The sequence below is a fragment of the Nicotiana tabacum genome, chromosome 22, assembly GCF_000715075.1.
Source record: "Nicotiana tabacum cultivar K326 chromosome 22, ASM71507v2, whole genome shotgun sequence".
Lineage (NCBI taxonomy): Eukaryota > Viridiplantae > Streptophyta > Magnoliopsida > Solanales > Solanaceae > Nicotiana > Nicotiana tabacum.
In genome coordinates, this window is record NC_134101.1 from 95,063,618 (window position 1) to 95,135,706 (window position 72,089).

A 72,089-nucleotide genomic window follows, 5' to 3' on the forward strand; every position below is an offset into this window, starting at 1 on the left:
GAAAAAACTGTAAGACCTCAATGGCATGAAAAACCTGTAAGACCTCAACGGCATGAAAAACCTATAAGACCTCAACGGCATGAAGAAACTGTAATACCTCAGCGGCATGAAAAACCTGTAAGACCTCAATGGCATGAAAATTTTGTAAGACCTTACTACAGGCATAAACTCGATCCCAAAGTTTAGGCTATAAATCGAATTTGTAAGACCCCTAAAAAGGCATACCCTCGATATAGACACCAAACCTACTACACTCGGGACCAAAAATGGCTTCGGCTATACACAAATGACTATAGTCATACGGCTGTACCAGCCGAATTAATACGACTCTGGGATGCTCGACTGTCGTTATAAAATCATAGGCCATTACTTCGAATCTACTTCGAAAAGAACCGGTTAAACAGGCTACTCTCGACAGGCAAAAGGGACTTTGACCATGTTAGCTCCAAATTACAAGGCTTCAAGCTACTCAGCCTACGAGCCAAAGCTTCTGAGGTGCTCGAACATCGCCGCAAACGACTTGACATTGAGGTTCTTCCTGAACCGACGATGGGTCAGGCAAAATCATTTCAAAAAAGACCTTAACAAGGGGAAAACAAAGCCTACATATGCCTAAGGGCAAAGCTTAAGAGCCATTGTCGCCAGCCTAACGAGCCTCGGGGCCACACACTAAAAGGTCGCACCGACCAAAAGCGTAAGAGCCATTGTCGCCACCTTAAAATTTGTAAGCTCGAGGGTCAAAATGAGCTTGACTCATAACCCGATTCAGAGACCAGATCCAAAATAGTTAACTATACATGCCTAAGGGTAAAGCATAACAGCCATTGTCGCCAGCTAAATGAGCCTCAGGGTCGTGCATATAAAAGGTCGCTTCGACCCTAGGCATAAGAGCCATCGTCACCCGCCCATACAAACACAAAACCTTGAGGGTCAAATGAGCTTGAGTCGAAGCCCGATTTGGAGACTAAACCAAAAACAGTTGAGCAAAAGCATAAGAGCTCTAACGCCAGCTTACACTAAAGGTCGCATCGACCGAACGCATAAGAACCCCAGGCCTGCCTAATGAGCCTCAAGGCCATATCACGAATCTAAGGATTCTCACCAACCTTGAAACCAATCCACCTGGTCAGAAGCAAAGCAGAAAGGGATACAGGAGAAATAAAGCGTCAAACTTTCTTTTATTTACATACGTGAAAAAGTGCATTCTCCATCGACAAACACGCTCTAAAGATATCGCATACAAAATGGCAAAGTATACGCCCTGCCCCTAAGGGCTATGGACTATCAGCCTCATCTTCACTCTCCTCAGCGTCGGACAGGAGTGACCGAACACCACACTCGTCTGCCCGTGCTAGCGCCAGCTCCTCCGGGAGGGCAAAACCCCTATCAAGGGTCTCCTAGAGGGTCTTTCTTCAAGACATGCAAAGAGAATATTCTTCAATCCTCCCTTCACGATCGAGGATCCTTCTCAGCTTGGCTTGATCATCGGCAGCATCCTTTGAATAGATCGCCATCTCCTGGTCAGCCTCAGTCTAGCTCATTGCAGCTTCTGCCCGGGCATTAACGACCTCAGGCCCGACTTTTGAAAGCTCGGACTCGAGCTCTACAATCATTTATGTCTGAGACAAAGCACTGTCACGAGCTAGACAAAATTGAGCTTCAAAAGTAGGAACTTTGGCTAGAGCATTCATCCCCCCTAAAAGCCTAAGCCTCCGCCCTAGCCTTCAACTCATCTTGCTCACACCTGGCCCCCCAACTTCACCTCGAAGGCATTCCAGGGCCTCAGTCTTTTTCTAAAACGAAAATAAATTTAGTATTAGCCCCAGCAGCCAGAAGGCGGAATGCACACTCATCCAGGATAGAAAACTACCTGCTCCTTCAAGTGGTTTTCGCAGTTTAAGTTTCGGCTCGCCTCACACTACAAAATGCACCAACTCGACCTCTTTTTCATCACAAAGGAGCCTCAGGGATCTCTCTTTATCCACAGCTTTCCATAGTGTGTCTTCACAACGAAGCAGCCCAGACTCGAACCTGTCGGATGCCTGCAAAAGAAAACTCAATAAGGAAAGGAAGGCGCAAAGCTCGAAAAACCTATGCCGAAACTCACCACAAAGTGAAGCCGCTGGGCTTCCCCGAATTCCGAATGCACGCCTGCCAATCCAGTCCCTTCGGCCCTAAAAGAGACTACACTTGTCAAAGCACGATCAGTCTGTGTATGCAACCTCGGGTTTCTAGTATCTTCCGAAATGCCGTCAACAGAAAATGAAGGTGATAGCAGGGAAGGAATAGCACAATGCTCACCATGGTATTTTGCATCCCACCTGCCCCGGGACGAGGCTCGCCGCTAGCATCCTCACAGGTCAAGTGGGTTGCCGATTCTCGAACCCAGTCTGGCAGGTCATGAACGTTTCCCGGCGCCCATAAAACTGCTGCAGAGGAAGGAGGAAGGAATGATTACGAAACTAGATTTCGCCATAGACAGAACTAATAAAGCACGAGATGCACCACTTACGAGTATAGATCCATTCTTCAAGTGAATGGCATGAGCTCCTCGGGTATAATGGCAGCGGTCCACACCCGGATAAAGCGACTCATCCATACCTGATCTCCATTCTCCTTGACAACAACAATGAAGGGCATAGTCAATTGACACCGCAAAGTCAGCAGACCTCGATGGTCCTAAAGACCGGAGGCGGAGCTCTCCCCTCCCTATTAGACAGACCCCGACGTAGACGCCGTGGCGGTCACAAATTAGAGAACTAAAAAGCAGGAATATGTGCAGACATGTTAGTGCTGGAGTGCCGAAAGGCTGGCGTAGAAAGAGAAGAACAACTGCTTAAAATGGGGTAACCCCTGAAAAGGCAGCAACAACCCTATTTATATATGGAAAAAATGGCGACGATTCGCCTACCTCAAAGTCGGTTAAGAACACTAACCGATAACACCCTCTCCAATCCCGAGGTTGTATCTGACCTTGAGGACCTCCATCAGAACAAGGTTTGGCTCCGAGAAGCCAATAGCACCATCACCAGTCCCAAGGTGGTACCCGACCTTGAGGACCTCCATCAAGATAAGGCCAGGCTCTAGGGAGACGATGAGGCCTTCGCCAATATCGAGGTGGTACCCGACCTCAAGGATATCCATAAAAGGGAAGTGTAGGCTCTAGAAAGCCAATAGCATCATGACAAGACCCGAGGTGATACTCAACCTCGGGGGATTTTTGTCAAAAGGGGGTCAGGATCCAAGGAAATAAACATTTGAACTCCACTCTGTATGGGCTTGGCCCTGGGTACCGTCCAAGATAAGACAAACCTTCTTTCAAAATCTATCTACAGCATTATAAGGCTATTCACACTAAGCCCAGAGCGCGTTTCCAGGTGGTCCGAATTTGAATAAATCTCCGCTCGGGGATTGCCCTCAAGAGATCAAAGGCACTTGGTCCACGGGCCCCCGAGCAAATTTCTTCTCAAAGGTTACCACGGAGTTTAACTAGTAAGTCATGATTCCAAGGCTCGAAACATTATTCTCATTTTACTCAAAGTCAAGGTCCCGGTGACCCAGTCTATCGACCCTATTCAGGTTCGATCCAAGGGATTGCAAAGGACTCCGTGTGAAGCCATTTTTATCAACCAAAGGCCAAAAGGTATACTTGTATCGGGGTTCGGTATTACCAAAAACAGACAGAGTCATGCATTCGGATTCTCCACAAACATAAAAGAATGTAGCAAGCATCAAAGACAAATCGGGAGAAAATCTTTGTATTCATGAAATATTCCATTACAAAATCACACAAAGGGTCCCAACATATGATTACAAAAGCCCATGAGGGGTCCTTACATGGGAACAAAGAAGCAGAAGGGTGTACATACGATAAAAGCCTAAGAACCTAGCCTATTCTCAAATGTGTGTCCTCAATAGCAACATTTTCGATATCATCTCCTCAAGCATGCGTCCTCAAAGAAAATATTTTCCAAGCACAATCCCCTCGGGAGTCTTATCTCGATTCCCCAGAATGGCATCTCCAAAAAGAGAGATGACGAAGGGGAAAACGATGGAGAAGAGCAAAGTGATGCAGAAAAAGCAGGAAGGAATGAAGAAGTGGCTGCGTGAAAAAACCTGGCTAGTATGGATTTCGTTAGGCTATTACTGTAAAGCCACTTCTTGAGATGTTGCCCCGGCATGGGAGACAATAGTTAGTAGATAGTACCGCCACATCCCAAGGAATTCAAAAAGGGTGTAATGTGCCAAGCTGGGGGAGGAGGATGAGCAACGGTGTATAATCCAAGCCCCCTCTTGAGCAGCGGTGTATAATCCAAATATTTCCTCGGGTCGAAGGAAATCGATCCTCTTCTTCGTCATCCCGAGCCGATGGAGATGACAACAACAACAAAAATATAAAAATAGCATAATCTCGCTCGACTAGAGATGGTCCGGGAGATAGGCCGTTGCATACCCGATATCGCCATAAAATCTTGAGGCGGTGGGCCCCAAACATGGTGAACAACATAGAATAAAGATAGCAAGAAAGGAGGAATGGCTAGGTATAGAAAAATGCTTGGGTAAAAAGCTGATCCCAGGAGACTCCCATTTATAGAAAGAGGGGTAACGTAACTAACGACGCTATTATCGCCTTCGAAAAACGTAACGACAGGTGCAGTCAATGCATCCATGGGAGTTGAATCGACGGCGACATTATGGCTCTGAAGAATGAGAAACCACAACACATCGAATGGTCCTGGAAAAGCAAAATGACGAAACGTTTCGGTAATCATGGAGGCTTGCGTCATCAGCACGACGTCATCATGGGAAGCCCGAAAAGTGGGATGTCAAAATCGTTTCTTGTCGCTTCTCTCTAAGAAACGCGGGGACTATCTATATATGGTGAAATCGGGGGAGCCAATTTCTCATTAATAAGGCATTTCGGGAGGTCACCTTGGAGGCTCGAGACCTCGAATCGGGTACCCCCTTCCCCTCGAGACCTATCGACACCTGGCCTGGGGATAATGTTGGCCGAGACCCCAATCGGTATGGGCAGTTTCCGAAGAGTGCATTCGGGGCCGGTCAAGTCTATTAGGTTAGTCTAAAAGCTGGTCTTTGCCTGCATCATGAAGCTATTCAGCTGTATCATCCCGCTTTCTTTATCATTAATGTATCTTGTACTATGTTGGAATTTTCCCTACTATATAAGGGGAATCTTTGTCACTTTGTAAAGCCTGTTGCTCCAACTATTTTACACAAAATATACGAGAACTCTTCTTTTCTCTCTAACATATTCTCTCGAGATTACTACTCTTACTTATCATTTTCATACTTGTTCTTCATTTATTGCTTGTCATTGGTCATAATGAGCCTCCTTTAATTATGTCCTAACGGTTAGCCCCTTCCCGATTATCCCCGATAGCTCGAGCCCGAGCTCAGGAATCAACCTCGAGGCCTTTCATTGGTCGGTCCGAGGCCCGAATAGCTAATCCCTCAGTTCGATTATAGGTCCATTTTAGCTCGCATTTTATCTTTTATCTTCACATATCTAGCATCAACTGCTTAACAACTAGCATAAAATAGATCACATATTTTTAGAGTCCCATCAACAAATTTAATTATTATTACCATTTTCACGGTAAACATAGGTCGAGACAGGGCCCCGCCATACCAATCAATATATGTCCAAATCAAACTGACCAGATAGGTAACTCCGGAGCAAGTGGAGTGCAACAACACCTTCGCTACCCTGATAGCCTACTAGGAGGAATGTCAACATGTCTATCGGGACCTGCGGGCAGGACATGCAGCATCCCCAGGCAAAAGGGACGTCAGTACAAATAAAGTACCGAGTATGTAAGGCTTGAAAAGTAGTATATATAATACATGAAAGAAACAAGGAGCAAAGGACTCAACCTGTAAGTATGAATAGCTCTGTGAATTATGAAACATTTATAATGTCATGCGTATGCACATAAATGTCATATCATGCATAGGTATATACGTACATAACATCATCAAGCATTTGAGGGCATCCCATCATATCATCTCGGCCTCTATGGGCGAAATCATCAACGTATACCAGTTGATCAAGTGGTGGTGCGTATATAACGCCATAACCTTTTCTCATATCTCATATACATATAATATGCATATATAATGCCATCTGGTCAAGGGTCATTGTACATGTATAAATGAATGCAACCCATAATAAGTAAGTCAATAAGATCTCTCGGGTTGTCATAAGATAAATATTCCTTTGGTTAATATCATGAAATAATACTTTATCAACTTACGTATTTTCTGAGACCCATGAACAGACGATATAATAATAGGACATATGGAGAATCAAGAACATAGGCACCCCTAGTACTTCTAAGAATAGAGTCATTTGTGAAAATTCCACGTTTGCTCGTTTCATATGTATCATATGGATCATGCCAAAAGGAAAGAAGGGATAGCCTTAACATATCTCAAGTCATCAATTCAACTCAACAACAAGCTCATGACAACTAGCACGCCAACCCGATAACAGAGAAATACATGTACAACTTAGATGGTGCTAGTATATCACGTATCTCATACGATAACTCGATTCTAAAATAAAACAGGTAGCATTTCCCCTGATTTTAATACTCCCTAAAATCTACTATAGGTGTTATACAAACACAATACAATCAGCAACTCAAAAATAACCCAACTATAATTCGGGACCTTCAAATTAACAAAAACCCCAAATATACCATAACACATCCAATCAACAACTTATCAATTAGCCTGAAATTGCAACGACGAGCGACTAGCCTACTACCCTACTATATATGGCCCTTCATCCTTACAAAATCCACAAATCAGCAGCACAATAGGCCAACACGAGTGGACTATAAAACAATCCACTAAAAGTGGAATGGATTGAACTCACGGCTTCCGATAACCGTCCCGTGAGTTCTAACTATTAGGAAATGAATGTATCAACCTTCCTTGATATTTAAAGATTAAATAAAGAAATTAGATGTTTTCTTAACTATGTAGTACCTTCCAAAACTCAAACTACAAAGAAAAAGAGAAGCGATATAGAGATACTTACGTCTTAGGGAGCATTCTAATGTTATCGCTTCTTGATTTCGTACCCGGGATGTTAATCTTCTTTCAAACCCTTGTAGAGAGCTTAAGGGTAAGTTTATGGGTGTTCTCTGGTCGTGCTATACTGAAAAATGAAGAGAAAGCCGACCTAATACCTATATATATCAATTTTTTAAAGTCAATGAGGTGCTAGCTTGGCACCCTATCATTGGCCCTTCTTCTGATGCTTATATTGTTTTATCCAGACGTCATATGAATGAACGGTTAAGAGTATTGAAAACTAAATTCCAAGAACTTAAATTTGGTATATAATATGTCCCAAAAAGACCTCATATGGCATACAAAATGTATTGCTCAAAAAGCTTTAGTGACACACCTACTTGTCACTTATGCAGTCTGTGTAGTCGTGCAAAACTGCAAATATCTCTCTACCTCGATGTTGTATCGACAAATGGTTTAATGTTTTAGAACCTATACTCATAGATATTCAATTTGATATATGGATCAACCCGTAATTCCAAGTATATTGGAGAAAATCACCTCTATATTTTACCTAATTTTCAGCACATTTATGAATGTAATTTGCGATGACCTTTGCCAATTTTTCTTCCACAACTCGCTTGACTTCAAAACGTAACATACGAATATTATAGGCCTAAAATAACTCATAACATAATCTCTTTATTACGTTAAGAACCCTTGTCTCACCCAAAAGTGCTTGTTATAACATTCCAAACTTATAGACTTTTGACAAAATTTATTTTCTTCAATTCGTTTAGCTTCTAAGCCTTCCAACCCTCTTGGTACTTGTTATTCATGCTATGAAATATTTGTAACCTCCATGGTAATATGATTAACTTACTTTATAAACTTTTCAAAGATAATTTCATTTATGAGCTTATATCAATTGACTCACGACGTACTCTTACGTATGAAAATATGGGGTATAACATCATTCCCCCTTTTGGAACATTCATCCTCAAATGTTGACTGATGCGCTTATCAGTATCATAACCCATAGCTCTTACGAATATTTTAATACCTTCCTTTCCATTTAGTAAATTGTTTTGTGAATAAATCTAAAGGCTAGGGCATTCCCCCTTTTAGGCCTTTTTCTCTCACCATGACCTATGGTCAAAATTCTTCCAATCTCATAACTGTTGTTACCTCCTGTCATGCAGCCTGTACGATTTATGTTTGCGTGCCGATTCGACTCTTCTCTCTCTTTTCCTCCAACTTTTAGCCAATATCTAGGCCTCACCTTGTGAATATATGTAGAACTATGACAAGTTGTCCCTCAGGGCATCTATAGGTGTCCTGAAGTTTTCTCTCGGTACTTTGGTATATCTTGTTTCATAGTCTCGGTTATCTATGCTTATGGCTTTACTACATCTAGGTAGGTTATATTATACCATAACACTTACTTCTGTTTATTATTACCGAGATCTGCTACCCAACTCCAGGTTACTCTCTCGCTGCTTATCCTCTATGTATAAATCTAAGTCCTTTAGTGCTTCCTTATTACTGTTCATCTTAATAATGGCGGCCTAATCTCATCTCATACTTTGTAAACTTTATCCATCCATTATTGATTCACCTTAATGTTGATCTATAATCTACCACTGATAACTTGAAACTTTTTACATAAAACATTGTCACTAGGGCTCATGTTGCATCGGGGAACATTTGAAGTGAATTACTTAATCCACCCAGGAACGATACTATACTTCAATAACCGTATTTCATAGCATCCCGACGTGATTTATCTTATGGGGTATTCTAATTCCGTGCAATTCATAAAATTCGTTTTCTTAAACTCATTACTCAATCAAAGGCCTAAATGTTATCCTCTTATTTATCACCATTACACCCTTATTCTACTACCAGGGCAGTATTTCATCTCTTCTAATTTCTCCTAGCCTTAGACACCTTCGAGTTCATTCAGGCTATACTAAGCTTTTTATAACATACGAAAAACATCAACTCTCTTGTTTGATGGGCTTAATCCCAAGGTCTTACCTATTCTTGTCACCTTCTCACTCATCTTTTCTTATCCTTAATCCTATTACCTAAAACCTTTTTACTCTACCATACTTTATCTTGCGACCTACACATATCTATTCATACTACTAGCGACCTTCCTTTAACTTGCTAGCACCATAGATTTCCTTTCATGCCTTCTCAGTTGCCTTTAAATATAAGAAATCACTTTTTCTGGTCATTCTACCACTTGTTGCATGAATACATGGTTTATCCCATTGCCCACAAATACTAGAATTTCCTGTAACTCATACAATCTCAAATATCACTTTTTATTTTTTTCTTCTTCCCGTTCATTAGCTATGATATGTGCCACTTTCTTATGGAGTGCATACAATGTTGTAGTGAAACTATTGTTACAAGACCATTTCTTCTTTATGTCACTATGCTTAAGTTAAATCCTTTTTCCTTATTTCCTCAGCTAGTCTTTCTTTGTAGTACTTAGGGGAGACCCTTTGACTCATGTAAAGCTACGAGCTTATTACATTGTATACCCGAAAGAATTTTTGATGTTCTTACTCGCCTATAATTATCCTTAGTTATTTACTTCCGCATACTTGTGCTCATAGGGTTGCTTATGAACTGAAATTTTTGACTGTCTCCCTAGTGGCACTCTCTTTTATTTCCATAACAATTATACAGTACCTTTAATAACCCCAGCTCCTATCTGAATATTTCTCAAGGATCACGATGTCATATCTGTGAGACTGAATTCACTATGTTGGGGTTCACTACGTTTATCTTGCATGATCTATTGATTTATCTCTGACCTCTTGTCTATCCATAATTAGGCTCTTCCTGGATCAATTATAAACTACTCTTTGGTCCATTCTCATATCTATATTCTGCATAATCTCTTTTGGGTTATGTCCTTTGTCTTAACTTACCCCTCGCACCCTTATGTATCAAGTGTTCATTTGCACTTATTTATCAATAATATATGGTGGGGAACTCTTACTCCCTCTCCCCGGCTTCATGCTTGCATAATGTTCTGGAGTCGCGACATATTTGTAGGATCTGAATAAATACAACCTTATCCCTTTCGCCTTTTTACCTTATTCTTCATTTACCATTTCATAGTTACCTGAACCACTTAAATCTAACTTAATACTATATCACACCATTTTCCCCTTTTAGAAGAGTACTGACATTTAATGCTATGAAGATTTACCTAAAAATATTTTACCTCTTCATCTTTGGCATCTTTTCACAACTTCACTGACCCTTATTCGCCTTGTGGTAACCCTTCAGTACCAAGGATAGCTGAATTTCTTATGCACAAGGGTGACACCTACTGTAACTGGCACACTTAGTCCATTATGCTAAACTCTGCTCACAGTGCTTTTTTTAGGGAAGTGTCTTCCTGAATGAACTTTAAAGGTTATTCTTTTGTTGTCCATTATATTATTTCCGAAATGCTATCTCTGAAATTGTCACGATGTCGACTATTATCAAATCCTCCGGTCCCTAATTCATTTTCAATTCATCTTGTTCAATAGCTCATACTGATTTCTATTACTCTAGGGGTCTAACTTCCCTTTTAGTAATCACGTACGAGTCACCAACTCATTTTACAAAATGAGGGTATGACTTTATGGCTTATACAGTTTTATTTTCTCAAGGCATGTCACCTTTTCTCTTTTCTTTCACTTGACTATAGACTCTATCAGTCTGTCATATTTTGATTTACCGTTATCGCCCATAGATCACATCTTTTTCATAATATTTTATTTACTCTCTTCTTATTCTCCGGCTAATATTTATGTCTATCACTTTATCATGAAAACTTCAACAAAACGTTCTTGCACTTTTAGCTCCTCTTTCTTCAAGTCCCTGGCTCTTGGGGACGCCTAACTTTCTCTTTCTTTTTTGTTCTAGGGGTGGGAGTCATACTAAGGTATATATTTATCCCTTCTAGGATTCCACTGCCTATTTTTTGAAATTTCTAAACATTCTAGTATTCATATTTGACTATACTATTCTAGAGTTGACCATATGGGTGTCTCACAAGGAGACCTATTACCACATTTGCACTATCTTTCAGAAATATTAGTGAATGATAACAATCAATCCACGATTCTGTTAGCTCCCATAGGGCATAATTGCGATGGGTTGTCACACCTCCTTTTTTCCCGAGGGGAGGATATGGGAGTTTCTCCAATTTAAGTGACATAATTGAAATGGAATTATTTATTCAATTCAGAGTCGCCACTTGGAATAATTTTATGGTGTCCCAAGTTACCGATTTATTTTATATCCCAAATCGATGTAGTTTTGATTCTGTGTTAAAATCTGCGAAATCAGAAGACCGGGTAAGGAATTCTGTTAACCCGGGAGAAGGTGTTAGGCACTCCCGAGTTCCGTGGCTCTAGCACGATCGCTTTAATCATACATGGCTTAATTAAATTGCTTAACTACGTATTTTAGAATCTATGTGCATTTTATCTTACCGCTCAATTAAGAAATTTTCCTGAGACGAGTCACGCGTATGTGTACTCATCTTATTTAATGCGCTAAAAACCATGTCACGCGTATGTGTAGAAAATTAAAAGCCCTTAATATTATTAATATTGTTCGGCCAAAGTCGCACGAACGCATACCTTGATTTTTAATTTGGAAAATCATAACTATGTCATGCGGACGTGTACATAATCAAGATAATTGATTGGTTAACACGAACCTAAAGCATACTAGTTGATTGGCACCCATAATCATAATTATTGAAAAATGAAAGAAATGTATTTCTTTTTATATCACACCAACTTTATTTTAGGTTTCAGTTAATGTTTGAATCAACGGTGAAGAACAAGAGACGTGTGGCATAAGACAATTACTAAATACCAACTGTGATAAAGAAATAAAGATTCAAATTAAGTCATTACACTCCGTCAACTATATTTATTAGAATACTCGATTTCTTTTAATGGTTCTTCTTTCAAACCTTTACTTATAATGAACGATATTAAGAACGCTGAAACTAAATGTTAACACGGTTAGAACTTCTCAAATTCTTATACCATAAAAATATTTCAAAGTATAGCAGTAACATATTTAGCAATATATAAGACAAATATTAAAGAAATGGAGATGAATCTTTTACGAAGATCAACAAGATAACAGCTACAATCAACTGATTTCAGAGTTAAAAGATGCTAACTCTTTAGCAACCTCGAATGAAAACTTCGACGTCAAAACTTCTTCAATGCAGCAATACTTTTTCTCCCCTGCTGAAGTGGGGAATTGGGTGAGGGAAGTTAATGTGTTGGTGTGCTAAATGGGGGGAAGTGGGTAAAGGGACGTGAGGGAGTTGGATGGTGGGGGTGAGGGACGTGAGGGAGTGGGAAGTTTGGGAGGTTAGATACTAGTTTTATTATATAGGATTTAGCTTTTATTTGTTTGTCCTTTTTCTGTTTTCTTTTCGTTTTTTTAAACCTTTATCTAATCCATTTTATTAAATAAAAAAGAAAGTCAAATAAATAGCTATATATATATATTAACCAACTTACTTTTAGACTTAAAAAAAACTATATAAATAAGAAAACTCAATATTTACACTAAAGTTTAAATTATACTAAGAAAAATACTACTATAACTTACATTTAAAATAAGAAGAAACTAAATTTATATATATTCTTCTATTTAAACATATATAAATTTTCTTCTATTTAAACATAGGAACAAATATTATACTCTAAAAATGTGAATATTTTTTGTAGCTTTTTTTTTAAAAATAAAACCTATTAAGAGTAAGATAAAAATTTAAAATATTAAGATTAGACCTAAAAGAAATATTTACACCAAATAGTATAGAATTTGGGTGTGGTCAAAAATTAGTTGTTCACAACATGCCCCTCTTTGCATGGAAACATGAAGAGTTTTCACGTAAAGAAAATGAACAGGGTAAATAATTTTTGACCTCACTATTATTTGAAAAGGAAAAGAAGATAAAAGAAAAAGATGCGACCGAGTCTTGGTTTTAGGCAGCCTACATATCTTGGGTTATAATGAATCAGGTCACGTGTAGTTCAAGTGGAAGAAGAGTAATGGAGTATGCTTAGATGGAGAGTCGAGCGAAGTTCCGTCGAGGTTCCGATCCGCGGTTCCTACTATTACATCAAAATGAAAAGAAAATTACATACTCTTGAAATCTAAGAGTTACAAAATTCCTATCTAAGTGCCATCTAGAGTCTTGTCTTGATTCTTGATTTGCTTCTCCCATTTGACTTTAGACTGAAACATGATGCCCTTGATGCAACAGACTATGAAATATTCTCGCAAGCTTGTTTCTTGATCAGATGATGGGAAGATGGATCTTAACCATATGTCTCTGCATGCATTACGTCAAAGCTAGTTGCGGCTGGTATTGAGATCAAGTATTCCACTTTCTCTGGAAAGAACTGAAATCTTATTTTCTCACATCAAATCCGTGTTTTGCAGAAAAACCTACAAGCCATCACAAACAAACATAACGAACAAAAAATTTCTATCCCAGTTTGCACTAGGAAATTTTTGTGAGTTATTGAAAACACATAAACAATCTTTGCTATTGCAGAATAAGAAATTGAAAAAACAACATCATTTTAATAGGGGATGTCGTACCCCGTGTTAACAAGAAAGAAGGCAACCAGGGATATAGTACCCTGTGTTGATAATAAGATGAGGCTCGTGGCATTCTAGGATGCTGCTAGGGAATGTTGTACCCTATGTTGCATAAAATGAGGCTTGTGGCGCTCTGAGATGCTACTAGGGAATATTGTACCCTATGTTTGTATCCAAGGGATGCAATACCCTGTGTTGGCAATAAGGTGAGGCTTGTGGCACTCGGGATGCTACTAGGGAATGTCGTACCCTATGTTTGCAATAAAATGAGGCTCACGGCGCTTCTAAAATGCTACTAGGGGATCTCGTACCCTATGTTAGCAATAAAATGAGGCTCGTGGCACTCTGAGATGCTACTAGGGAATATCTTACCCTATGTTGGCAATATATAAAGCAGCCAGGGGATGTAGTACCCGGTGTTGGCAATAAGGTAAGGCTCGTGGCACTCGAGATGCTACTAGGGAAAGGCGTACCCTATGTTTGCAATAAGTAATGCAACCAGGGGATGTAGTACCCTGTGTTGGAAATATGATGAGTCTCAAGGCACTCTAATATACTACTAGGGAATGTCGTACCCTATGTTAGCAATAAAATGAGGCTTGTGGCACTCTGAAATGCTACTAGGGAATGTCGCACCCTATGTTTGCAATAAAATGAGGATATTTGCTCTCTAAGATTCTACTAGGGAATTTTGTACCCTATGTTGGCAATAAAATGAGGCTCGTGGCGCTTTGAGATGCTACTAAGGATTGTCGTACCCTATGTTGGTAATAAAATGAGGCTCGTGGCACTCTAGGATGCTACTAGGGAATGTCGTACCCTATGTTTGCAATAAAATGAGGCTCGTGGCACTCTAAAATGCTACTGGGGAATGTCGTACCCTATGTTGGCAGAAAGTAATGCAGCCAGGGGATGTTGTACCCTGTGTTGGCAATAAGGTGAGGCTAGTGGCACTCTAGGATGCTACTAAGGAATGTTGTACCCTATGTTTGTAACAAGAAATGCAACAAGGGCATGTAGTACCTAGTATTGAAGATAGGGTATTTATTCCATATAATGAAACTAAAAATAGCATGTTTACATGTATATTGAAAAAATTCAAGGATTGGAGAACTTCACTTGGTGGTGTTCGTGTTTTCACAAACTGTTTCTTAAAATTGTTATGTTCCTGTTCTGAAAAAAGAAAGATTTGTTAGTTTTATAATGGAGGTCGGTTTGTGGCCTTAATTATTTGAATCTCTTGATCTCGGCTCATCTTCTTTAATGATTTCAACTGCAACTGATTATTTCCTGAATACCAACTGCATTTCTGACTCTGGAGAACCTTTAGCTTTTCCAAACTTTGCCATGAAAGTACTTAACCTTTTTCAACTTATGTTTCCTTTGTGAGCATTTAGCTTTTGACTTCTTTCAAAGTTTTCCATTTCAAAGCATTGGCCAATCATGTCTAGTCGGAGTTGACTTGATGCCCTTGTCAAGGTTGGGCGCCTTTTGAATATATCAGCTTGTTTTACACGAGAACCCTGTAAATCGGTCTTGCCATCTTTTCTTTGACTTATTTTTGGAACAAAGTTACACCGAAAGGGATTCAAATAAAAGAAAAACAATGGAATATAGAATGAGTTTAAAAAAAAAGAGGTGTCCCTTTCGGGGAACAGAAATACGGACTTATCTAGGAGTACATGCAGACTTCAATGAACATGACATGCCTCTTGGACTGAATGCCTGATCTGTGCAAATCATCCAAATCTTAGAAATTCATCACAACCCATGCTTTCAAACCAAGAAACCTTGCCAGGGTTCTGTAGATGCCGAACGGTCACGAGGATCCTATTTTCGATTAGTGGCGCCTTTTGCGGTTTTCACCAGCTAACCTCTCTTGTTTCTCTTCTCACTGTCACCTTGTAGTGCTCTTTGTGAGTTTTCACTAACAAGACTCTCTCATTTCAATTTCTTTGCTTACCATCGCCTTACGGTGCCCGCGAGGGTTTTCACCAATAAGACTCTCTCATTATAGTTCTCTCATTTTGATTGTATCAGCTCCAAACGATTGTATCCTCTAATTCTTTAAACATTCTCGCCGATTGATCGGAAGGACTTGAAAAGGATTTGGGTAAAAAGAATTTGAACTGAATTACAACTTTGGAACCTTTCAAGAAAAACCATTGCCGAAACATTATAATATCTGTCGTAGTTTCATTTTTTGGAGGATTCAGATTTTTATTTTGGTATGACTGAACCTCAGAGAGAGGTTGCCTACGTATTCTTTCGGAATCAAGTTGAATGTAGTTCAGGGAACTCTATTTTTTATTTGTTTTTTTTCATTTTTGTTTTATTTTGCTTTCTTTTTTCTCTTTTTTTATGTTTTTTTCTTTTTTCTTTCTTTTCTTTGTCATTCTTAACAATAACTTCCAGATTCCAAAGAGGGTAATAAAAAAAAGGAACCGACTCAAAGGATTTGCAAAAGGGTTCATAGTGTTTGGGTAGCGAGAAATAAAGCCTTCGTCACGCCAATCAGAAAATGTTAACAACAAGTAATGAGTTAATTATTGCAACTTTTGACTACATCTTTGTTGACCGTTGTCTCAGGGACATTTCCTTTGATGTCTCCCAAATACAACACTCTATTTGGCAATACTCTTGTTACACTGTATGGACCTTTGTAATTTCGAGCAAATTTTTCCTTAGCTTCTTCATGGTGCGGAAGAATATGTCTCAGGACGAGTTGCCCCACTTCAAATTTCTTGGGACATACTTTCTTGTTGTAAGCATGGGCCATTCTTTGTTGTACAACTGCCTATGGTAGCCTCCGCCCAATCACTTTCCATAAATCAAAGACAATATTTCAACCGGGTCTTGACTCAATCTTCATCATCGATCTCGACTTCAACAGTGATCCGAAGAGAGGGAATCTCATTTTTGTTTCAATTCTTTGTTTATTTTCTTACAAGCCTTATCTTCAACACATTATGCTTCTTGGTTCATTATTTCAAAATATGACAGCATTTTAGAATCTGGGCATGAAGTCCACAAGCATGTCTTGTTATTAAAATCCACATTTACAGAACTGAAAAGAGAATAAGAAAGGTGACAAGATTAAGAAAAGAGACATTCATGGATGATGAAATATTGATTTCATTTATTTGAATATTTTTAAAAAAAGATAGAAGGGTTTACATTAGAATGTAAGACAGTAAAGTAAAAACATTCGGATGACACACTGAAATAACTCGAAAGGTAGAAAAGATAGCAAGACCGGCTATCGAGACTCCTGTCTGATACGGAAAGTTACTGGGTTGGCGCCCGTTTTTTTTGTTTCTCTTCTGCCACGGCAATGTCTACTATGGCTTTCAATGCTGGATCAAATTTTCCATCATCAAATCATCCCGAGCAGGCCATGTCCTATTACTCAAATCTGGTAAAGTCAACCCCACATTTGCCTTCATTTTTTATTTATTACCGCTAACTTTTCTACTTGCTTTTCCGTGACCTTGGATCAACAACGGTGGTGCTTGTTCCATTTGTTGAGAAGATGCTTTTACTTCCGTGGATCTTGGATTGTTTGTGTGACTCGCCAATGCAAACCAACAAACCGACCACCTTTAATTAGCTTTTATTTAAAAACAGCAAGCATGTTAGAATAAACACTCTCTCTTTTTTTTTCTTTTTTTTTCTTTTTTTTAAACCACTTTTTCTCTTCTCTTTTTTTTCACTTTTTTTTCTTTTCAAAATGATTCGATCGAATCTGATGTGGGTTGCCTACGTATCATGTGGAGACATGAATCATATCTTGTGTAGTTCGAAAAGATCAGGAATAAAGCAAATAATCTAACTTTTTTTGTGTGAATATTTTCTAAAGAAAAACTTCTAAAGAATAAAGAAAATATTTTTTGGTTTTCAATTTTTCTTTTTGGGAATTTTCGAAAGAAAAAATCGTGAAGAAGAACGAAAATATTTTTGGATTTTGAGAAGAATTTAAAAAAAATATTTTTGGATTTTTAAAAAGTGGGGGCCGAACCCGATTAAGGTTGCCTACGTATCTCATATCCGGTGAGAATCAGACCCGCGTAGTTCGTAAATGTTTCAGGAATAGGATGACAATTTTTTGAAAAATTCAGGCTTGTTTTGTAATAATCTCTTTGGGGTAAATAAAGAGATTTTTCAAAAATAGGGTAAATTTTCTCTTTCATATTTCTCCCTTCTGGTTTTCCCTTTTTATATTTTTATTTTTATTTTTATATACTTTTTTAGAAACCGGTCAACATGCACAAGCCGAATCAAAAATAATGCACAAGTAGCACATAAGATGCATCAGGATGATCTTGCAATTCTCGGGTACACCTGTCCTAGACGGACCCAACCCCTTTGTTGAGTCCCTAAAGTCAAATGCACATGATGCAAATAAATGTTCCTACTAGGAATCTGGCATGAGGCTATGTTATTCTAGGTTTAAATCCTAGGGGAGTGTTTTAGACCTAGCTTACCCAAGCGGACAGCTCGAGCCGAGGTGGGGGCAACTTACCGGGGGCACGAAAGTATACCCGGCCTAGTTACTTGACCCAACCTCGTTCTAATTTGTATGACTTCTAACATAAAAGTGGGTCACGCGCACGTGTGCACCATAAATTCAGAAGACTCATAAGGGAGGCGTGAGAAGACAGTTTAATACAATTCAAATAATATCAAAACAGTAAATAAGTAGCAATTAGCACATTAGACCCAAAAACACAGTAATAACATCAAATTAATAAAGCCAAGTATAGATCATGTTACAAGCTTAAATTCTAAACCCTGAACAGAAGTTCTGGGTTATCTTCCCCAGCAGAGTCGCCAGAGTTGTCACACCTCCTTTTTTTCCCGAGGGGATGATATGAGAGTTTTTCCAATTTAAGTGATATAATCGAAATGGGATTATTTATTTAATTCAGAGTCGCCACTTGGAATAATTTTATGGTGTCCCAAGTCACCGGTTTATTTTAAATCCTAAATTGAGGTAGTTTTGACTCTATGTTAAAATCTGAGAAACCAGAAGACCGGGTAAGGAATTCTGTTAACCCGAGAGAAGGTGTTAGGTACTCCCGAGTTCCATGGTTCTAGCACGGTCGCTTTAATCATACATGGCTTAATTAAAATGCTTAACTACGTATTTTAGAAGCTATGTGCATTTTATCTTACCACTCAATTAAGAAATTATCCTGAGACGGGTCACGTGTATGTGTACTCATCTTATTTAGTGCGCTAAAAACCATGTCACGCGTATGTGTACATAATTAAAAGCCCTTAATATTATTAATATTGTTCGTCCAAAGTCGTGCGAACACATACCTTGATTTTTAATTTAGGAAATCATAACTATGTCACGCGTACGTGTACATAATCAAGATAATTGATTGGTTAACACGAACCTAAAGCATACTAGTTGATTTGAACCTATAAACATAATTATTGAAAAATGAAAGAAATGTATTTCTTTTTATATCACATCAACTTTATGTTAGGTCTCAGTTTATGTTTGAATCAACGGTGAAGAACAAAAGACGTATGGCATAAGACAATTACTAAATACCAACTGTGATAAAGAAATAGAGATCCAAATTAAGTCATTTACACTCCGTCAACTATATTTATTAGAATACTCGATTTCTTTTAATGGTTCTTCTTTCAAACCTTTACTTATAATGAACGGTATTAAGAACGCTGAAACTAAATGTTAAATGGGCTAGAACTTCTCAAATTCTTATACCATAAAAATATTTCAAAATATAGCAGTAACATATTTAGCAATATATATAGGCCAAATATTAAGGAAATGGAGAGGAATCTTTTGCGAAGATCAACAAGATAACAGCTACAATCAACTAATTTCAGAGTTAAAAGATGCTAACTCTTTAGCAACCTCGAATGAAAACCTCGACGTCAAAACTTTTTCAATGCAACAATACTTCTCCTCCCCTACTGAAGTGTGGAATTCCAAAATATATAGATGTGTGAGTGAGGGAAGTTAATGTGTTGGTGTGCTAATTGGGGGGAACTGGGGAAAGGGACGTGAGGGAGTTGGATGGTGGGGATGAGGGAGTGGGAAGTTTGGGAGGTTAGATACTAGTTTTATTAAATAGGATTTAGCTTTTATTTGTTTGTCCTTTTTCTGTTTTCTTTTTGTTTTTTTTTGTTTTTTTAAACCTTTATATATATATATATATATATATATATATATATATATATATATATATATATATATATATATATATATATATATATATATATATATATATATATATATATATATATATATATATATATATATATATATATATATATATATATATATATATATATTACTTTTAAACTTAAAGAAACTATATAAATAAGGAAACTCAATATTTACACTAAAGTTTAAATTATACTAAGAAAAATACTACTATAACTTACATTTAAACATAGGAACAAATCTTATATTCTAAGAATGTGAATATTTTTTGTAGTTTTTAATTTTCTTAAATAAAACCTATTAAGAGTAGGATAAAAATTTAAAATATCAAGATTAGATCTAAAAGAAATATTTTTTTGTAGCTTTTTTTTTTATAAAAAAAACTATTAAGAGTAAGATAAAAATTTAAAATATTAAGATTAGACCTAAAAAAAATATTTACACCAAAATAGTATAGAATTTGGGTGTGGTCAAAAATTAGTTGTTCACATGGGTGTGGTCAATTGTATATATCTCTGTTACTGTTGAAAGTAACTCAAAATGCTTATACTTCTCTACCTGAATTGTAAATACAGATAATCTTCACTAAATGGGTACCTCATATCCTTCTTCACCTTGCTTCTTTTACTTGTTGAAACTTGTATCTACCTTCTGATTCTCTTGTTTCCTTTAAACCATATGGGTGGATAGATATTCTTGCCTTCGGGCTCCTTATTAAAAAGTACACATCTTAGTACATACACAATCTACTGAATACCTTACATTTACTCACCATAAGCATGATGCAAAATCGTGTTCCTCTAACTCAACTCTTCCACAACCACATTCAATCTCTTACCAACTATCTTTGTAGATGTAGGTATCGTTGTATTGCGAATAAAATAGAATTTAGGAGTTTGAATTCTTACAACTGAGCTCTACCACACGATCTAGAGTAAGAAGAAAGAGTAACAGTCCTAAATGCCCTGTAGCCTCCTGCTTATAAGTGTGGTGCACAACACACCCATAAACAAGACTCTACTAGACACAGCTTGTAGACTCCCTAGGATAGAACTGCTCTGATACCACTTTTGTCACGACCCCAACCGATGGTTCGCGTAACATATTTTTCTTTTCATACCATCATGGGTAAATGGGCCAAAAAGGTCGTCATGAGATAACCAGAATAAAACATAAAGGAATACTAGACATGATCGAGGAAACATGATATAGAAACTTATACATGTGACATACAAGCCTAAAAAGCCGACAAAATCATTTGTAAACTCAAAACATAGGTCGACAAGGCCATACAAGTAACTATATACATGACATCTGTCTACAAACCTCTAAGAGTACATAAACATCATGTAGGTCGGGACAGGGCCCCGCTATACCAATCAATACATGTCCAAATCATACTGACCAAATAGGCAACTCTGAGCAAGTAGAGTGCAACAACACCTTCCGCTGAGCTGATACCTACTAGGAGGACTGTCAACCTATCACTCGGGACCTGCAAGCATGAAATGCAGCATCTCCAAGCAAAAGGGATGTCAGTACAAATAAAGTACCGAGAATGTAAGGCATGAAAAGTAGTATATATATAAGACCTAAAAGAAACAAAGAGCAAAGGTCTCAACCTGTAAGTCTGAATAGCTCTGTGAATCATGAAACATTTATAATGTCATGCATATGTGTATAAATGTCATATCATGCATAGGTATATACATACATAACATCATCAAGCCTCTGAGGGCATCCCATCATATCATCTCGGCCTCTGTGGGCTAAATCATCAACGTATACCAACTGATCAACTAGTGGTGCATATATAATGCCATAACCATTCCCCATATCCCATATACATATAATATATGTGTATATAATATCATCTAGTCATGAGTTAATGTACATGTATAAATGAATACAATGCATAAGAAGTAAGTCAATAAGATCTCTCGGGATGTCATAAGATAAATATTCCATCGGTTAATAATATGAAATAAAACTTTATTAACTTACGTATTTTCTGAGACTCGTGAATAGATGCTATAATAATATGACATATGAGGAATCAAGAACATAGGCACCCTGAGTACTTTTAAGAATAGAGTCATTTGTGAAAGTTCCGCATTTGCTCGTTTCATTTATATCATATGGATTATGACAAAAGGAAAGAAGGGATAGTCTAAACATACCTCAAGTCATCAATTCAACTCAACAACAAGCTCATGAAAACTAGCACGCCAACCCTATAATAAAGAAATACATGTACAACTTAGATGGTGCTAGTATATCACGTATCTCAAACGATAACTCGATTCTAAAATAAAACGGGCAGCATTTTCCCTGATTTTACTGCTCCCTCAAGACTACTATAGGTGAGATACAAACATAATACAATCAGCAACTCAAAAACAATCCAACTACAATTCGGGATCTTCATACAACAAAAACCCCAAATATACCATAACACATCTAATCAACAAGTTATCAATTAGCCTGAAACTGCAACGACGAGCGACCAGCCTACTACCCTACAACATGTGGTATTTCTCCACACCCTTAATCCTTTAAAACTCCATAAATCAGCAGCACAATAGGCCAATACGAGTGGACTACAAAACAATCCACTAAAAATGGAATAAATCGAACTCACGGCTTCCGATAATCGTCCCGTGAGTTCTAACTATTAGGAAATGAATTTATCAACCTTCCTTGATATTTAAAAGCTTAAATACAGAAATTAGACATTTTCTTAACTATGAAGTACCTTCCAAAACTCAAACGACAAAGAAAAAGAGAGGCGATATAGAGATACTTACATCGTAGGGATCGTTCTAATGTTATCGCTTCTTGATTTCGTATCCGGGATGTTAATATTCTTTCAAACCCTTGTAGAGAGCTTAAAGGTAAGTTTATGGGTGTTCTCTAGTCGTGCTATATTGAAAAATGAAGAGAAAGCCGACCTAAGACCTATATATATCAATTTTTGAAAGTTAAAGAGGTGCTAGTTTGGCACCCTACCATTGGCCCTTCTTCCGATGCTTATATCTTTTTATACAGTTATCGTATGATTGTATGATTAAGAGGATCGGAAACTAAATTCTAACACCTTTAATTTGGTACATAATATGTCCCAAAAAGACCTCATATAACACACGAAATGTATTGCTCAAAAAGATTTAGTGACACACCTATTTGTCACCTATGAGTCTGTCTCGTAAAACTGCAAATATCTGTCTACTCTGATGTCGTATCAACAAATGGTTTAATGCATTAGAAACTAGACTTATAGATATTCAATTTGATATGTGGATCATCCCGTAATTCCAAGTATTTTGGGAGAAAATCGTCTCTACATTTGACCTAATTTTCAGCACATCTATGAACATAACTTGCGATGACCTTTGCCAACTTTTGTTCCAAAACTCGCTTGACTTCAAAATGTAACACACGAATATCATATGCCTAAAATAACTCATAACATAACCTCATAATTACATTAAGAACCCTAGTCTCACCCCAATGTGCATGTTATAACATTCCAAACTTATCGACTTTCGACAAAACTTATTTTCTTCAATTTGTTTAGCTTCTAAGCGTTCCAACCCTCTTGGTACTTGGTATTCATAATATTAAATATTTGTAACCTCCACGATAAAAAGATTAAATTACTTTATAAACTTTTCAAATATGATTTCATTTATGAGCTTATATTAATTGACTCACGACGTACTCTTACGTATGAAACAAGGGGTATAACAGAAATATCCAGCCTCACAAGTTGATTAGCTAAGAACTGAATGTCCAAATCCAATGGCCTCTCTTCTACTGAAATGAATGTCAAACTACCCATACTCTCGATATTTCTGCTCAAGGTATCCGCGATAATATTTGCATTCTAGAGGATGGTAATATGATAATCCTTCAGTAACTCAAGCCACCTGCGCTTCCTCGGATTAAGATTCCACTTATTAAACAAATGTTGTAAACTGCGGTGATTGGTGTAGACCTCGCATGACACTCCATATAGATAATGCCTCAAGATCTTGAGAGCATGAACTATCGCAACCAACTCCAAATCAAGCACATGGTAATTCTTCTCATGAGGCTTCAATTGACGTGAAGTATATGCAATAACTCACCCTCTTGCATCAATACAAAACCCAAACTAACACGAGAAGTGTCGCAATACATAGTATACTTCCCTAAATCGAAGGGCAAAACAAACGTGGTGTTGTAGTCAATGCGGTCTTGATCTTCTGAAAGCTCGCCTCGCAGTCATCGGACCATCTTAATTAAGCACCCTTCTGGGTCAATCTAGTCCAAGGAACTGCAGTAGATTAGAATCCCTCCACAAATCGATGATAATAACCTGCTATCCCCAAGAAACACCCGATCTCAGTTGCTGTGGTGGGACGAGGCCTACTCTGAACTACCTAGATCTTCTTGGAATCCACCTTAATACCTTCACCTAGTACAATATACCCCGAGAAAGCCGTAGAATCTAACCAGAACTTGCACTTGGTGAACTTAGCATAAAGCTTTTGTTCCCTTAGAGTTTGAAGCACTATCCTCAAATGTTGCTCGTGCTCCTCCATGCTACGCGAGCAAATCAGTATGTCACCAATTATGACAATGACAAATGAGTCAAGATATGGCCTGAACACCAAATTCATCAAATCCAAAAAAACCACCGGGGCTTTAGTCAAGCCGAAGGACATCACTAGAAACTCATAGTGCCCATATCTAGTTCAGAAAGCCGTCTTCGGAATATCCGAAGCACGATCCTTAACTGATGATAACGGATCCCAAGTCAATCTTCGAGAACACTCTAACACCCTGTAGGTGATAAAACAAATTATCAATGCACGACAATGGGTACTTATTTTTTATGGTGATTTTGTTCAACTCGCGGTAGTCAATGCACATCCGCATACTCTCATCCTTTTTCACAAATAATACCGATGCACCCCAAGGTGACACACTCGGCCTAATGAACCCCTTATCGATAAACTCTTGAAACTGGTCCTTCAACTCTCTCAACTCTATTGAAGCCAAACAATAAGGCAAAATAGAGATAGGCTGGGTGCTTGGCTCTAGATAAATGTCAAAATCGATATCAGGATACGGGTGGCATGCCTGGTAGATCAGCAGGAAATAAATCGGAGAACTCCCACACCACAGGAAATGAATCTATCATGGAAGTCTCCACAGCAGTATCTCGAACAAAGGACAAATAGGCCAAACAACCCTTCTCGACTATGTGTCGAGCCTTCAAGCAAGAGATAACTTGACTAGATGTACTAATAGATGAGCCTCTCCACTCCAACCTAGTCAACTCTAGCATAGCCAAGGTAACAATCTTGGCATGGAGATCAAGAAAGGAATGGTACGGAGACAACCAGTACATGCCTAGAATAACCTTGAAGTCAATCATATCGAGCAGCATAAGATTCGGTCTGGTCTCATAACCACAGAAAGTCACTACATAGGAGCGGTAAACCCGATCCACAAAAATTGAATCACTCACAAGTACATGTGGATACATATACAGGAACACCCAAGGACTCATGAGATACATCCAGATAAGGAGAAAATAGTGAAGAGACATAGGAATAAGTACACCCTGGATTGAAAAGCATCCCTACGGTAGATAGGAATAATATTGGTGATCACGACGTCTGAGGCTACTGCATCTGGTTTGGCTGGGAAGGCATCAAATCTAGCTGGAGCACCACCCGGTTAGCCTCTACCTCTAGGGTGACCCCTACCCACCTACCCCTCACCCCTGGCCAGCCACACGTGCGATGCAATAACTAGTGCGATAATAATGGGCTGTTAGCCATGCTGTATTGCCTTGCCCTAAAACCTGGGGAAAACCCTCCTCACATGACTAAGCTCCCCGCACTTGAAGCAGCCTCTCGGTGCGAAAAATGCTGACTCTAGGTCTTACCCTAATAACCTAAATACCTACTTGAGGAACCTTGAATAGCCAGTGGATAATAGGTGCTCTCTCGAATGATGCTGAAGTAGGTCCACGCTAAAGCACCCCGAGCAGGTGGTGGCACTGAATAAATGGGCCTGCTAGGCTAGCCCCTCAGGAACCGCTACATCCACTAGAATGCCGAGGCCGCTTGTCCCTCGTTGTGAACTCTCAGCCCTAGTTGTGGATAAGCTCGATCTTCCGAGCTATCTCCACAACCTGATTGTAAGGAGTCCCCATATCTGCTTCTCGGGTCAGAGAAACCTGGATCATATAGTGCAAGCCTGCAATAAACCTCCGTATTCTCTGTGCATATGTGGGGAGTATGATAGCTACATGATGAGACAACTCATAGAATCTCGCCTCATAGTCAGTCACGGACATCTGACCCTGCTTGAGACGCTCGAACTGACCCGTAACTCTTCCCTCTATGAGGGTGGGATATATCTCTCCAAGAAGAGATGTGTGAACTGGTCCTATTCAAAGGAGGTGAACCTGCTGGCCTGTTCTAGAGATAAGATTGCCACCATCTGCGAGCTTTCCCTTCTAACTGAAATGTGTTGAAGTCCACCCCATTGGACCTCACTGCCCCCATATTATGCAGCTTATCCCTGCAACGATCAATGAAATTATGTGCGTCCTCTGACTACTAACCACAAAAGACAAGAGGATAAATCCTACTCGATTTGTCCAACCGCTTCTGCTCCTCAACAGTCACGGTCGGTCTACTCTCTGCTCCAACCGCTAAAACCGCCTAAAATCGGCCAATATGCAGTTCACCTGAGTCTGATAAACAACAGCAACGTGCCCTGACGCAAGAATGTTCCCCTCATGAACGCTAAGGGTGCCTTCCACTTTCCCCAAGCATTAGCCAATGATTTTCACGGCATCCATCCCCGCATTCACCTTCATTACCCACTCTTTATCGAGCAAGACATCCTCAGGTTCGACCTCCACTTTATTCTCGCTCGCCTCAGTGGCAGATAGTTCTTAGGATGTAAGCCCTTCGTTTGACATAACCTCGGGGGACACCTCCTGGATCTTGTTGGTGGCATTCCTCTTTTTGTTACGATTCTTCTTGCCAGCAGTATTCTAGATGTCGTTTGGGTATTGATAGCGTTAATTTCTCCGGCGTTCACCACTCCATAATTTGCAACCTTGCTCTGATACCATGTTATCATGTCCTTAGTCTTGAACTAAGCGAACATGCGATATTTGACAACTCGCTCACGTTCTTGTACAACTTGCTCACAATCTGTCTATGCCAAGTCCGCCAAAGATACTACACTCAAATTGCTAAGGGAATGCTAGATAAGAAAGACAAGAGAATTTTGTTAAAGAAACTTTTGTATCGTAGAGAACTTGATTGTTTTGCTTGGTAAGTTACAAATGAATGACCCTTTTTATATACTAGTTTCCAAGGGGCTATTGTGTAAATATTAATTGTGGCACAAGTCCTTTATATTTACAAGATAAGGGTTTTCCCCTAGAATTCCTTACAAGTTTAGAAGATTTAAGGACTTTCCTAGCAAATCTATAAGGATCTTAGATCTTCCAAGAAAAATGTCCATATTTCTCTAGAATCTTTCTACAAGTGCTAGCTTTCCTCCTATGTAATCTTCCGCACGGTATCAATATATGGCAAATGACACCTATGTGATATGATGACATAGGAGGCCTCACAACCGGGCCTGAAAACTGAAGCTTCCAGTTTCAGCGCATGGCTGCAATGACAAATCTTAGCGCTATAGTGATAGCCTTGGGCAAGTTTTCTCTCGATCAATTCCTTTTTCTTCACAGAAATTCTCGGCTGCAGCATAAAGAAACGTTGCTTAAGCCGTGAACTCCTTCAACTTTTTCAACCTCCAATATTGATATTTTTAAGTATTCTCGCATACTTATATGTACTTATACACTTCTAAATTGTGTAAATATTTTTATACACTTCCACAGTATTATTTTATCAGTGTCTAATATTTAAAACGCAAAACAAATTTTTTTATATCCATTAGACCTCCAAATATTATAAAAAATTTCCAGGGTGATACAATCCTAACCTCAACTTGAAAACATTTTATATATTTTTTTTAATTTTATTTTTTCATATGCAACTGTATTTTTACCAACATAGAACTGCTTTCTCTGTTAAGCAACAATAGATATATCAATTCAGCGTCTAGCAAATATTTGTGTCAATATCACTCTTCTGTGGCAATGTTCTTGATGTCTCAGTCAAAAAGCAGTTAATCAGTTTACTCATTTGATTGATATAATAAAAATAAATGCTAAAAACAATATAAAGGAGGATAAACTATATTCTTTTAGCGCATATTTCCAACAATATATGGATCACTAGTTTTTGAAATAACAATCCTTGTTGGAACACTCCTCCAAACTAGTCTCTCTTTGATTGTCATTTACATCAAATTTAGAACACTTACCCAAAGCACAACCAATGTTACAATAATAAATTTGATATTGTCCATTCACAGGTACAACACAGTGATTTATACAGTCATTGAAACATTCTTGATCATTGCCACACCTTGCCTGGCATTTATGAACTCATCTTTGTACATCAGTTTCCCCTTCTGCAGCAAAGACCATCATCAATATGATTGCAATCCCCAATCCCAGCTTCATGTTTGCTGCTTTTTCCATTTCTCGTGTAATTTGTATTTCAAACTTCTTGTTTTCTATTTGAGAAATTGATTTGGTGGTGATGTTAATCTGTCAAGTTTAAATAGAATGATATAACTGGATTATGGAAATAAAGATTCTTGGAGAAAATCTGAGTAATTATACACAATAATTATCATGTTACTTAAAATGACTAGAACATAATTATATTCGGACTAATTATACACCACATTTATCATGTTACTTAAAATGACTAGAATATAATCCAATGAACTTAATTTTTATCCTTTTTAAATTTTTGACTAATAGAGTAACTTTAAGGATATTTTTCTCGAAGTATTTTCCGTGCATTCGATATGGAGTTTTGTCAAAATCAATAGAAAAAAAAGAAGATAATTTGCTAACAATAACCTTATGCTTGGCACACCTAAGAAGCAACAGACTGAACCGAGCGTTAAAAAAAGGAGCAAAAGAACCAAAAAAATAAAAAGTAATAATACTCTCTCTATGAACTTATTTGACTGAGCACCAAGTTTAAGAAAAAATAATACTTTTAAAATTTGTAATTCTAAACAAGTCAAAAAGTGGTTCAGAGTATATATGTGGCTATAAAACATTCTTGGAATTATAAGTTTAAACTAAATTGTTACCAAATTTAGAATTATGAGTTCATTCTAAAACAAAAAAGAAGATAATTTGCTAAAATTGAAACAGAGATAAAACAAACACTATAGTATTCACCGCAACTAATCCAAAAATCACAAGAACAAAGCAAAGCTTATATATACACTACACCATCGATGAATACATCGCAGTATATGGACAGGCAGATAATGGATCTAACAAATTCACAGAGCAACAATGACTTCATCAACCTCATGAACCCTCACGAGGACATTAGCGGCAGTACAAAAGGGGAAAGTATTGTTCCGGGTTACGAATTCCGCCCGATTCGCCCAACTGGATCATCGCCGCCGAAATCTCATATTGATTCGGGTCATATCACTGGAGCTAGGGATTGGAATTCTGTTGAATTTAAAAGCAACACTGCTAGAATCAGAGTAATCGCTCGTTCTCCAGTAGTATTCTGTATTTTAAAAAATATTACAAGTATTTGCTTATACGGATGTAAGTTATGCCCTGATAGTATAAAATCAGTGAATTTTAACACGTAATAGTAGTTTAGTTATCATTTTACCAAATTACCAATTAGAGTGGAAGTATATACATCGTTTGTGTAAGGAATTTTTACACGGCCATCTTTGTCTCTTTAGCTGTTGTAGCAAGTAACCTGTCTTGTCTTATTTTATAAGATTACAAATCCACATTTTAATGAGCCTTCCTATACATATCCTTTGGTGACCTGATAGTGTTTTACACAGACAGTGATTTTGCACTATCAATGGTTTTTAACCTTGGATAACTAGTTAGTTGTCATTTTTACGAGATTACCAATTAATGCTTATCAGGAGATTTACATATTGTTACCTAATAAAAGACCTGATTTTGCAAGTATTCTTTACATCGTCAATGCATAGAATTTAAACTCTAACTTATAATGTACTATATTTTCAGTAGCAGTGTAGACACACTAGTATTCTGCACCCACTAGCTTAAAATTCTGAATCTGTCTCTAACAATGCAATGAACACTTGCTCTGTTTTATTCTCTTGTATGGGCTTTGGTTGACGACTAGTTTATCGGTGTGGAGCTTAGATATTTCTCTATTTATTGCGTCCTTTGTGGTTCATTAGTGTTGTAGTGCGGAAATTTTGACTTTGCCTCTGAGAATTGGTATTGAAGTTTGCTGTTATAGCTCTGTCTGAAAGGTTTTGGTTATTGAACCGTATTAATTTAGCTGCTTGTGAACCACTTGACCATTATGTGGTCACTGACCTTTTTGTTGTGTTTGGGCTACTGTCACAACAACATTAATTGCTTTAGTTCCAAGCAAGTTGGGTTCTGGGCTTCTCGCACATCTAGAGGATGCACCAAATGAGCTACTAGTATATCATTTAAAAACAATCTTCTACTTGGCATGTTTTATGAGCAAGAATGGTCAGCTTGTAGTTATCCAATTATCTTTTGCTATGATAAAGATTCTTAAATTGAAAAGCATCAGCAACAAAAGGACATGTACATGCCCGCGATACTCCTCGTATCATATGTGCTCTAATTGCTTGTGGACCTTATGAGGCAGCATCGTTCTTTTTTAATCTCTTTCTCATTTCACTTCTATTTTATGTGTGTTCTGCTGAATCTAGTTGGATATCTACTTGCTTTATTGGGCCAGTTTATGGAACTATACATAAGTTCTGTCAATGATATGTATCTTGTATTGTAATTTCCGTAATTCAATGCAGAATTATGGTTCTCTTGACTCACTTGCACCGGCCAAACTCAGTGGGGATAAAGATCTGAGCACTGTTGATTCATCTTTGTTATTTGAAATTGATCATACAGTGAAAGATTACGCTGATAATCTTCTACATGCAATAGAGAGCATGAGTGCTCGACTATCACAAGTAGAAACTCGAAGTCGCCAGATTGAAAGTTCTCTTGATGGCCTCAAGCTTTCTGTTGATAACAACAATGGGAGCACTGACGGAAAACTGAGACTGGTGGAAAATATTTTCAGAGAGGTATCATCTTTCATATAACTTCTTCTATATGTTTTGACTAAACTGCTCTATGAGCTGTGTAAGTGTAGGCTGCATTGTTTTATCCTTTGTTGATTATATATGAGCTTCTTTTATTTATATATTTATTTTTCCGTATTCTTGCCCATTTTTACATTAATCTTAGGAAAATTGCACTTCGCCTCTTGTATTACTGGCTCATCTTTTTTTAATATCTCTGTCCGAGCAATACCCTTTGTATAAATATACTGTTATGTCTGCTGAATAAGTTTTGGGTAGTTTCCTTGTGGTTTTAAGCTTTTACGTCATCTAAGGCATTTCAGCATGTAGGTGTTGGAGAATATGTTCGGACAATTGTTATCAATTTGCAATGGTATGATGGTTTTTGTTCTCGAGTTATGTTATTATGTACTAGTATCTGCTGCATAGACAATACTATGCTATTTATATTCTCGGCTGACTGTGGCGTATCACTTCATATTTAAAAATGGAGATATCTGAATTTGGAAATGGATCAATGTTATCAAGAACTGTTGGACTTTATGGAACTGTTTTTATTTACTGAAGTTGAAAGAGAGGATATTCTGGGTGTTCCCTATTCTGGAAGGGAAGAATCATGCCCATGGCATGTCGAATGAAACTTATCATAAGGTTCATTTGGTGATTGCTTGGTGAATTATTAACTTGCTTTTATATCTGTTTCAAAGTAGATTGAAAACTCTATAACCGATAAAAAGAATAAAAATAATGAAATATTTACTAAAGGGCAGCCCGGTGCACTAAGCTCCCGCTATGCGCGGGGTTCGGGGAAGGGCCGGACCACAAGGGTCTATAGTACGCAGCCTTACCCTATATTTCTGCAAGAGGCTGGTTCCACGGCTTGAACCCGTGACCTCCTGGTCACATGACAACAATTTTACCAGTTACGCCAAAGACTGGTGGAAAATATTTTCAGAGAGGTATCATCTTTCATATAACTTCTTCTATATGTTTTGACTAAACTGCTCTATGAGCTGTGTAAGTGTAGGCTGCATTGTTTTATCCTTTGTTGATTATATATGAGCTTCTTTTATTTATATATTTATTTTTCCGTATTCTTGCCCATTTTTACATTAATCTTAGGAAAATTGCACTTCGCCTCTTGTATTACTGGCTCATCTTTTTTTAATATCTCTGTCCGAGCAATACCCTTTGTATAAATATACTGTTATGTCTGCTGAATAAGTTTTGGGTAGTTTCCTTGTGGTTTTAAGCTTTTACGTCATCTAAGGCATTTCAGCATGTAGGTGTTGGAGAATATGTTCGGACAATTGTTATCAATTTGCAATGGTATGATGGTTTTTGTTCTCGAGTTATGTTATTATGTACTAGTATCTGCTGCATAGACAATACTATGCTATTTATATTCTCGGCTGACTGTGGCGTATCACTTCATATTTAAAAATGGAGATATCTGAATTTGGAAATGGATCAATGTTATCAAGAACTGTTGGACTTTATGGAACTGTTTTTATTTACTGAAGTTGAAAGAGAGGATATTCTGGGTGTTCCCTATTCTGGAAGGGAAGAATCATGCCCATGGCATGTCGAATGAAACTTATCATAAGGTTCATTTGGTGATTGCTTGGTGAATTATTAACTTGCTTTTATATCTGTTTCAAAGTAGATTGAAAACTCTATAACCGATAAAAAGAATAAAAATAATGAAATATTTACTAAAGGGCAGCCCGGTGCACTAAGCTCCCGCTATGCGCGGGGTTCGGGGAAGGGCCGGACCACAAGGGTCTATAGTACGCAGCCTTACCCTATATTTCTGCAAGAGGCTGGTTCCACGGCTTGAACCCGTGACCTCCTGGTCACATGACAACAATTTTACCAGTTACGCCAAAGCTCCCCTTCAGTGAAATATTTACTAAAAGGGCTAAAAAAGAAGAAGATAAAATTTTACCTGGTTCCTTTTTCTTTTTGTATCATCATTATGAGCTATGTCATCTTCTAGTTACACAAATTTCATGTAGGTGCAAGATGGTGTACAGGTCATAAAGAATAAACAGGATATAATGAATACTCAACTACAGCTTGCAAGATTTCAAGTTCCAAAGCTTGAGCAGGAAGTAGACACCCACAATACTACACACGTGGACTCAGCACAACCTATGTCATCTGCTCCTGTTCTGTCTCACCAACAATTTCCCCCTGTTTTAGCGCTTGCTCAACCGCCTTTCGCTCTTCCTCCACCTAATGCTCCTCCACCCCCTCCGCAACAGAATTCACTATCTCAAACTCAGCTTCAGAACCAGTTGGCCCAGAACCCAATTCCTTCCGGCACTCAAAAAGAAACTTATCTCCCACCGATTAGTCAAGCACCAGGAAACTCTAGTCAGCAGTACCAGCTGCCGGCACCGCAGCAGCCACAGACCTCTATCCCACCACCTCCACATCAAGGGTATCAGCCTTCGCCTTCACCGCTGTACTCGCAGCCATCTCCACCTCTTCAAGGGCATCTGCCTTATACATCTGTTAATCGCTCACAACCTCAACCTCCATTGAGCCGTCATCCTGAGGAGAGACATCATATAGCATCGCAGAATTATTCATTACCAAATACCAGTCAACCTCCCTCTAATCCATCAAGTGGAGCCCCTGCGTCCCTGCAGTTTTACGCAGCTTACTCTAATATGTTTGAGCCCCCATCTGGCAGACAGGTTTCTGGATTTTCTGGTGCTCATGGTTCATCCACTGGCCCGGGTGAATCTTATCCTTATAGCGGTTCCCCTGTCCAGTATGGCAGTGACTCCCCTTTTAAATCGCAGCAACTTGCTTCGACCGCAATGGGCCAGAGTGGTGGAAGTGGTTATCCACACCTCCCCACAGCAAGAATATTACCTCAAGCACTACCTACCACTTCTGCAGTTGGTAGTGGGTCTAGTTCTCCTCGTACTGGAACTAGAGTTCCTATTGATGATGTAGTTGATAAAGTGACAAATATGGGATTTTCAAGAGACCAAGTAAGAGCAACAGTGCGGAGATTGACAGAGAATGGACAGTCAGTTGATTTGAATGTGGTATTGGACAAGTTGATGAATAATGGGGAAAGCCAGCCGCCACAAGGCTGGAATGGTAGATAATATGTTTTCCTCTAATTCATGTTTCTGTACAGAAGTAGTTTGAGTTACATAGATCAGATTTGGAAATAAAGAAAATCATACCAAATTTTGATAAAAGAAAATATTTGTTTGGATTTAAGCGGCTCTGTTTACTTGTGTCATAAAACTTCATTCTTGTGCTTACACAGTTTTTGTTGTTCATTAATGTGACATCTCGGTTCCCTTTGTGCATTTCTTCTCTCTTTCTTGTAATGATTAGAGAAAACTCTGTATTTTCTATTTAGCCACTAGTGCTATTAAAAGTCATTGCTTCATCGTTTGAAGAAATGTGAAGCGAAGGATTATTGCTTTATTGGCAACGCCATGCGCTTCAAACAACAACGCTCAAAGTAATCCTGGCGTGATGCGAATGATTTTTTGAATGTCAACTTTGATGAATTGGATCAATATTAGTATTACTGTGTATTGGATGCAGTAAAGAGTTATCTTAATTGAAATTTGATAACTATTTTGTTAAGTTCTTATATCCGTGGTTTTCTTTTAATCTCCGTAAAGTGTGCGCTTCACCACTCGTTTTTTTTTTTTTTTTTTTTAGTAAATCCACTGGGTAAGGTGCCTAGGGTTAGTTTTTATATATATAAAATTCAAAAACAAAACAAAATGTCAGGAGATCTAACAAGATGAAAGAAATAAACTTTGCCGAATACATAGTGCATATTATCAATGTTGAGCAATGTACTCAACATTGATATCACATAATGTAAACTAATAAAGCAACGAAACTGACGTATAAAAACTAGCCCTGTGGAAGTGGTGTGATCCTCAAACAATTCCCCTGCCCAGTAACTCTGCCTGGGCATCCTTCCTCGCGTGAAATAGCCATCTTTTGCATCTTGCATTATCCATATTTGTGGTGATGAGCTCAATAAGCCACTATCATTATATCCTTTGTGTTGTATATGATTAATACAAATGCATTGTACCAGCTGTAACACCTTGTGATTCACCGCAACTGCTCTGCAAAATATGGCACCTTTATACCAACAATTGTGAGCATGAGTGAGTTTGCATAGTTTGCTGGAGAAATAATTTGAGTTCAAGCAACACTGGGGGACAAATTTTACTTGGGAGCCTTCATGGTATATGGAGGTAATGAGGTGCACTGAAATTTTAGTCCACAATGCACTCATCACTCCCATTTTTGAGCACCAAACTCCCATGTCATAGCTGATCATCGAGCACCTGGCAGCAGTAGTTCCTCCCGAGTATTTCTTTTGATGAGACTAGTAAGCTGCATTTTATTCATATCCATTGTCTGACTATTGCAGCTTTCATTTTGGGGTAGTGATTGATATGTACAAATGGCAACGAGTTCGAGTCTAATCCACTTAAGACTGCCCTGCCCATTATCCTCTTTAGCCTGCATGCTTATGCTTACTATTGGTCTTTCACTAAAGGAATGAGCACTATATGCTAATACCACTCTATGGGGTCTAATCAATAAGTAAGGCATGTTCACAGTAAAGTTTCCTGCAAAAAATAAAATTATGTTAGTGAAACACAGTAGCCCCATGCTTTCCTCTATAGGATTTGAACATGGCAATTGGCTATCTGATTTCCAACAGAACCAATATGTTCTGCTTTGCCTGGCTCCCTATATGTATTATTGACACAAAGGTACTGATATTTCTCCCTTAGAAGGTCCCAATTGGCCGCATTCTGCATTGCATCGACTGGCCAGCTACTATGCTCATAGGCGATCCAGCACTGTTTGGTATTCAAATCATGCGAGTTCCAGCATGAATGTGATGAACCCTTTGTGAGGCCCCAATCCTGAGAATTAATATTAGTGAGATACACTGAGAATTTACTCCCCAATACAATCTTTAGTCCCTCTTTTGCCTGCCAATCAATCCAGTCGCACATGATTTCCTCTATCCAATATCTGGGCAGCTTTCTATCATGAAATTGATATTTATACGAGGGGCTGAATCATTACAAGGTGTTAAGATACACCTTGGAAGATTGAAAGTCCATATTTCACACCCTAGTACACTGAAAGTCATCATTGCTTCCATGCTTGTGCCTACTATCAATCCAACTTCAAGGGAATGAGCGTCAAACGCTAATACCACCCATTGAAATTGAATGAAATAGTAAGGCATGTATACAGTAACATCCCTTGCAAAAAAGAAAATATGGTTAGTCAAAATTCCTACCACCATGTTCTCCTCCAAAAGGATTTGAATAGGATGGATATTAGTTATACTCCAGGCCTTTTCTTCCGCCAGTGTATTCTGTTTCCCCATGTCCCTTAACTCCTTGCTACTTTGACTCTCAAGTATGGACATTTTAATTTATCCACATTTACAGTTCTCCTCCCAGTTGTGTCAAGGTGATGAAACTCATGGCACTCAATATCCCCCACATCCAATGCATAATTGGCCAAATGCTCTGTCAATTTATTTCCTTCTCTAAAGATATGTGAAACAGTACCATTGCACAGTTCCAGCATCTCCCTTATCTCCACTATATCTTCAGCAATAATCCATGGTGGCTTCCAAATTCCAGTAATGACTCTTTTAAGCATCATTGAGTCAGTTTGTATCCAAATATTGGTCAGATCAGGATTTATACAATATCTCAGTGCCTCTTGGATTGTCACTACCTCTGCTACTGTGTTTGTACCCTCCTGTATTTCCTTCCCTCGAGCATATATAACCTCACCATATTCATATCTTATACAGAAACCATATGAGCTTCTGCCTGGATTACCCCTTGCTGCTCCATCCGCGTTAATTTTTATCCACCCACTACTAGGAAGTTCCCAAATCACCTTATCAACCTTCAAACTAGGAGTATAGTTTTCCATTATCTGAAGCATATCTGGCCATCTGGGAGGAACATTAAGCATGCTTGGCTTCCTAACCTTGATCAATGATTGAAGAGTAATGGACACTTGATATACCACCCTATTGATAGACACCACCTCACCATGTTTATAACTATTTCTCCTCTTCCACAACTCCCCAACGATTATGCAAGGAAGGGCTTGAAATATTGGCTTCAGTCTAGGAATTACTTGTGCAGTCCAACATTTAACTATTGCTTGGTGTAAGTTTAGCCCCTCTAGTGCAAAACCAGCAAACGAGAAAAAATAAGACCACACCCTTCTAGCTGCATATGATGTGAAAAAAACATGATTCACTGATTCCTAATCTGGATTGACACAGCACCAGCACTTAGAAGGCATAAAGTATCCCAACCATCTCGGCGCATCATCCAATGGCAGTATACCCTTCCATAATTTCCACATGAAGAATGATATTTTGAAAGGAAGTCCTTTCACCCACATTTTGCTATATGAACTGGCTGAATCTCTCCTACTCCTTAGAAACTCCCAAGCTGACCTCACACTAAATTCACCACTAGTTTCTAAGCTCCAGCATGGCTTATCAAGGCCCTCAAGTACTGGAGGTTTGATATTCTCCAAAATGTTAGTAGCTAAATCTTCTGGCAGAATACCTCTCAAAACATCTTCACTCCACTCCCCTCATGTACCACATCATAAATGTTATGAATAGATTCATCACAAAAGAAATCTGGAGGGGTGACTAAATACAGTGCACCAAGCCCTGTCAAGTTATCAAACCAAAAAAGAGATGATCCCATCTTAGGTTGCCATACTATTTGCTGTTCAATAATATCTCTGCATTCCAACATTTTTCTCCATATATGAGACCCATTTCTCCATGGTACAATCAAACCATTCAACTTTTTGCAGTACTTTTGGCTCATGAAAGAACTCCATAATGATGGTTTAGTATGAAAGTTCCACCACAGTTTATAAAATAACATTTTTGACATGTCATGTGGAGACCTAAATCCTACACCTCCTTCATCATAAGAAAAGCATAGTTTAGGCCAAGATATCCAGTGTCTAGCTCTACCATCAATCGAATTACTCCAAAAGAACCTAGCAAACAACTTGTGCAGCTTGTTTATCACAAAAGCAGGAGGATTAATTGCTTAAAGTAGATGGATAGGCATGCTTTGTAATACATTGGAAATCAGAACTGCTCTCCCTCCTATGGACAGTAATTTACCCTTCCACGACTGTAACTGATCCAAAATCTTTTTCATAAGCCCTTCATAATAATTCATCCTTCTTCTAGAGTAAAATATTGGACATCCAAGGTATGTAAAGGGAAACTCTCGTCTTTGAATTCCAGTGATTCTTTGGACCTTCCTCACCACTTCATCATCAGTGGAGTGGTGCATGTATACTGCTGATTTGGACTTGTTTATCAACTGCCTAGCTACTTCATATGCATATATCACCTCCATGATCAACTGAACTGAGGTAAAATCTGATGATGAAAATATGATCGTATCATCTGCATAAGCTAGATGATTGATATTTGGACTCCACTTAGGTAAACCAAAGCCACAAAAATAAAGATTCAAATGAAGAGCATTTAGACCCCTTGATAATGCTTTTGCTGCCAAAATGAATAAGGTGGGGGATAGTGGATCTTCCTGTTTAACTCCTCTCGTGGACTTGAAAAATCCATATGGTTGTCCATTGATTAGGACAGAGTACCAGTTATTAGATACAATGCCAAAAATCAATCTAATAAATCTTTCACAGAAGCCCATCTTTCTCAACACCTTGGTTAGAAATAACCATGATAACCTATTGTATGCCTTGGTCATGTTACGCTTCATCACAACATTAGGGCCTTCTTTTGTTCTCAATCTTATATTAGTGATGATTTCTTGCATAAGTAGAACATTCTCAACAATAATCCTCCCTTTCACAAAACCAGCTTGCTCATCTGAAATAAGGCTAGGAAGAAGACCAGCTAACCTCTCATGTATAACTCTTGAAAACACTTTGTTGATGAAGTTGCTAAGATTGATAGGTCGCATATCTGAAAAGTTGTCACCTCTTTCTTTTTAGGCAGCAACACCAAGTTAGTGCGAGTCACATACCTGGGTAATTCCTGCCCACTGAAAAAAGCTTTCACCATTTCAATCACATCATCTCCAATGATATCCTAACAAGCCTGAAAAAAGCTACCATTGAAACTATCTGGACCTCCGGCACTCTCTCCACTCAAGCCAAAAACTGCCTGCTTGACTTCATCTGCTGAAGGTTATCGTATTAATTCTTGATTCTGTTCAGCCTCTAAAATGTGTGGTATATGATCAATAATACCAAGCGCAGAAGGGACGACGTCTTCTTTGAATTGTGCCTAAAAAAAGTTTACTGCCTCCTCAGCCATAGCGACAGTATCTTCTAGCCAATTTCCCTCACCATCTTGTATTCTTTTTAGCTGCAATCTCTTCCTTCTTCCATTAATGTGCACATGAAAAAATATTGTGTTCCTATCTCCATCTTGGAACCAAGTCATACCAGCTTTCTGCTTCCAAAATTCCTCCTTTAATGCCAGAAATTTGAACAAGTCAGCTTGTACATTGTGCAATCTTTCCCTGTTTTGCAGAGTTAGATTTAGTTCAAATTATGTTTCATGAACCTTCACAACCTCCTCCAAACTTGATATCTTCTAATAAATGTCCCCATATGTTGCTTTTCTCCAAGTTGAAAGTGCCTTCTTTACCTTCTTTGTAATTGAAAAGAGTAAATGGATTAGCAAAGAAGTCTGCCTTCCAATTCTCCTTCACTACTGTCATGCCCCAACCTCGGGAGGCGCGACTGGCGCTCAATCGAGTTATCCCAACTGAGCAAGCCTTATCAAACACTACCTACCTAGCTCAATATGAATAAGGACACCATGCTTCCGTTTATTTAACCAAGGGAAGATAGTGCATCCCACATTACTAGTTCATTTTAAATCACCACATCAAACCATAAATGAGTTCCGAGGTCCCATACATTTATACTTTAGAGAAACGGGAATTAGAATTGCAACATAGTTAGTACACCCATCCGACACCCGCACATGACTCACACATATGTCTACGAAGCCTCTAAGGATGTAAAAGACAAGTATGACAATGCCGGCAACAAGGCCCTGGCTATACCTCAAAAGTGAAAGTCCACAATACAAATATATATAATACAACCCCTTGAAGGAGAAAGGGGCTCACTAAGATCTTGAGGAGAGGGATGCTTCGCTACACACGACCAACACTATCCGCTATGGAGACACCTACATTCATTAAAAAAAATGTAGCGCCCCCGACAAAAGAGACGTTAGTACCATCGAATAGCACAAGTATGTATAACTAAACACCATCAAATTTGAAAGAACTTTCATACACAAAGAAGGAAATCACAAGTATCACTCCAAAGCTTTAAATGATCACAACATTATCAACATCAAAGAATTACACAACCTTCACGTCATGTTTCCATAGCCTTTAGTTGGCAATTTCATACTGTTCCACATCGTTTACGTTACCACCGCTATCTTGAGCGGAGTCCGATCTCGACCCGATCGGCTAGGCCGTCTCCTGGAGACATTACCAATATTCTATTCACATTTTCCAGTTTCAATCATCAATGCATAACCGTCATGTGTATATGTCATGGCGTCCGATCACGGCCCGATCGGCTATGCCGCCTTACCGAGGCGTTATCATTTTCCATTATTCATCTCATTCCAATCTTTGGTTACACATGTATTAGTTTACCGACACTTGGGGCCACAATTTTCACATTCCACAATTCACGTTTCACATTGTTCCCATTTTCAACATTAGGTTTGTAATTCAAGAGAGTATGGCAAAAAAGAGCAAATAAGGCTGTAGGCGTAGATGAGACTTCATGTAAATAGCATAACAACGCACTTAAATTTCAATCTAAGGTCTAAGCATTTCGATACATGATTCATAGCCCTTGCACCTTTTAAAATTATCAAGAATAGCACGTTGATCAATTTGAGACACAGTTTCCATGCATATAAGGTTGCAACACCAAGTCAAGTGAAATAGCAATCAATACAACAATTCAATTTAGTCTTACTGTACTCACACAACCAACGATGAAGCTCAATTTTTAAAAGACGGGGTTTTAGCCATACATACCTCAATAAAGCTTTCCTTATTCCTTACAAAATTCCAGAACTTTTAGCACTTCGATCTATTGTGTAAGAATTACAAATTAAACCGAGAATTAGAGACGAGATTGAGATTCTAGCTTGTTTTGAGCATACTATCAAACACTAAAGGGGCATTGTGATCTTAGGCCCTTTTTGAGAGAAATTTCTATCATTCTATACCCCAATTGCTTTTCTTTTTAGTTCACTATCCCCTCAACACTCTAAGGTTTGATATGCATGCAAGAAATCCACTCTTATACCAATGAATTACCTCACTAATGACCCCCTTATAGCTAAGTATAAAAATAAGAGCTGAGGTGATAAAGCCTTACCTCTTGGGATGAGGGTTTAGGTCCCTCACTTGATTATCTTCAATAATTTACCCAGGATTCATGAAGTAATTTGATGAGAAGAACTTTCCCTCTCTTAGACCCCTCTCTCTAACTCTAGAAATATCAGGAAATAGGCTCAAAATGAGCTATTACACCGAATATAACGATAGGGGGTCGGGTTTAAAATTTAGAAAATTGGAGCCCTGAGTCAGATCTGCGATCGCCTTTTGCGATCGCTAAGTCGACATGCAGTCCGCATAATGGACCGCAAAAATACTCCCCCAAACCTGAACACACTATCTGGGTATGCGGCAGAAATGCAGTATGCATACCCGTTCTACGGTCGCATAATACACCGCAGAACTGCCCCTTACAAAATACCAAAGGAATTATGCGACGATTATGCGGTCTGCATATCGGTTATGCGATAGCATAATCGACCGCATAGTTGACCTCAAATTGACCAACACACTGAATCACATTGCGGCGACTATGCGGTCCGCATACCTGATATGCGACCGCAGAATCGCATTTTTCTGGAAAATATTATTTCTTGACTTTTTAGAGCATAAATCAGTCAAAAAGGTCCGAACCGCGGCGAGCAAGAATTTTACGCATCACTAACACATGATCCTAATTACCACTACGAGCTTTCGGGTTTAGAGTGGAAATTTTCACGGGTCCTCACATCCTCCCCCACTTAAGATCATTCATCCTCCAATGAGGATCAAGGTTCACTTATTAGCAGTCTTTGTATAATCTTCTTCTCTTTGCAACCTGAAACATATTCATAGACCCCAAATTTAGCTAACTCCCTAAATTTCCGAAAATTTTGCCAGAGTTTCCTCTGAATTTAGGCCTATCCACCTGTCAGAGAGCCCCAGAAACATATCCTAACCGCATGTACACATTCCATAGACATAAGACATAACATAACTCGTATAATACTAACCATGGCCGCATGGCCAACCTATAACCGAAACAGGACAGTTTTACATAGATCATGTCTAAAGATGAGAGTTCATAGGAGCTAAATGCATAAAAGCTATTACATGACTATTCAAACAAATGTGGATACTTCCTTTTCATTTCATCCTCGGCTTCCCAAGTGGCTTCCTCAACTTGCTGGTTCCGCCATAATACTTTCACGGATGCAATTTCCTTATTTCTCAATTTCCAAACTTGCCTATCAAGAATGGGAACTGGAACTTCTTCATATGACAGCTCTTCATTAACCTCAATAGTCTCAATTGACACAATAGAGGACGGATCTCCCACTACCTTCCTCAACATGGACACATGAAAAATCGGGTGTACTAAGGACATTTAGGGTGGTATCTCGAGCTTGTATGCCACCTGACCAATCATCTGAACGATTCTGTATGGTCCGACATACCCCAGGCTCAATTTTCCCTTCTTTATAAATCGCATGATTCCCTTCATAGGGGAAACCTTCAGAAATACCCAATCATCTTCTTTGAACTCTAAATCTCTGCTACGCATATCTAAATAGGATTTTTGGCGACTCTGAGCAGTTTTCAATCTCTCCTTAATAATCTTGACTTTTTCCATGGCCTGATGCACGAGGTCCGGCCCTATCAATTCCACTTCTCCAACCTCGAACCACCCAATGGGAGACCTACATCTCCTACTATACAGTGCTTCGAATGGTGCCATCTGGATACTAGTGTGGAAGATGTTGTTGTAAGCAAATTATATGAGTGGAAAATGGTCATCCCAACTACCCTTGAAATCAAGAATACAAGCGCGCAACATGTCTTCAAGCGTCTGAATAGTTCGCTCTGCTTGACCATAGGTTTGTGGATGAAAATCTGTGCTAAGATTTACCTGCGTACCCAAACCTTGATGAAACTTCTTCCAAAAGTTGGCTGTGAACTGAGCCCCTCGATCTGAAATGATTGAAACTAGAGTGCCATGTAACCTGACTATTTCTTTGATATACAACTGAGCGTACCGTTCCACTGTGTCGGTAGATTTGACTGGCAGAAAGTGCGCTGACTTTGTGAGTCGACCAACAATTACCCAAATTGAGTCGAACTTGCGCGGAGTGCGTGGTAACCCTACCACAAAATCCATGTTGATCCTCTCCCATTTCCACATTGGAATTTCTATGCTTTGAGCCAATCCACCGGGCCTTTGGTGTTCGGCCTTTACTTGCTGACAACTCGGACATTTTGCCACAAAGTCCGCCATATCTTTCTTCATGTTATTCCACCAATAAATTTCCTTGAGATCATGATACATTTTTGTGGAACCTGGGTGCACGAAATACCTGGAAGTGTGAGCTTCTGCCATGATCCTTTCCCGAAGACCGTCGATATTAGGAACACATAGAAGGTCTTGGTACCGTAGGGTACCATCATTCATTCCCAAGGAAAAAGCTGTGGTTTTGTGTTTGAGAATACCCTCTTTCATTTGTGCTAACAACGAATCCACAAATTGCTTCTCTTTCACCTCTGCCACAAGCGATGATTCAGCCTTATTCTGCACAATTACCCCTCCTTCATTAGAGTCCGCAAGGCGAACTACCAAACTATCTAACTGGTGAACCTCCCTTGCCAACGACCTCTGATGGGCCTCCAAATGAGCTAAACTTCCCATGGATTTTCGACTAAGTGCATCTGCCACAACATTAGCCTTTCCCGGGTGATAGAGAATATCAATGTCATAGTCCTTGAGTAACTCTAGCCATCTTCTTTGCCTCAAATTCAGCTCTTTCTGCTTGAAAATATATTGAAGGCTCTTTTGATCCGTAAATACATCCACATGGACCCCATACAAATAATGTCGCCAAATCTTTAGCGCAAACACCACTACTACCAGTACTAAGTCATGGGTTGGATAGTTCTTCTCATGATTATTGAGTTGCCTAGAAGCATAGGCTATAACCTTGCCGTGTTGCATTAACACACACCCAAGCCCGACTCTCGAAGCATCGCAATACACTACAAACCCCTCTGTACCCTCTGGCAGGGCTAACACCGGTGCTGTTTCCAATCTTGACTTCAATTCTTGGAAACTCTTTTCACAAGCATCGGACCACAGGAATTAAACTACTTTCTGCGTCAATTTAGTCAATGGAGAGGCAAGAGTAGAAAACCCCTCCACAAACCTCCTGTAGTACCCAGCTAAACCCAAGAAACTATGAATTTCAATTGGAGTTGTAGGTCTAGGCCAATTCTTCACTGCCACAATCTTTTGAGGATCAACCATAATTCCTTCCCCGGAAACGACATGATCCAAGAACGCGACAGATTCAAGCCAAAATTCACATTTTAAAATTTTTGCATACAATTGATGTTGCTAAAGGGTCTGCGAAATTGCCCTGAGATGGCCAGTGTGGTCCTCCTGACTCCGATAATACACAAGAATATCATCAATAAACACTATCACAAAGGAGTCTAGAAAGGTCTTGAAGACTCGATTCATAAGATCCATGAAAGCTGTCGGGGCATTTGTTAGCCCAAAAGACATTACCATAAATTCAAAGTGCCCATACCGGGTTCTGAAGGCTTTTTTTGGAATATCCTGCTCCCTTATCTTCAATTGATGGTACCCAGACCATAAGTCAATCTTTGAGAAACATGTAGCACCTTGCAGTTGGTCAAATAAGTCATCTATTCTTGGTAGAGGATATTTGTTTTTGATTGTGACTTTGTTGAGTTGTCGGTAGTCAATACACATTCGCAATGACCCATCTTTCTTCCTTACAAACAAGGCCGGTGCACCCCATGGTGACACACTCGGCCGGATAAAACCCCTTTCTAGCAAATCCTTCAATTATTCCTTTAGCCCTTTCAGTTCTGCCGGTGCCATTCTGTAAGGTGGAATTGATATAGGTTGCGTGCCTGGTATCACATCAATCCCAAAATCAATCTCCCTGTCCGGTGGAATCCCAGGGAGTTCATCTGGAAAGACATCCGGAAATTCATTCACAACTGGTACAGACTCAAGGCTAACGCCTTGGCATTGGTGTCTGTGACCCAAACTAGATGATAGATACACCCCTTCTTAATCATCTTTGCGGCCTTAAGGTAGGAAATAAACTGACCTCTAGGCACTACATTATCTCCATTCCATTAAATAACGGGCTCAATAGGAAATTCAAGCCTAATGGTTCTATCCGACAATTAAGTTTGGCAAAGCATGAATAAAGCCAATCCATTCCCATTATTACATCAAAGTCGACCATCCCTAACTCAATAAGATCGGTCGCGGTATCCCTACCCTGTACCGTAACAACACATCCCCTATAAACTCGAGCAGCTATAATAGACTTACCAACTGGGGTAGACACCAAAAAAGGCTCATGAAGCTGATCCGGCTCTATCCCGAATCCCATAGCAACAAAAGGAGTAATATAGGAGAAGGTGGAACCAGGGTCAATAAGTGCACACACATCATGAGATTGGACAGTCAGAATACCTGTAACAACATCTGGAGAAGCCTCTGCAGTTTGGCGACCACTTATAGCATAAAACCGACTGGGTCCTCCTAAACTCTGCGCACCACCCCTAGCTGCACCATGCCCTGCGGGTGCTGGGGTACCTCCAGCTAGGGAGGAGGCTGAAGATATAGCAGCTGCCTGGCTGGATGACTGAGCTGTGCCCCTACCCGCTCCCTGGCGGGATGCACGACAATGTCTCTGAATATGACCCCTCATCCCACATCCATAGCATATAGGTAACTCTAGATAGCAAGTACCTGAGTGCATCTTCCCGCACCTAGGGAACGGGGACCTTTGCTGCTGCTGCTGGAACCTCTCTCCTGACCGACCCCGCTGATGGGATCCCCTGCTGCCTTGACCGGGCCTGAAATGTCTCCACTGCTGCTGGCTGGGCCCTGACAGTGGTGCACTAGCTGAAGACTGTGCAATAGACTGGGAAGGCCCTGATGATCCTCCCCTGAAAGCTGATCTTCCCCCACCTAGTGACTCTCCCATATTGCTCGTAGACCGGGCCTTGCTGCTACCCTCTCTCTCCATTCTGTTCTTTAATTTATGGTTCTCTGTGGCTTGAGCAAATGCTACCATCTTCCCATAATTCATGTCGGAATTTAATGCAGCCGTAGAAGCCTCATTAATGGTCAAAGAATTAAGGCCCTGAACAAACCGGCGCACCCTGGCCTCCATTGTGGGCAACATATGAATGGCATACTTGGACAAGCGAGCAAATTCCATGTGGTACTCCCACACACTTCTGTTACCTTGCCTCAAATTTTCAAACTCTGCCGCATGGGCTGCCCTTGTTTCAGCGGGCAGGAAATGATCAATAAAGGCATCAGCAAACTCTCTCCACCTCATCGAAGGGCGCCCCTCCTCTCGGGAATCCTCCCACAACTCAAACCATGAATAGGCCACCCCTTTCAAGCGGTAAGCAGCTAACTCTACTCCTTCTGTCTCAGTTGCACGCATAACCCTGAGGGTCTTGTGCATCTCATTAATAAAATCCTGAGGGTCTTCTTCTGGATTGGCACCTGTAAACACCGGAGGGTCTAACTAAAGAAATTTGTTCACTCTGGAACTAGTAGAATCCCCTTACTGGCTGGATGAACTAGGCCCAACATTCGACCTTTGGGCCTGGGAGGCCACTAGCTGGGTCAACATCTGAATAGCTCCCCTAAGATCCCCATCCGAAATATCAGAACCGGAAGCTGGAGCTGGAGGCGGGATAGGAGTATCAATGGGAGGGATGGTGGTACCCTCCACGGGTGTGGAAACTGGGGTAGTCTACTCTAGAGTAGAAGAATCAGGCAGAGTGATAGCAGGGCGTCTACCCTAATCCACAGTATCAATCAGTGAATCATCAGCCACTACTGAGGTGGCATTGGCTGCTTGGCCAATTCTCGCTTTCTTCCTAGGTGCCATTTACTAAAAGGTTGCCCAGGGTAAACAGGTTGTTATCTCTACAAAGGCATAGGATGAAGATGAAGCAGTTGTGCAAACAGCAATTGCACATTCGCTAGCAGATCTGGTCGCCAAGGCACATCCCTCGACCACTCAGCCATCACCGGGAGAGGCTAGCAGCTCCCAGGCCCCAGCCCCAGCTCCAGCCTCACAGCAGGTGGAGCTTCCTGCTCTACTCCCAGAAGTTGGAGCCTTTTGCTCTGGCCATGGCAGATACTACTCAGTATGAGGTCCCACCAGCTGCAGTTTCACTACCAGTAGTCGATCCCACAATTATCCCAGATCCTTCAGCTTCCCCAAGCGCCTAGTATGCCCCAGGGAGTCCCTGAGCTTTCTTTTGCTTTATATATGCATTGGGGACAATGCATGATCTTTGGTTGGGGGTGGGGTAGTTATGATCATGATCCTATACACCATGTTTTGTGTAATAAAAATATTTTGTTGTACCCTATGTTTTTATATAAAACTCTTGTAGTTTAGCAATGAATTCCCTTTGGTTTTTCTTCACTGGGTTCTTTTACAAAGGTGTAATAGTAGAACCATGGTAGTAGCATGAAATGTTTTAACTTATTTGGCGTTGACTATATGGCTTCAAACATGTGCTAAATGTTGTAAATATATGATACCCTTCCTTCTATTGAATCTAAAAAAAACAATGTATTGGTTAGTCAGTCTTGTGAATTTGAGGTTCGCTCTTTGATTTTATGCTTATTCAGAATCTTACACATGTTGAGATGAAAGTGTTGAGTTGCCTTGTATCACTTGAGGGCTGAAACTATGTTGAGTTGAACAATTCATGTATTGTGAGTGAGTGAGGATTTGTATGAATAATGCACATGTCTAACTTGTGATGTCTAGAACTTTCCCGGTTGGTTTCTTAGTGCGACTCTCAGGTTAATGATTGGATGTTGAAATGATCTTAGGCTTTCCTTGTGATTACTAGCCAGTTCTTCCTAAATTGACCTCCTTGGTACATTAACTACCCTAGTTACCCCCTTTTGAGCCTTTAACCTTTCATTAACTACCACATTACAAACCCTTACCCCTTCTGGGAAGAAATTCCTTCTTTTGAACACATCCCTCCTTGAACGTGTGAGATTGAGTCTTAAAGCCTAAGTTGGGGGTGCCTTTATAAAGTAGAAATTGGCAAGGTTTGCTACTGTGTATATAAAAAAAAGAAGCAATAACCTCAAAGTTGTGTATATAACGAAATGCAAGCTCCAAAAATAAAAGAAAACATAAAAAAAAGAAAAAAAAAAGAAAAAGAGTGGAGTCTTGTAAAACTTGAAGAAATACTTTGAGGTGGATCTAGGTCGGTAACCCGAGGTAAATAAGGGCTATGTAGTAAAAGAGCATAATATATGTAGAGTTCAAAGAGGGTATAACCATTACATTCCTAAATATTCATCCAACCCGTCCCGAAGCCTACATTATAACCCGTGAAAAGTCCTTAGTGATCTACGGTCAATCATTCCTGAGATAGCGTCAGAGTTAAAATAAAGGCAAGCATATGGACTGATACTTGTAGCATATAGCTTTCGTTCCGAGTGTTAGAGTGTTTTGATTGCATCCCCTGCATATATATGTGAGTGGGGATTTTCTTTGTTGTGAGTGTGCATGAATTGTAAGACTTAGCAAAAGATAGGTTCTTGAAGTAGAACACAAGTGCACTTCACTGTGAATAGTATTTTGTCATTTTGGTCGTGGCTCTAAGGTCACGAATTGATTAGTCGAATGGTTGAATGATAAGTTGTTTTTCAGGAAGGGTAAATAAATGGGGTTACATGCTTGTTAGCTGTCAATCAAAACCATCTATAGTCACTACTGTTTTGTGGAATGTCGAAAATAAAAGTAGTAGAAAATAGGATAGCTTTGTTTTATTTGCTTGAGGACAAGCAAGAGTTTAAGTTGGGGGTGTTGATGTGTCGTAGAATTTCGGCACAATTGACACCAATTACTTGGATTTTAACTTGTCTTTTAATGCATTTTTAGTTAATTCTGATCATGTTTGGTTGTTTTGTAGTGCATGAGCTTGAAGACCCGAAAACATGGAAAAGAAGCCAAAAAGCCACAAAAAGACAAATATGCTGCAAGTATGCGGTCGCATAATTCACATGCGGACCGCATAACAGACCAGCTGATTGCAAATAGAGACAATATTTTGGGCCAATTGAAGAAGCAAATATGCGGTCCATTATGCGGTCACATAATACATATGAGAGCAACATAATGGTCGCATAACTCCAGTAGAAGATAGTCCTCAACATGATATGCGATGGGATATGCGGCCGCATAACACATATGCGGACCGCATAACTGTTATGCGACGGAAGCAAGATCTGGAGCCCAGCAAGTCTACGATGGAATGCTCAAATATGCGGTTTGCATAACTGGTCTGCGACCATTATGCGATCGCATAAGCCATCTGAAGGGGTATTTTTGTCCGATTTTGACTACGATATTTGGTCCACTATAAAGAGAATAACTAGGATTTTTGTGGTCATTCAAGTCTGAAACAAGGTCCTACTTAGAGAGCATTGAATACTTCTTTTATTTGGAGGTTTGTGAAGAAGGAATCTTGCACTTTTGTAAGCTTTATGACTTTATAATTACTTTGTTCTTGTATTTTATCATGAGTAGCTAGTTTTAAATACTAAGGTTGTGGACCCTAGATGGGTGTAAAGTTAATGTGTGTTTAACATTGGATATATATATATATATATATATATATATATATATATATATATATATATATATATATATATTGGTTACTTTATTTAATTCTTGCTCTTTATTTGTGGTTGGTGGTTGCAAATATTAATCTATTCTATTTTACTCTTTCTTTACTTGGAAAAGTGAGTTAGGGTTTGGTAGAATTGAATATCCAGAACTCAAGACTTTAAATCTTGTTTAATAGAATCGCTTAGGAATAAGTGGGTTCTACTTGGCATAAATTGGTTGTTCTTAAATTGCAATTTACCTACACCCCCGGAAGGGTATAGTATAAGGGAGTTTTTCCAATTAAAGGAAAATCGAAACGGGATTATTGAAATTAAAGATCCAGAGTCGCCACTTGGGATAATTTATGGTGTCCCAAGTCTCCGGTTCAAATCCTGAGTCGAGAAAAAGGTTGACAATGTATTACAGTCCGCGAACCAGAAATCAGGGTAAGGAATTCTGTTAACCTGGGAGAAGGTGTTAGGCATTCCCGAGTTCCGTGGTTCTAGCACGGTCGCTCAACTGTTATATTAAGCTTAATTATCTGATTTTAAACAATTATGATCCTATGTGCAAATTTTAACTCTTAACCACTTTTATTCCATTTTTGAAGTAGATTGAACGTTGTCTAAAACATGTCTTTGGATCGCGCTACATGAAATGCACCCGCAATCCGGAACACATTTTATTCAACGTTTTGGGATTTGATTTGGGTAACATGAAATGCACACCCGAGTTTAGGAAGATAAAATTATTAAACTAACGCGCCTAAAGCAATTTTGCGTTGCAACTTTGCGAGTGCCATTGAAAATTCGCTAAGTGGCATGCCTCGGATTCTAAGGATTGAAACAAATTTAATTAAGCGGGGGTCGTGCGATTTGTCATTTTGTTTGGCACGGCTCACCTCGAATCTAATTAAAAGAGCGTGACTAGTTGATTAATAGAAGTGGAAGATTTCTACTTATGTTATGCCAAAGCTTAAGCTAAAATTTAATAATCAATAGGCTAGCAATTGACAACTCATGTTTGATTGGGGAAAAGCCTAGGATGGTCATAAGCCAAAGGCTGGTTGTCCGCTACTTGCAGGCCGGCATGAGAAACAACTGGGCTCAACATGAAGCCCAGCTTGGCAATCAGATCGCTGAAGGGAAAAATAATCATAATTGGGCCAGTAAGGGCAGCCCAATACACGATTCAGCACTAAAATTTGAAGGAAATTATCATTCAAGAAAATCTGGAGTTGAACAAATACTGATAATCCTTGAATCAAATGCAAAGCACATTTTAATGCTACATAGGTTCTAAAGTGACGATACAATCCTAATTGCAACAACAGACCTTTACACAAATTATTCACCAATTAACAACAAAACTCAAAGGCCCCCAACTCGTATTAAATTCCGATTCAAATATAGCACATTTAAATGGACCACACGACATCGACACTTGCCCAAGCAAGCTAAATATGAAGAATTAAGCCAAATCTGAAAATTTCAAGTCAAAAATCAGACTCAAATCCAATTCGAATGTTTTTTAAGATTCAAGGTTTACATGAGCAAAATGACAACTCTAAAACCCCTGTACTATATTTCAAGCGATATAGGAGTAAATCTAAAATAATAAGTGGGAAATAAGCCTAAATCAAGCTTGCTAGACCAACAACATAATGATTCTGAACCTAGAATTTACCAAAGCTATGAAACACACATCCAAATCAGCCAGCCTTAACTAGTTAAACTAGGAATCATAGTCCTTAATTAATACATATTCTACCAAGTCCAAAACACTCTTGAATCAACTGTATTCACACAAGGTCCAAGTCAAGCACTTAAAACCAAATGTATATCAGGAAATGGAGTATTCACACTAAGCTAGACTAAAACATGAATAAGAATATGGTAAAATCAAACAGTAACCAACAACAGGGACTAATGCTTTTCATTCAACTTCAGCACGGTTTACAAATCTTTATATGAAACTCAAACAGGCTTCATTTCCAACCATGGTTTCAGAAGAGTACCTGGTGCAATTAGAGAAAAGAAAAGAGGAAGAAATCAGTAGAGCATCAGCAAGAAATCAGCAGCAGAAATCAGCTCAAACCTAGCTTGAATGCCCAAGTTTAAAACTCAAAACAACCCCAGGAGCTTTAAAAGAACCTCATACGCTAACCACAGGAATGCTTAAACCATTTTCAACTCAAATAAACCAGAGATTTGATTTAGGACTGGAAAAAACATCAAAATCACCAAATGAATTTCAATGGAACAGTAGTTTTTATCTCTCTTTTAGCCGTTTCTCTTTTTTTTTTTCTGTATTTTTTTAGCCCTTCCCAATCTGCCTTGAGCTTTAAGTAACAATGCTTTTATAGGCAAGCTACTAGGGCAGCCTTAAAGAATTCAAAATTGCCATTAAAACCTTCTGAAATTTTCATTTTAGCTTAGCCATCCCTGGTGTAAACCTCAAAATTCCAAAATAGCCCCCACCCCAGCTTACTAGAAGCTTCCTCAATCAGTTTTCAAAGATTCCCTAAACCAGAATTCCTAAATTACCCTCAAACCCCTGAAAATTACCCTCCAGGACCTCAAATAGGTCATGGGTCAAATGACCCAATGGTTAAACCAAACCTGGGCTCAAAAGAATCAATTCAAATTCTTTTGAAGGGTTTCTGAAATTAATTCAGAGCCCAAACAAAATGAACTAAGATTGAGCAAGTTGTGGCAAGCAGTAGGAAAACGACTAAACAATTTTCATAAAAATTAAAATCTAAGCTAAGGGACTAAATTATCATATAATCCTAATTAAGCTAACAGGGCTAAACAAATAAAGTGAAATCAGAAATTAATCGTGTTGTCAACAAAAGAACTAGACAGACCAAATAAAAAAATCACAGAACCAAACTTGGAACGGAAAAACTGAAAAGGAACAAAACGGACAATACTCAATCTCAGCCAAAAACTCGTTCAATTTTAGTTTAATTAACCGGAGGGAAAGAGAAGAAGAGAAGAGGAGAGAAAGCTGAAAGAATCACAAGAGTAAACGAAAGGAATGAAAGAAACTCACCAACTCGTGCTCGAACTTTCGACTGAATTTCCGATTTAAACCCCCGAATAATGTCAACTACTTGTTCCTTGTCGAATAACATTATTCCGTGGTGGAACTGGCCCGGAACACTCATAAAAATTGGGGGAACACCATTGCATGTGCAGATTTGGCTTTGACTTCTGGGGCTCGAACCTTAGATTTAAGATTCGAGACGTTCTAGCAAGATTCGAGGGGAACGGAGTGGGGATTTGATACAAGGGTGGTCATGGTGGTTCTATGGTATCAATTTGGTGGTGAACAGAGGCGGCGCCGCCACCGGAGGAAATGAGGGCGGCGCTAGGGTTTGTGACTTCACCCTCAGATTCAAGGGATTCTGAGTGTGTTCGCCGCCGGTCTTAGGGTGATGGAGAACAGGGGCGGCGTCTCTTAGGGTTTTTGAGGCGGGGAGGGGGGGGGGGTTCGTTAGGACACTTATGTATTAGGCGACCCAGGCTTCAGGACCGTCCGATCAAGAAACCTCGACGGTCCTGATCTATTGCCACTGAAACGGGGTCGTTTGGGGTTGGGAAGTGAAGGAACGAGTTGGACACGGATATGGGCCGGTTTTGGGGAGGGTTATGGACTGGGTAGGCTGGGTTTGCATTGAAAGATTTGGGCCTGGGGTTTAGTTTGAAAACTGGCCCAAAATATGAAATCCCTCTTCATTTTTTTTTCAAAACAAATTTAATTCAAAACTCTTTTTCCTTTTTCCCTTTTTCCTTCTTTTTTTTGAAATTTAATTAAAATCAAAATTAATTCCTAGAACTTAAAAAAAACTAATTATCCCTAAAATGATAATTAACACAATTAATTAAAAATAAATTAACAAAAGAAAACTACTCAAAATCAAAGCTAAAATTAAAAGTGCAAATTAAACTAATTTTTTTGTGATTTTTCCATTTTATGCAACAATTAATTTTCTAATTAATCCTAAAATGTAAAATTAACCTTAAATGCAAATGCAACATATTTTGGTATTTTTCACTAATTAAAATGCACAAACAAAATGCAAACAATTAACAGAAAATGCCACAAAAATCCACAAAATTGCAAACACTGAAAGAAATTATTTTGTTTTGAATTTATGAGAGTAATTCATATATAGGGCAAAAATCACATGCTCACAGCTGCCCCTCTTTGCTCAGAAACACGAAGAGTTTTCGTGCAAAGATAAAGTGAGCGGATACGAGCGATTTTTGCCCGTTTGAATACTCTGTGGGAAGCATTTTTGAAAGATTTGACCGCACCCTGCTTCTGAGGTTGCCTAAATATCCCTGGCTAAAAAGGAATCAAGTCAGTGTAGTTCAGGAAGTTTTGGTAGCTGAGACTACCATGAAGCTGTGATTTCACTATTGTTGTTGCTGCTGCTACTGCTTACTGAACCCCCTTACTACACCATGTCAAAATAAAATAAGAAGCTAGACTAGACTATGATCTATGGATTACAAAAGTCCTATCTACATCTTCAAACTTGATCTTGCAGTTCTTGTTGCCTTGTTGTCCTCTGTTCTCTCGGTGGAATCTCTTTGTTGTCGCCTTGAATTGTAATCTGAGATGTGTTCCCTTTTCTCCAGGTGGACCCTTGACTGCTCAACTTGAATGTATTCCCTGTTCTCCAGGCGGGCTCCTAATCGCTAAACTTGAATGTATTCCCATGCTATCCAGGCGGGCTCCTGAAAAATAGACAAAAACAAAGAAAATTTTTTGCCCCAGTTTGGGTATGTGGGCCCATGTGTAAGCGTAAAACGAATCACATTACCAAATATCAATAAGAATTTTGAAAACCAAAACATGAATTGTACTCCCTTGTTCTCCAGGCAGGCTCCTGACTGTTAAACGTGAAAGTATTCCCTGCTTTCCAGGCAGGCTCCTGACTTCAACTTGAAATGTATTCCCTTCTCTCTAGGAGGGCTCCTGACTTCAACATAGACAAAACAAAGGATGTGAAAGCTAAAATTTAAATTGTACTCCCTTGTTCTCTAGGCGGGCTCCTGACTTCAAAATAAACAAAGCAAAGAATTTGAAAGCTAAAACTTGAATTGTGCTCCATTGTTCTCTAGGCGGGCTTCTGACTGTTGCACTTGAAAGTATTCCCTGCTCTCCAGGCGGGCTCCTGACTTCGACAAAACAGATAAAATAAACAAAATTTCCTGCCCCAGTTTGGTAGCTGGGCACATGGGTGAGTGTTAAACTGAATCATTCTACCAACTGTTACTAAGGATTTGAAAACTAAGTCCTATTATCCAGAGAGGTCCTGACAACTGACAATTATGGATCTAAGCTGTATCTTCTAAAGGTATTACTTCCGCTAAGTCCCGTTATCTAAGAGGGTTTTAAACTACATCCTATTATCCAGGGAGGTCCTGAAGAACTCCTAATTGAATCCTATCTTAAACATGCAAACATTGAAACTAGCTTATATTCCTTTGGGATACATTTATGCTACTCATGATTGTTTTGAATTAACTAAGCCACATTTCCAGGAGGGTCCTGAAGTTTACGGTCAAACCTGTTTTGATGTTTGCTCTTTCCCTTACGGAGAGTTTCTCCTAAACAAACGAATTCTTTTGCCTCTGTTTCAATCAAAGAAAATTTGTTAGTTTAAAGTGGTGGTTAGCTGATGGCATTCTTGCTGAAGATCTTTCCACTGCGTTATTTTGTTTTGACTGGCTATCCCAAATTGGCCCTGAACTGCTTTGACTTTCTGACTGACTTTCAAACCCCATGACCTTTGACGAGCTGACTGTTCAATACCCATGCTGTTGTTTTTTCTGACCTCTTTATCCGAACCTTTGCATCTCCCATGATATCACCAACCATTCCACTGATGAAATTTCTGGTGATTCCTTGTACCCCCCTTGCATCATATTATCCTTAGTATGCTCTGACAATGGAGCATACTAAGGATAATTTCGTGGAAATAATTATTCTGGTGAGTTATCCTGGTGATTCCGTGGAAGTACGGAATCACCAGAATAACTCGCCACATTTCCAGGAGGGTCCTGAAAGTTTACGGTCAAAATGCTGTTCTCTTTTCTCTTCTTTCTCTGTTTTTCTTTTCCTTTTTTCATTCTTTTCTTTCTCTTTTCCTTTTTCTTTCTCTTTTTCTTTTCTTCCTTTTCTTTTCTTTCACGCTTGTGTTTCTGATATTCGTTACTGATTCCGAAAGAGGGGTCTGAAAGAAAATAAATAAGGCTCAAAAGGGGTGACAAGGGATAAAGTGTGTAGATAGCAAAACAAAGTGCCTTCGTCATTTCAATATTCAAACATGCCAAATACAAACGAGTACAATCAAACAAAGAGATCATATATAGTATCTCTTCACTACATCAGAATTGATAGCTATTTCCACACATTTCCCTTCTACATCTGTCAAATATAACGCGCCATTGGACAATATTCTAGTTACAACAAATGGCCCCTGCCAGTTTGGGGCGAACTTTCCTTTTGCTTCAGCCTGACGAGGTAAGATATGTCTCAACACTAATTGACCCACTTCGAACTTCCGTGGAAGTACCTTCTTGTTATATGCTCTCGCCATTCTCTGTTGGTACAATTGGCCGTGACATACTGCTGCCAATCTCTTTTCATCAATCAGACTTAATTGCTCCAAGCGGATTTTGACCCATTCAACGTCATCAATTTCTGCCTCAACGACAATCCGAAGGGATGTGATTTCAATTTCTGCGGGTATTACTACCTCTGTGCCATACACCAACAAATAAGGAGTGGCCCCTACTAAAGTACGGACAGTAGTGCGATAACCTAGCAATGCAAACGGCAGCTTTTCATGCCACTACCTAGAATCCTCCACCATTTTGCGAAGTATCTTCTTTATATTCTTGTTGGCTGCCTCGACTGCTCCATTCTCCTTGGGGCGATATGGGGTGGAATTGTGATGCGTAATCTTGAACTGCTGACATACCTTGTTCATCAAATGACTATTGAGATTATCCCCATTGTCTGTAGTGATTACCTTCGGAATCCCAAACTGACAGATGATATTTGAATGCACAAAATCGACCACTACTTTCTTGGTCACAGATTTGAAAGTTTTCGCTTCAACCCACTTGGTGAAATAATCAATGGCTACCAGAATAAACCCGTGTCCGTTTGATGCTGCTGGCTCGATTGGCCCAATGACATCCATGCCCCAAGCAACAAAAGGCCATGGTGCAGACATTGTATGTAATTCAGATGGTGGAGAATGAATCAAATCTCCATGCACTTGGCACTAATGACATTTACGCACAAAACTGATGCAATCCCGCTCCATAGTGAGCCAGTAATAACCTGCTCGGAGAATCTTCTTTGCCAGAACGTACCCACTCATATGCGGTCCACAAACTCCAGAGTGTACTTCGGTCATAATGGCTGTAGCTTGACTAGCATCTATGCATCTCAGCAGCCCAAGATCTGGAGTTCTTTTGTACAAAACTCCCCCACTGAAGAAAAATCCTCTTGCCAAACAACGAATTGTTCTCTTCTGATCACCGGTAGCTTGTACTGGATATACCTCCATCCGGATGTATTCCTTGATATCGTGGAACCATGGTTCGCCATCGAGTTCTTCTTCTACCATGTTACAATAAGCATGCTGATCACGGACCTGAATATGCAACGGGTCTACATAAGCCTTATCTGGATGATGTAACATTGACGCCAGAATAGCCAAAGCATCAGCAACTTCATTATGGATCCTTGGGATATGCCTGAATTCTATCGACTAAAACCGTTGACAAACATCATGCAAACATTGTCTGTACGGTATGAGTTTCAAATCCCGTGTTTCCCATTCTCCCTGAATCTGGTGCACCAGGAGGTCCGAGTCACCCATGACCAAGACTTCCTGGACACCCATATCCACAGCTAACGTCAAACATAGAATGCATGCCTCGTACTCAGCCATATTGTTGGTATAGTAAAAACGAAGCTGAGCCGTAATATGGTAGTGCTACCTTGTTTCAGAAATAAGTACCGCTCCTATCCCCACACCCTTCATGTTTGCAGCCCCATCAAAGAAAAGTTTCCATCCCGACTTCTCAACTTGTTCCAACTCATCAATGTGCATCACCTCTTCATCGAGGAAATAAGTTTTCAAAGGTTCATAATCTTCATCAACCGGATTCTCAGCCAAATGGTCCACCAAGGCCTGTGCTTTTATTATAGTTCAAGTCACGTAGAAAATGTCAAACTCTGTGAGCAGGATCTGCCACTTTGCAAGCCTCCCTGTGGGCATAGGCTTCTGAAAGATATACTTCAATGGATCCAAGAGAGATATGAGGTAAGTAGTATAAGATGACAAATAATGTTTCGGTTTCTGTGTCAACCAAGTTAGGGCGCAACATATCCTCTCAAGATGAGTATACTTAACCTCGTATGATGTGAATTTCTTGTTGAGGTAATAGATGGTCTGCTCCTTCCTGCCAGTGATATCATGTTGACCCAATACACAGCCGAATGAATTGTCCAAAATCGTTAAATATAGAATCAACGGTCGCCCTGGTTTTGGCGGGACCAACACGGGTGGATTTGACAAATACCCCTTTATCTTATCAAACGCCTCCTGACATTTGTGTGTCCACTTGACTGCAGCATCCTTTTAATAGTTTGAAGATTGGCTCACAAGTAGTAGTGAGTTGAGCGATGAACCTGCTGATATAATTCAACCTCCCCAACAAACTCATCACCTCAGTCTTGTTCCTCGGAGGTGGCAATTCCTGTATGGCCTTGATTTTTGATGGGTCCAGTTCAATACCCCGGCGGCTTACTACGAACCCCAACAACATTCCATACGGCACCCCAAAAGCGCACTTTGCAGGATTAAGCTTGAGATTGTACCTGCAAAGCCTTTGGAAGAACTTCCTCAGATCCCTGACATGGTCAGACTGCTTTCTAGACTTTACGATCACATCATCCACGTACACCTCGATTTCCCGGTGTATCATATCATGGAATATCGTTGTCATTGCCCTCATGTAGGTTACCCCAGCATTTTTCAAGACAAATGGCATGACTCGATAGCAGTACGTTCCCCACGGTGTGACTGTCTTTTCTGCGTTCTTCTCATCCATTAAAATCCGGTGATATCCTGCATAACAATCCACAAAAGAACCAATCTCATGTTTGGCACAATTATCGATCAAAATATGGATGTTCGGCAGTGGGAAGTTATCCTTGGGACTTGCCTTGTTGAGATCTCAATAATCAACACACACCCTGGTCTTGCCATCCTTCTTTGGCACAGGCACAACATTGGCTAACCAGGTAGGATACCGTGTAACCCGAATAACTTTCGCATCGAACTGCTTGGAGACCTCTTCTTTGATCTTTACACTCATATACGATTTGAACTTTCTCAACTTCTGCTTGACAGGAGGGAATGCCGGGTTAGTGGGCAATTTTTGAACCACTAAATCAGTGCTTAGACTTGGCATATCATCATATGACCATGCAAAAATATCTTTGTATTCGAACAGTGCTTTGATTATCTCCTCCCTGAGTTGAGGTTTCAGATAGACACTTATTTTAGTTTCCCGGACATTATCTTGGTCCCCTAGATTAACTGCTTCAGTATCGTTCAAATTAGGTTTAGGCTTTTCCTCAAAATGACTTAATTCCTTACTAATTTCTTCATAGGCCTCATCATCATCAAATTCCAACTCGTCATCACACTCAATTTCTTGTATTACCATTTTAGAGTTAGATTGGCTTTTAAAACTGGGCCGAAGATTCCTCATGCATGTCATGTCATTGATATTAGCATAAAAAGAACTATACAAAAGAAGAAAACAAAAATTAAATTATTAGAGATGAAGGAAAAGGAACAATTACATTTCATTGAATTTAAAAATAATAGGGTTCTAACGCATCCAACTGGATGAAACATAATATCTGAGTTACAGACCCTGGAATAATCCAGACAACTAAAAGAAAATCAAAACCCACTACCAAGACTCCCGCCGGATAGGAAGAGGAGTAGCTTCCCAGTTGTTGACTTTTGCACGTAGTCCCACGAATTGCACATCTGCCTTGCTTGACCCTTCCCTAGCCTCAACCATGTTAATCTCGGCGAATAACCTTTCGAACCCCTTTTCCAAGTCTCCATCGGCACCAATTAGTGATCCAGGAACCTTTGACAACAGTTGCTTTCTGTTACCCGACCTGACGAATGATCGGGACAGACGCGAGATTAGCTTTGGCAATGCCCATGCCTTCTTCTTCATTTTGTGGGCTCGTCTCACATCTGCAACTGTAGCCTTGAACCCCAGACCAAATGTATCCAAGTTTTGGGGAAGAGAAATCGGCTATACGATACCTTGCAGAGATGTACCCAAACCCCTACCCAGTATAAAACCATTTTTCAACATTTCAACGGCTATCATGACTGATGCAGTAGCTACCTTTGGAATTGGAACGCACTTTCCTTCTGGAATTTTCTCTATTGGCACCATGTCGAAAACCTGATAAACCCATGGCCCCTTGTCGTCTTCAAACTCTATGAGCGGAACAATGGCATCATTGGGAACACACAAATTATCTTCACCGTGTACAACAATTTCCTGTCGATCCTATTCAAACTTGACCATTTGATGCAGAGTAGACGAGACCGCTTTAGCAGTATGAATCCAGGGTCGCCCTAACAGCAGATTGTAAGAAACAACCACATCGAGCACCTGGAATTCTATAGTAAATTCAACTGGCCCTATTGTGAGCTCAAGCACTATGTCCTCGACTGAATCTTTCCCTCCACCATCGAATCCCCGAACGCAAATACTATTCTTGTGAATTCTTTCATCTTCCACTTTCAGCTTGTTCAGCGTGGAGAGAGGACAAATGTTCGCACTAGACCCATTGTCAACCAGTACCCGAGTAACCAGGGAATCTTCGCATTTCACCGTTAGATAGAGGGCTCTATTATACTCAGTACCCTCCACGAAAACTCATCATCAAAAAAAGTGACTCTGTTTACCTCAAATATCTTGTTAGCTATCTTTTCCAAGTGGTTTACTAAAATTTTGTCAGGAACGTGGGCCTTGTTCAAGATCTTCATCAAAGCCCAACGGTGCTCGTCGAAATGGATCAATAATGACAATAATGAAATCTGAGCCGGTGCTTTCCTCAACTGATCCACAATGGAATATTCCTGCACTTTCATCTTTCTCAAAAACTCCTCTGCTTCTTCCTCGTTCACAGCTTTCTTCAACAACACTGGGTTATCTTTTGAAGTCTTAGCTTTCCTCAACTCTTCGGGGGCAAAACATCTCCCTGATCGAGTCAAACCATGGGTCTCACACACTTCTTCTTTGGCCTCTTTCCCCTTATAAGTTACTGTCACTCGTTCATAATTCCACGGGACCGCCTTGCTGCTGACTATCGATAATTGAGTTACCGGTTTGATGATAACAGGATCTGTGCGGGTGCCCTTCACAATTACCACAAGATTGTTTGTCATTCCTGGCACAACCACTTTCGCTCTTTCCTGTTTCCCTGCAACGTCATTTGAAGACCCCTTCTTGACTGCCGTAAATAGTTCACTATTTAACCCGTTCAACTTGATCACAGACTTCTCACTTGTTGACTTTTCAGTCGGCTTGGCTTCACTAGCCCAAATCATCATAACAGTTTGCGAAGGCTTCTTGGGCTCCCCTCCCTTATGCACTATCTCAATCATATTTGTCTCATGATGGGCTAGCAAGGGGTTCTGATTGATATTGGGCGCCTCCGGAGCTTGGACCTCAATCCGATTGGAATGAGCTCTTGAATAACTGTTTTCAATTTCCAACATTTCTATGTGTCATGGCCCGGGGCCCCTGAACAATACTCACAACTCACCGAGTGGTCAAGATTTCTGGAAGGGGATTTGGCAGTTTAGCCTCGATCGGATTCAACATACTCAATTGTCTCAGTCTGTGGAATAAACTAGTATAGGATTCTCCCAATGGAGTGAAAATCTTCTGCTTCTGCAACCTCTCATTATTAAAGGCTTGATTGGGTCAAAAACCTGTTCCAGTAGGATTTCTGTAGGCGTTTGGGGGTGGATAGGTATTTTGTGGAGCTTGGTATGGATTTTGTGGAGCTGGCGCATGCCATTGTTTGTGTGTAGGAGGTTGTGTATAGGTTTGTGCGTGATGGACACAAAAATGGGTATCTAGCAGTGGGTAATAATGTTGTGGTGGGCTATATGGAGTGTGGGGGTAAGTTTGGGGATAGGGTCACGACTGGTTGTAGTAACGAGGAAAGTTCCTGGGTCCGGCCCAAGCTCCCGACTCAATTGTCGCAACATCCTCTTTCTTCTTCTTCCCGAGCACACCCCCAGTACCATTTTGAATGGCCTGAGTGGTCGCTTTGATCGCTGAATAACTCATGATCTTGTTGGACTTGAGTCCCTCTTCGGCCATGCCTCCCGTTTTTATAACTTCATTAAAGGACTTGCCCACTGCTGACACCAAGTGACCGAAATAAGTGGGCTCCAAATCCTGCAAGAAATAATCAACCATCTCACTCTCTTTCATCAGAGGGTCAACCCTCACTGCTTCCTCTCTCCAACGGAACCCATACACTCTAAAACTCTCACCAGGCTTCTTCTCGATCTTTGTCAATGACAATCGGTTTGGAATAATTTCAAGATTGTACTGAAAATGGCCGGCGAAGGCTTGGGCCAAGTCGTCCCATGTGTACCACCTGCTGTGATCTTGTCTGGTATACCATTCTAATGCTGATCCACTTAAACTTTGGCTGAAATATGTCATCAGCAATTCATCTCTTCCACCTGCTCCTCTCATTTTGCTACAAAATCCTCTTTAGTGTGCTACTAGGTCACCATGCCCGTCGTACAGATCAAATATGGGCATCTTGAACCCTACTGGTAACTGAACATCTGGGAACATACATAAATATTTATAGGCCATACTTACTTGGCCACCTAACCCCCTCATATATCGGAATGATTGTTCTAAGCTTTTGACCTTTCTGATCATTTTCTCATGCTCAGGATTTTTGGGTGGCTTCTCGATTTCTGCCGTGAGATCAAGATGAGGAGTGTAAGAATATGGTTCTGGAACTTTGAAGGTGGGTTCAGGGGGATAATACTGGTTGTCGTGAGTTTGGAACAGAGGTTCACTGGAAGATCGGTGTAATGCAGCAGGTGGAGGTGCCACAAAAATGGGAGTGACTGGTGGAGGAGGGTATGGGACTTGTTTGGGTGGTGGAGCTTGAGAAGTATGGGAAGTGGTGCCGTGGCATTGTTGGTAGAGGAGAAAGGCTGGAGATGAGTTCACAGTAGGAGATTCCTGAGGTTGAGCCAATGGTGGGATATAAGCGGGGTTAGCGGGATAGACTAGTGGTGGATGCTCCTTCGCCCAGGCTTGGTACATTTTAGCCATATGTTGCTTTAGCTTATACATTTCGTCCCTCATTGCATTAACATCCAATTCTTCCACTTCTTTCGATGGGTCGAAAATACTTGTTTCCGGTTCCTGGTTGGCCATATTCAGCCTGTCCTTCGATCGGGTGTTGTATGAGTGAGTTGCCAGAATGCCAATCAACTAACCACTTGCCTATACTCCATACATCAAAAATAACCTTGTTAGCGGTTAGGTCTTTAACAAATTGGTAACCACAGATTTGGGGAATAGATGCACCTAAGCAGTTAACCGTTTCTATCATGCATCTGATCGGCTGCTTGCATCATCCCGGCCTTTTCATTTTGCAACTTTCTTTCTTTTTCTCTTTCTTGCTTTTCTTTGTCTTTCTTTTTATTTCTTTATCCTCTCATTTCCCTCTTATTTTTCCATCGTTTCTTTTCTCTTATTTTTCCTATTTTTACTTTCTTTTTCTTTCTCTCTTTTAGTTATGGTCGAATCCTATAGAGATTGCCTGCGTATCATGACCCCGCATGAATCAGACCGAGCGTAGTTTGACAGACGCTAACAAAATGGAAATACAAACTCAAACGGAAAAATCATAAATACATCAATGCTCCTGGTGCCCGCGGGATATCATTCGGTCTCGCTGTGGGCCTATATGCAAGCTCCCTTTGAAGTCGATCCAAGTCGTTCATTATCTGTTTAACAAATGTCATTGCTGCTGCAAAGATGGTAGTGCGAGTCATATCCTTACATATCTGGCACTTCATAACGATGTAGTCGGCGATGCTTCTAATTCTCTCTCTTATGGCACCTTTTTCTTGTAACAAACGCCCAATCTGCTGGGCCCTGTCTTCCAAAGTTTGCTCAGCCGCATGATTTTGCTCCTAAAGTTGTTGCAAATCTATTTCTAATTGTGCCAATGTTGTATAATAATGTTCCCTTTCAACCTTGAAGTCTTTTGCCTGTTTGATCATTTTGTTTTCTGTGGCGATGACCCTTTTCTTTAACCCTACGACCTCATCGTCGTACTTTTCTTTCAACTGCTTAACCAGGCGTGCTCGTTCATCTGCGTTTTTAGCCAATTGCTTTTGAGCCTTGGCTGGTCCTCTTTATGCTTTATTCAAATCAAAACGATAGTCATTTACTTTCTGCCTTAAGTTAGCTATGACTTTTTCATCTCTGTCACTTCGGGCTGGATTTTCTGCAGCTGTTTTCATTTTTTGAATTTGGGCTCGAAGGGCCTCATTTTCTTTGGCTAGCTTTTTCTTTTCTCCTTCATCCGCCACGACTTGCAAGCTATTCTCGAATTGAAGTTCTCTAACTTGCTTTTCCAGTTTTTTTATGGTAGCCCTGTACTCGTTTTCTTTGGTCAGCCAGTCCCATTACACTTGTGCTCCGTCGGTGAATTGTTGAACATGGGGTTTCTTTGCGGGCCTTTCAAGCTCATGTTGATCTTGGGATCTTTTACCATATCAGGCAGTATAATTAGGCTCTACCATGCCTCTGGATAGATCTCGTACTTGAGTATTAGGCCCTAAGAATCTGCACTGATGCCAAACCTGACGTACTGGGAAGACAGCTTTTGGCTCTAACTCAATGAATTGCCGACTCAAATCTTCATTGTGTGGGATGGTCTGGTATCGACCTAACTGACGTAGGACTCTGTGCAGAGCATAAGGCTGGATACTCCGAAGACCCATCAACAGCAAAAAACACACCTCAGCCAACATATAGATTACTTCGTCGACCGAGAGCCAACCGAGTGTCCATTCGATCTTATTTGCGGTCAAAGATCTCAAATGAGCATGCCATGCTTCTGTACCATCTGGAAACTCATAACCCTCTACTCGCTTTTCATGTTTTTCAATGCACTCAAGGCCAGTCATACCGCAATTCAAGTATCTAGGACGGTGGCAAATGTGTTCCTCCATCCATATTTGTAATAGCATATTGCACCCTTCAAAGAATTTCGCTCCTTCCCGAGAGAGAGAGAGAGAGCTCGGTAAATTTCTACCAAGATCAGTGGCACTATAGTCCCATTTGCCTTTTTCATCATAAAGTCGGCTATCTCTACTAGCCCCATCTCTATGTTCCCGTCTTTTCTTGGGCAAACCAAAATACCCAGGAACGCCACTATGAAAGCTAATCCTCTTCGAGCTTCCCACTTGTCTTGATTTCCAATGTGAGTAAGACCGGTATCTGGCATTTCGAAGGCACGGGGATTCCCGTAACGTCGATACAGAAAGTAGAAGGTACAAAATCCTTTGGCCAAATTTCCGTCTCGGATGTCCCGACTGATGCTTAACAAGTTCAAAAATTTGTGAGGGGTCACTGTTGTTGGTGCTAGCTGGTATTGACTTATAAGATTCCCCTCGAAACTGGCATAGCCTGCTATCTCTTCCAGTGTAGGAGTTAACTCGAAATCCGCAAAGTGGAACACATTATGTGCTGGGTCCCAAAATGGTATCAAGGCATCAATCTCATCTTTTTTGGGCTTAACCTTCAAGATCCCAATAAGACCGCCCAATGCTTTTGTCACAACTTTCCTGTTGTCGCCCCCCAAATCTTGCCACCACATATGTAGCTCCAAAGGGATCTCTTCACGGACTGAGAAAGGTTCATTTTGATTTGTGCTCATCCTGCACATTTATTAAGGTGATTTTAATTGAAAGAAAACCATGACTCATTTTGACTTAAGAGAAATGAACATTTTTCAAAATTTTCACAAAACATCCGGCCTTGCCAATGTGGCCTTTCAGCACTTCGAAAACGAAGATTTTACGGATGTGTCGGCTAACCAGCCAAAACCTTTAAAAGTGACCAAAAGGGGTTGTTCTTACAAAAACAGCCTTCCAGCACCCTTTTTAGGGACATTCGGCTATTTCTGACAAGAATGGCATCACCCTAATTATTTTCAAATTAAAGTAAAAGTTTTGGGCTATTTTTGCAAAAAGGAAGTTGGACCTGATAGGGGTTGCCTACGTATCTCACACCCTGTGAGAATCAAACTGGCGTAGTTCGGGCAAATAAAACAAACTATTTTTGAAAACAAGACTCTTTTTTTTATTATTTCATTGGCAAATAAAACTAATTTTTGAAAACAAAAACTTTTTTTTTCCATTTCATTGGCAAATCAAACAAACTATTTTAAAAACAATTTTTTTTTCTCACAAATTCGACAGAGTTTCGACACTATTTGGACATTGGTTTTTTTAGAACAGGCGATTAACTCTCATACTGCTATTTCTCTTTCCTCAACTTTTCCCAATATTCATAAGCCGGTCAGCATGCAAGTCCGAAGCAAATAAATGCACAAATAGCAAGTAGGATGCATCAGGATGGTCTTTTTGTTTCGGGTGCACCTGTCCTAGACAGGCCCAACCCTTGTGTTGAGTCTCCAAAGTCAAAATGCATATGATGAAAACAAACACTCCTACTAGTGATCCGACATGAGGTATTGTTATACTAGGTTTAAACCTGGGTTTATTTGTTCTAGACCTGGCTTACTCGAGCGGACAACTAGATCCTAGGGGGGGGGGGCAGCGTACTAGGAATACAGAAGCTTCACTGGCTTTGTAACTTGTTCGAACCTCGTCATAAATTTGGAATATAACTCTAACAGAAAAGAAGTCACACACGAAGTGCACACTTCTTCATGATTTAGAAGACTCAGAGAGAAAAGGGATTTCACAATAGTGTATATACAATTCACGGAATATCAAAGTGGTAAAAATAATCAATTAGCACATTAGGCCCAAATCATGTAAAAAAATCAGATAATGGATAAAGCCAACTATAACACTTATTGTAAGCTCGAATTCTTGAACCTCTGAACTAGAGATTCTGGGTTCGATCCCTAGCAGAGTTACCAGAGCTGTCACACCTCCTTTTTACCTACACCCCCGGAAGGGTATAGTATAAGGGAGCTTTTCCAATTAAAGGACAATCGAAACGGGATTATTGCAATTAAAGATTTAGAGTCCCCACTTGGGATAATTTATGGTGTCCCAAGTCACCGGTTCAAATCCCGAGTAGAGGAAAAGGTTGACTCTGAAATCCGGGTAAGGAATTCTGTTAACCCGGGAGAAGGTGTTAGGCATTCCCGAGTTCCGTGGTTCTAGCACGGTCGCTCAACTGTTATATTCAGCTTAATTATCTGATTTTAAACAATTATGAACCTATGTGGAAATTTTAACTCTTAACCGCTTTTATTCCATTTTTGAAGTAGATTGAACGTTGTCTAAAACAAGTCTTTGGATCGCGCTACATGAAATGCACCCACAATCCGGAACACATTTTATTCAACGTTTTGGGATTTGATTTGGGTCACATGAAATGCACACCCGAGTTTAGGAAGGTAAAATTATTAAACTAACGCGCCTAAAGCAATTTTGCGTTGCAACTTTGCGAGGGCCATTGAAAATTCGCTAAGTGGCACGCCTCAGATTTTAAGGATTGAAACAAATTTAATTAAGCGGGGGTCGTGCAATTTTTCATTTTGTTTGGCACGAGACACCTCGAATCTAATTAAAAGAGCGTGACTAGTTGATTAATAGAAGTGGAAGATTTCTACTTATATTATGCCAAAGCTTAAGCTAAAATTTAATAATCAATAGGCTAGCAATTGACAACCCATGTTTGATTGGGGAAAAGCCCAGGCTGGTCATAAGCCAAAGGCTGATTGTCCGCTACTTGCAGGCCGGCATGAGAAACAACTGGGCTCAACATGAAGCCCAGCTTGGCAATCAGATCGCTGAAGGGAAATATAATCATAATTGGGCCAATAAGGGCAGCCCAATACACGATTCAACACTAAAGTTTAAAGCAAATTATCATTCAAAAAAATCTGGTGTTGAACAAATACTTATAATCCTTGAATCAAATGCAAAGCACATTTTAATGTTACATAGGTTCTAAAGTGAAGATACAATCCCAATTGCAACAACAAACCTTTACATAAATTATTCACCAATAAACAACAAAACTCAAAGGCCCCCAACTCGTATTAGATTCTGATTCAAATATAGCACATTTAAACAAACCACACGCATCGACACTTGCCCAAGCAAACTAAATATGAAGAGTTAAACCAAATCTGAAAATTTCAAGTAAAAAATTAGACTCAAATCCCATTCGAAAGTTTTTTAAGATTCAAGGTTTACATGACCAAAATGACAACTCTAAAACCCCTGTACTATATTTCAAGCGATATAGGAGTAAATCTAAAATAATCAGTGGGAAATAAGCCTAAATCAAGCTTGCTAGACCAACAACATAAAGAATCTAAACCTAGAATTTACCAAAGCTATGAAACACACATCCAAATCAGCCAGCCTTAACTAGTTAAACTAGGAATCATAGTCTTTAATTAATACATATTCTACCAAGTCCAAAACACTCTTGAATCAGCTGTATTCACACAAGGTCCAAATCCAGCACTTAAAACCAAATGTATATCAGGAAATGGAGTATTCACACTAAGCTAGACTAAAATATGAATAAGAATATGGCAAAATCAAACAGTAACCAACAACAGGGACTAATGCTTTTTCATTCAACTTCAGCTCGGTTTACAAATCTTTATATGAAACTCAGATAGGCTTCATTTCCAACCATGGTTTCAGAAGAGTACCTGGTGCAATTAGAGTAAAGAAAAGAGGAAGAAATCAGTAGAGCATCAGCAAGAAGTCAGCAACAGAAATCAGCTCAAACCTAGCTTGAATGCCCAAGTTTAAAACCTAAAACAACCCCAGGAGCTTTAAAAGAACCTCATACACTAACCACAGGAATGCTTAAACCATTTTCAACTCAAATAAACCAGAGATTTGATTCAGGACTGGAAAAAACTTCAAAATCACCAAATGAATTTCAATGGAACAGTAGTTTTTATCTCTCTTTTAGCCGTTTCTCTTTTTTCCTGTATTTTTTTAGCCCTTCCCAATCTGCCTTGAGCTCTAAGTAACAATGCCTTTATAGGCAAGTTACTAGGGCAGCCTTAAAGAATTCAAAATTGCCCTTCCCTGGTGTAAACCTCAGAATTCCAAAATAGCCCCCACCCCAACTTCCTAGAAGCTTCCTCAATCAGTTTTCAAAGATTCCCTAAACCAGAATTCCTAAATTACCCTCAAACCCCTGAAAATTACCCTCCAGGACCTCAAATGGGTCATGGGTCAAATGACCCAATGGTTAAACCGGACGTAGGCTCAAAAAAATCAATTCGAATTCTTTGGAAGGGTTTCTAAAATGAATTCAGATCCCAAACAAAATGAACCAAGATTGAGCAAATTGTGGCAAGCAGTAGGAAAACGACTAAACAATTTTCACAAAACTTAAAATCTAATCTAAGAGACTAAATTATCATATAATCCTAATTAATCTGACAGTGCTAAACAAACAAAATGAAATCAGAAATTAATCGTGCTGTCAATAAAAGAACTAGACAGACCAAACAAAAAAATCACAGAACCAAACTTGGAACGGAAAAATTGAAAAGGAACAAAACGGACAGTACTCAATCTCAGCCAAAAACTCGTTCAATTTTAGTTTAATTAACCGGAGGGAAAGAGAAGAAGAGAAGAGGAGAGAAAGCTGAAAGAATCACAAGAGTAAACGAAAGGAAAGAAAGAAACTCACCAACTCGGGCTCAAACTTTCGACTGACTTTCCGATTTAAACCCCTGAATAACGTCAACTACTTGTTCTTGGTCGAATAACGTTATTTCGTGGTAGAACTGGCCTGGAACACTCATAAAAACTGGGGGAACACCATTGTATGTGCAGATTTGGCTTTGACTTCTGGGGCTCGAACATTAGATTTAAGATTCGAGACGCTCTAGCAAGATTCGAGGGGAACGAAGTGGGGATTTGATACAAGGGGGTCTTGGTGGTTCTATGGTGTCAATTTGGTGGTGAACAGAGGCGGCGCCACCACCGGAGGAAATGAGGGCGACGCTAGGGTTTGTGACTTCACCCTCAGATTCGAGGGATTCTGAGTGTGTTCGAATGAAATTGGTTGTGGATTGGGATTGTGGAGGGGAAGATAAGTTTATGATGTGAATATGGTGGTCATCGAAGACTCGCTACCGGGATTAGGGTGATGGAGAACAGAGGCAACATCTCTTAGGGTTTATGAGGTAGGGAGGGGTTGTGAGAGACGATGAGGGCTGAGGGAGGGGGGGGGGGTTCGTTAGGACACTTATGTATTAGGCAACCCGGGCTTCAGGATCGTCCGATCAAGAAACCTCGACGGTCCTGATCTATTGCCACTGAAACGGGGTCGTTTGGGGTTGTGAAGTGGAGGAACGGGTTGGACACATATATGGGCCGGTTTTGGGGCGGGTTATGGACTGGTTAGGCTGGGTTTGCATTGGAAGATTTGGGCCTGGGGTTTAGTTTGAAAACTGGCCCAAAATATGAAATCACTCGTCATTTTTTTTCAAAACATATTTAATTCAAAACTCTTTTTCCTTTTTCCTTTTTTCCTTCTTTTTTACGAAATTTAATTAAAATCAAAATTAATTCCTAGAACTAAAATAAAACTAATTAACCCTAAAATGATAATTAACACAATTAATTAAAAACAAATTAACAAAAGAAAACTACTCAAAATCAAAGCTAAAATTAAAAGTGCAAATTAAACTAATTTTTTTGTGATTTTTCCATTTTATGCAACAATTAATTTTATAATTAATCCTAAAATGTTAAATTAACCTTAAATGCAAATGGAACATATTTTGGTATTTTTCACTAATTAAAATGCACAAACAAAATGCAAACAATTAACAGAAAATGCCACAAAAATTCACAAAATTGCAAATATTGAAAGAAATTATTTTGTTTTGAATTTATGGGAGTAATTCATATATAGGAAAAAAATCATGTGCTCACCGTTGTTCTTAAATTACAACTCTTTTATATTTGGAAAAATTATAAAGAGAAAATACTATTCAACTATTGGAAAATATTGGGTTATCATTTAGAAATCATCTTCTTATCAAAGGACCTTCCATTAGAAAAATATCATATTAACACCGATAGCATTACATTCCATTGACGGAGACACAACATTGGTTTTCTTAATCAAATCATTTACATTCTCAACATTACAATTAGTTATCTCTTCAATTCACAATCATATCATTCTCTTGTTATGTTAATGGAATAGAATTACGACTTAAGTCAAGTTCCACACTACTCAAGTAAGCTTTTCACACCATATTCCCTGTGGGATTCGACCCCAACCTTGTTAGGTTATTATATTTGACACCGACCGCCTTACACTACTTTACTAAAGTATAATTTGAGCGTATCACCCTGCCAACCTTACCATC

General features: G+C 39.5%; 2 protein-coding genes across 2 annotated transcripts; one reads left to right on the forward strand and one right to left on the reverse strand.

The window, feature by feature from the left end:
* The first annotated feature begins 29,232 nt into the window (after positions 1 to 29,232).
* On the forward strand, positions 29,233 to 34,405 carry LOC107777627 (uncharacterized). The gene is made up of 3 exons (XM_075243831.1): positions 29,233 to 29,581; positions 30,884 to 31,162; positions 33,178 to 34,405. The coding sequence occupies exons 1-3, from the start codon at positions 29,321 to 29,323 to the stop codon at positions 34,285 to 34,287; spliced, it is 1,650 nt and encodes a 549-aa protein (XP_075099932.1). The 5' UTR covers positions 29,233 to 29,320; the 3' UTR covers positions 34,288 to 34,405.
* Positions 34,406 to 36,580: 2,175 nt separating this feature from the next.
* On the reverse strand, positions 36,581 to 39,963 carry LOC142175984 (uncharacterized). The gene is made up of 6 exons (XM_075242998.1): positions 39,827 to 39,963; positions 39,540 to 39,762; positions 39,262 to 39,326; positions 38,373 to 39,151; positions 37,828 to 38,162; positions 36,581 to 37,480 (listed from the first exon to the last, which is right to left on the reverse strand). The coding sequence occupies exons 1-6, from the start codon at positions 39,961 to 39,963 to the stop codon at positions 36,581 to 36,583; spliced, it is 2,439 nt and encodes an 812-aa protein (XP_075099099.1).
* Positions 39,964 to 72,089: the final 32,126 nt, after the last annotated feature.

Bases quoted from the DNA above. Each gene is read 5' to 3' on its own strand.
- LOC107777627 (XM_075243831.1), top strand. From the start codon at position 29,321: ATGAATACATCGCAGTATATGGACAGGCAGATAATGGATCTAACAAAT. The intron at 29,582-30,883 runs GTAATCGCTCGT...AATTCAATGCAG, and splicing joins GCAACACTGCTAGAATCAGA to AATTATGGTTCTCTTGACTC. The intron at 31,163-33,177 runs GTATCATCTTTC...AATTTCATGTAG, and splicing joins TGGAAAATATTTTCAGAGAG to GTGCAAGATGGTGTACAGGT.
- LOC142175984 (XM_075242998.1), bottom strand. From the start codon at position 39,963: ATGACAGTAGTGAAGGAGAATTGGAAGGCAGACTTCTTTGCTAATCCA. The intron at 39,327-39,539 runs GTAAACTTTTTT...CAGGCTTGTTAG, and splicing joins TCGCTATGGCTGAGGAGGCA to GATATCATTGGAGATGATGT. The intron at 37,481-37,827 runs GTACATGAGGGG...AATCCAGATTAG, and splicing joins TTCATAACATTTATGATGTG to GAATCAGTGAATCATGTTTT.